The 72,089-nt window shown below is 44.7% G+C and overlaps 2 protein-coding genes and 1 pseudogene across 2 annotated transcripts; 2 read left to right on the forward strand and 1 right to left on the reverse strand.

The window, feature by feature from the left end:
• Positions 1–9,250: 9,250 nt before the first annotated feature.
• Positions 9,251–14,671, forward strand: LOC125506751 (pentatricopeptide repeat-containing protein At1g18900-like). The gene is made up of 3 exons (XM_048671477.1): positions 9,251–9,584; positions 10,742–10,833; positions 11,858–14,671. Exon 3 carries the CDS (start codon positions 11,861–11,863, stop codon positions 14,408–14,410), a length of 2,550 nt encoding a protein of 849 aa, XP_048527434.1. The 5' UTR covers positions 9,251–9,584; positions 10,742–10,833; positions 11,858–11,860; the 3' UTR covers positions 14,411–14,671.
• Positions 14,672–15,064: 393 nt separating this feature from the next.
• Positions 15,065–18,927, reverse strand: LOC125506752 (uncharacterized protein YtfP). Its single transcript, XM_048671478.1, has 16 exons — positions 18,718–18,927; positions 18,520–18,645; positions 18,366–18,425; positions 17,968–18,081; positions 17,790–17,877; positions 17,554–17,699; positions 17,376–17,477; positions 17,200–17,271; positions 17,029–17,128; positions 16,671–16,753; positions 16,114–16,191; positions 15,939–16,037; positions 15,791–15,841; positions 15,649–15,705; positions 15,535–15,576; positions 15,065–15,430 (listed from the first exon to the last, which is right to left on the reverse strand). Exons 1-16 carry the CDS (start codon positions 18,865–18,867, stop codon positions 15,326–15,328), a joined length of 1,473 nt encoding a protein of 490 aa, XP_048527435.1. The 5' UTR covers positions 18,868–18,927; the 3' UTR covers positions 15,065–15,325.
• A 701-nt stretch (positions 18,928–19,628) lies between these two features.
• Positions 19,629–43,649, forward strand: LOC125555552 (annotated as a pseudogene).
• Positions 43,650–72,089: the final 28,440 nt, after the last annotated feature.

Genomic DNA, 72,089 nt, shown 5'->3' on the forward strand with positions numbered 1-72,089 from the left:
ATCATCTATCCCTATCTCAGCAAAAAAATACATCATCTATCCCTTTAGCCTCGTGGGGACCACCTGCTGGTCGGTGGTCATGATATCTTATGGATACATTTTTATTTTATTTTTAGTCTATAGATATGATACGTCGCTCCTTATCCTTTGATATTATTATATATAATTCCTCGGCCTCCTCGGGTGTGGAATTCAAGGATGGACAAATAGCCTGTGGCAACTTGTTTTGTGGTGATACTTGTGCTCTTAGGAAGCAGTATGAGTGCAGGTGTGTTCTAGCTTTCTTAAATATATTTTTAAATATGATGTTGACTACAAGTATCACCACAAAACAAGCTGCCACGGACTGTTACCAATTATTACGTACGTGTTACCAATTATGCCATAGTGTAACATGGTATATTGTTACAATTGATGCCTCATTATTGTTGTAACATAGTATATCTCACCCTTAATTTATTTGGGATGCACAGAGGTCGGTGAGAGAATGAGCTATTTTTTGTTTCTTTTGTTCCAAGTCTCGATGCAATTGGTTTTGTCAAGAAATAGGGATTGGTAAAAAAATGTCGATTTTTATTGGTGCAGTGGCAAGGTCTTCGGCTTATGCAACTCTGCAAAATTTGCATCATCGTATAGAACTTGAATAGATATCACTATGACGAGTGCACCGGAAGATTTGATCTAATAATTGGGTCCTAAGAAATAATAATATCATGCGTGCAAATTAATTAGCGCGGATTATACTGTGTATGTACGCATGCATGTTAAGGCCGGTTTTAAGATAACTTTTTTTCTTCCTCAATCATCGATCGATCCGGTGAATCGGTTGGTGGTGCTAATTAAGTATTCCCTCCTTTCCGGTTTATAGGGCTTATCTCAAAATTTTAGTTTTTTTTGTTTTATAAGGCTTAATTTGGTTGTTCCTCATCACATGTTCAGATTTCAAGGTGCATTGAATCATTGCATGCAAGTATTCAAAGAAAATTGATCAATGCATGTACTTTATACAATGCATGCATTGCAATTAATACATTGGTAAACACAATTTTTTGAGGAAAACAAACACATTAATTGAGTGCTTTTGCAAACTACAACAATTATTTCACCACTCACCATCTATCTTGATTGGTGAGATTTTCGAATTGAGCCATATAAACCAAAAAGAAGGGGGTAGCACGTACGCCTGCGTCATTAATTGAGTGCTTTTGCAAACTACAACAATTATTTCACCACTCACCATCTACCTTGATTGGTGAGATTTTTGAATTGAGCCATATAAACCGAAAAGGAGGGGTAGCACGTACGCCCGCGTCTGTCTGTCTCTCATTAGGCCGCTCACTCGCCGCCGGCCGCCGTGTTGCTTGTCAATTCATTCCTCCCTTCCGAACAATACCGACGGCTGGAGCACAACCCAAAAGACTTACCACGCCACGCTGCCGACGTTCGCGGCAGCGCATGGGCCGCTAACCTCTGATGCGGACCCTCCCTTGCCGGCCCGGCCGGACCCTCGATCCACCTCCTCTCGGATCAACCACACTTCTTCATACATATATACTCCTAAATCTATGAGTTGATTTTTTTTTTGAAATTGTGACCTGGGAGAAAGGCTCCCATCAAGGTCATGGGAGCTCCTATTCGACGCGTTTTGCGTCGAACAGCCGAGCAAACGCAAAGACGACGCTATGTTGGGCCGGCCCATTTGCGGGTGATGACGACAGTTGTTTTCTAGTACACAACCCGAAATATTCAAGAACTAACATCAGCGCCAGATTCTGAAACATTTTTTGAAAATTCTAAATGCGAACATTGTTGTACTGTAGCGCCTGGAACTTCAACTGCCTTTTTTTAATTCTGAACAATTTTTAAAATTTGTGAATTTTTTCTGAATTTATGAACAAAAATTGAAACAGGAACATTTTTTGAACTTCTGAACAAATTTGAATAGCAAAGAACATTTTTTGAATTTTTGAACAAAATTTTAAAACAGGAACATTTTTCGGAAAAGCACGGTTTTTTTTATAAATTGTGAACCAAAATTGAAAACAGGAACATTTTTGGAACTTCTGAACAATTTTTGAATAGAATGAAGATTTTTTAAATTCTTGAATAATTTTTGAATTTCTGAACAAATTTTTAAAACGGGAACATTTTTTTAATTTCTGAACCAAAATTGAAAACAGGAATATTTTTCAAACTTCTGCACAATTTTTGAAAGAGCACAAACATTTCTTAAAAGCGAATATTTTTTGAATTTCTGAACAAATTTCTAAAGTGGAAACTTTTTTTCAAATTTAAAAAATTTATGATAAATGCAAACATTTTTTGAAATTTACGCACATTTTTTTAAAAACACAAATATTTTTTGAAAAAAATAAAAGCAGGAAGCAAAAAAAGAAAAAAGGAGAGAAAAAAAAGAAACATGAAAAAAGAAAAAAAGGAAAAGAAGAAATAAAAAGGAAAATAGAAAACCAGCTTAAGGAACCTTGTAGAAGGTTTTCAAACCGATAAAAACCGTGTTTCCAAAACTGAAACTGCCTACAGTGGGAGATGGGCCGGCCCAGCTGATCGCTCCCCTACGCGTTCGCTCGACATTTTGACGCAACGAGCGTCCAATAGGAATTTCCCCCGTCAAGAGACCTCCACTTTGGCGCCTTAGGCCGAAATCTCTAATTAAGGAGTACTCGTTGCAAAGAGCATTCCACTTTTCCAGGTCGCGACAAGTGGCACGCTGTGCACCATTTGTCGCCACCTGGGAGTTTTCCCTTTTTTCGTAGATCCGTTTATTTAAAATGTTTTATCTTTTAAAACGTGCGTTCAAATTTTGAACTATTTTCACCATTGAATTTCTCGCGTTGAGATCTTCAAAACTAGATCCTATGTTGATAGGTTTGACGAACATTTTTTCATGAAAAAACTGGACAAAAAAAGCCGGGCGAAAAAACCGAACCGGGAGCATGGTTTTTTCCCTTTCTGTAAGAGGCACATCCGCGCCTCTCGCGAAATCACACCCGTGCTTCTCATGGAAGAAAAAAAAAACAGAAAACACGTTTTTTCCGTTTCCGAGAGCCACAGCCGTGACTCTCGCGAAAGTACAACCGTGACTCTCGCGGAAGCAAAATCGTGACTCTCATGAAAAAAACATAAAACGCATATTTTTTTCCCTTTTTGAGAGGCACGGTCGTGACTCCCACGAAAGCACAACCGTGCCTCTCGCGGAAGCAAAACCGTGACTCTCGCGAAAGAAAAAAAAACAGAAAACGTGTTTTGTTTTTCCTTTTCGAGAGGCACGGCTGTGACTCTCGCGAAAGCACAACTGTGCCTTTTGCGAAAGCAAAACCGTGACTCTCGCGAAAAAAAAAACAGAAAATACGTTTTTTTTTCGTTTCCAAAAGGCACGTCGTGACTCTCGCTAAAGCACAACTGTGCCTCTCGCGGAAAAAACCATGACTTTCGCGAAAGAAAAAAAAACGTTTTTTTCACGGATTTTGTTTTATTTTTTTATCAAAAATTTAAGGAAGACCGGGGGAAACCAAAACGTCGAAAAATCCAAAAAAATCATTTAAAATGCCGAAAACGCGTGCGGAAAAATAAAAAAAATCCAAAGAAAGCGTCCAGAGCGCGACACGTGGCGAATGGCTGAGAGCGCGCCAAGTGGCGCTGATCGTTGTGCTCGTTAACTAGTTGCTCCCGCCTTAAGCGTATGCTCGCTTAGCAGGCGCTCACGTAGCAGCCTCGTGTGGGCCGGCCCAGCTAGCACGCTCACACCTTCTCTTCTTCGATCGCTCGATTCTTTCCTTCGAGCACGTTTCGTTCGTTCGTTGTTTTGTTTTTCTTTGCTGTTTGTCCCTTCGTTAACAAAACTAAAAAACTCATGGATCTAAAAAAATACAAATTTAAAAAACAGTTCACGAATTTGAAAAAGCTCATCAATTCTAGAAAATGTTAATCAAATTTGAACACAAAATTGAAAAAAGTTCATCAGATTTGAAAAATGTTCATCAAAAACGAAAAAAAAAGTTCATCAGATTCGAACAAAGTTCATCGAAGTTAAAGAAAAGTTCATCAATTATGGAAACAGTTCATTGAATTTGTAAACAAAAAGTTCGTCCATTTTCAGAAAAAAAAATGTGAAGAAAGAAAATTTCTCGGATTTGAAAAAAAGGAAAAAGGAAAGGAAGAAAGGATAGAAAAGATGTAAGTTATCACATCAGGTTATGTGGCACGTCTGTTGTTGCAATGTCTTACGAAGTGGGAGGTCGAGGGTTCGATTCTGTGTTGAGCTCCCTTTTTTGCGTTATAAAACATATACTTCCTCCTTCCATCTATATAGGGCCTAATGCATTTTTCAAGGCTAACTTTAATCAAATATTAGAGTAATAACATATACTCCCTCCTTCCATCTATATAGGGCCTAATGCATTTTTTGAGGCTAACTTTGATCAAATATTAGAGTAATAATATATGACATGTAACTTACATAAAGCACATCATTAAATTCGTGTGTGAAAGGAGCTTTAAATGATATAAATTTCACATTGTGCATATCATGTACTATTAATCTTGTCAATAATCAAAGGCGGTCTTAAAAACGCATTAGGTCCTATATAGATGAAAGGGGGGAGTACCGGATATAGGCCCGTTAATACCAAAGAAGGGAGGGAGGGGGGTGCACCCGTTTGTAGAAATAGCTGTATCGGGCGCAAAAGACGCCAAATAGGATTTGGCTCCCATCAGCCCTATATTAAGTCCGTAAGCGTCTTATCGACGACCTTTCGTTCAAGCATGGTAAATTTAGGCTGGCCCTTTGACATGTGCATTAATTCAATTAAATTGGCTTTTTCTTAAAATAACATAATGCATTAACTCATTCAAATATTTCTCAAAAAATAACATATTCAAATCAAGTCTTAAGAAAATCTCAACTAAATTAAAATTTTACTTGCCTTCCACTACTTACACCCAAATCTTATCAATTTTTACCAAAACATCGACTATAATCAAATTTGGCCGGTCCATTTGACACGTACATGTGTTTTTCTTTTTCTTTTTTTTCTATGACCAACATATTATTTTGTGTTCGGCATACTATTAGAATTGGGTAAACCTGCATCATCGATTTTTTTTCTATCCCATTAATTTATTTAAACTGGGTTTTTAGTTCACTGATCTTCTTAATCCGATTTTTATATGCCAAACTTAGTAATATTGTTATGGAAAGGAATCAATCACGATGATCTCTAATCGATCTTTAAAGATTAAATCTATGTAAAGTAATCAACCGGTTCAACCCCTACCAGGCAGAACTTTTCTGTGACAAGGCAGAACTCTTCGTCAACCGATTCAACCCCTATCACCATGTCCCTTCATCTACTTTTTCTGTCCAGCCGGTTTTTTGTCCCACCACGCCTTATTTAACTGCATATTATCGTACACCGCTCAATCACATTAATACCTTCCCATATGCCATTCAATCACATTAATTAAACCTTCCCATACCTTGTTCTTTTTTTAACACAATATAAATGCAAGCGCTCATATAAACACGCATACACTCATCCTGTGAACGTACACATCATATCCCTATGAGAACCTCTGAGAGACTGAGCCGGCATATCATTTTAAAATTTTACGAAGTCACCCTCTTCACTAACATCGGCTACATGCGCCACCCTGATTTGCACAATGACAGGTGATCTGATCCAGTGGCGCAGTTGGCATGCGTGGGATGATCCTCCCTCTCTATGAAGTCGCTAGACGCCTGGTACAAGATCTTCTTGATTTCGATGATGCTTTTGCATGTACACTACAATGATCTTGTCCCTCCCCTGATGACATTGCTTCCGATGATTGAAGCCACATCCTTGCCACCATGGCATGACGTGGTGCTCTAGATCCAAGTCCTCAATCTCTAGTTTGATCTTCCTTTCTTTTTGCAGGGCGAGATTGATCTTATTATCCCTGGACGGATTCACGAACTTTGAAGCTTTGATATGTGATGATCTAATTGACACCATGAATAGGTTGAGCATATGTAAATTTATAAGAAACACACATTTTGATCTTCTTATCCCTGAACGGATTCACAGACCCACATGTGTAGAACTTAAGACTTATCTTTTCTTCACGTAATTGTGTTCAGATTAGGGAAATTATAATGGTGTGTGCTGATGAATGAATAAAATTATATGATTACTTGAGTATTGCCTCCTTGACAATCCTTCTCTCTTACGTTGTCTCCTCTTCAAGTTGCGTTAGGCCACTGGGTTAGAATATTATTTACACATCCATTTCAACATGACATGCCAATATGCCAAGTTTTGGTCCAGTGGTATGGCATATGTGATGCTCCATTTGCTATAGTTAACTCTGTATGAACAGAGACATATGGTTAATTTCAAGTTTCTAACTAACATTTTGTGTAGATATAATAATACGCGTGGAAGTAAACCGAGAAGAAACTCAAATGTCAAGAATTAATAGTGACAAACTATTGGCCAGTTATCAGTCCAACAACAAATTTTCAGCAACACCAACAACAGACCAACATTTTGGATACCTAAATCCATTTTTCAGGCTAAGGGAGTGCATCGGAAGCAGGGAGAGAGAAGATACATGCAACCATTTTTTTTCTTCTGTTTTTACAACATACCTAAAACTGGATACCCAAACCTTCAAAAAAAAAATAGAAATAAAGATACTGCCGAAGACGGGGAGGGTGTGAATCGGCCAGGACGATGGTTGAATCAACGCGTGGCGGCCGAAGCGGGTCGCCTGGGCCTAGACGCTCGCTAGAGACTACGGGAATGCATCGGAAGGGAGACAATGGTTCAACGACGGCAGCATGCCCAAGCTCCGCAAGCTTGCCTTCTTTGCACAGGCTCATGCAAATCGACCGTGGAGGGGAGCGGCACGGAGGCTGAACAGCTACTCCAGTTATCTCTTGCCCAATTAACCAAGTTAATTACCAAAAGTATCATCCTTTCGATGAGAGTATCACGTTAATTATGAAGAGTATCATTCTTTGGATAGAAGGATCGTGCTATTAATTATGAAAAATATAATCGAGCGTTGGCCGACAAGATCATGTTATTAATTATAAAAGGTATCGTCGAGCGGCAGACTGAATGATCACTACTACAATACGTATGGCCCTGTTACAACGCATAGCACATGCCGGTTTACGGCGAAATTCACCGCGGAAGCTTGAGCAGCAAGGCAGGGCCTCGCCGAACTTGAACTTGGTCAATTCTCCCCCCGCAAAAAGCAAAAAAAGAAAAAAGGAAAAACTTGGTCAATTCTCCGTGCTGCTGTGCTGCAGCCTGCAGACAGGATATTCGCCTGCTCGGCTCGGCCGGTATGTATTGCATGTCCATCCAAGAAATAATAAGCTACCGGACGAACGGCCAATAGGACTGCGACAAGCGCAATCTATTCCAGGTGGGAAATACTAATAGCATGTTTTGCATAGGGCTTTCGTGCGAAATATGCATCCGTCCTAGAGCCAGCCAGCCATGTACTGTTTTGATTTGGACGGTGACATGGGTGGATGGAAGGAACTCACACGTGTGTGTAATGCATGCAACAGAAAATGAAGCGACTCGTGGAGGAATGTAGGCCGTGGGTGAGTGAGGGGGCACATCACCAGATATTTTACTACTAACTAATACTCTCTGTTCCAAAATAAACGACTCAATTTTGTACTAGTTTTAGTACAAAGTTCAGTCAGTTATTTCGGAACGGAGGGAGTACATTTCTTATTGTTTCTCATATAACCTTTTTGCTTCACGAGCTAGCTTCTTTCTTTTGGTTTTCTTTAAGGATCTTTTCTTTTGGTTTCATGCATTGCCAACCACCGATTTCTCACGGCCCAAATCTGAACACACGTCCTAAAAGGCGAACACACGTTCTCATGCACGCGTTCATTTGTATCTATTTTTCCTTTTTCTTTTGCGGGGACATTCATTTGTACCTTATATGATTACATTTTCTTTTATCTTTACTACTTCATCCGCAAAAGAAATATCATACTACAAAATTCAAAAAAAAAGAGAATATCATACTACTTCACTTGTCTATCAAAATTGTTGTTGAAATTTCTGCCCATGACCTCGCCACTCGCAGCCCCCACCCGATGACCAGCGTCGCCGTCCTCTAGACTCTCAGATATATCTACCTCCTCGCTCTGTTGTCCGTAACCGATCCGTCGCATCTGGTGCACATCCATGGGTTGTTGCAATCAAACATACTTGGATCGTGTAGGATTCGAATGAGCAAGACACGAGGCCCTTATTTTCTCCCGTGTCCTTAAGCGGCGACGCAGGTGTGGCTCATCCTCTGCCTCGGCCGCCCCCACGTCCATGGACCTCATTTGGGACACCCTAACTCCGGCCGGCCTCAACACCAACATCACGCCTACCGTCGGCCTCACCATCTTTTGAAAAAAAAATTGGGATTCTCACAATGCCGTGTGTTTCCACCATGAGCATCTCTTGTTGTCATTCTTCTTAGGAGTATCATCTGACACTGCGCCGTTTGGTTAAAGATCCTTATGACTTTTTGAGGGATGCATTTAGGTCGGGATCCTCTTTGCTAATGATTGTTAATTTTTATCTTTCTCCACTAATGCTACTTGAATATGAAATAAGATTCTTCCTGCCTGGCTCCGTACCGGTGATGTTTCAAGCGTCGTCAAAAGGGCGTGTGGAGGCGTGTCTTTGATGAATCTTGTATGATCTGATCGGTGTTTGTCTTTGGTCGATCCGTCTGGATCCGTTATTCGTCGTCTCATTTGCGTGTCTGCAGGTTGGATCATCCGCTTCTCTTCATCGACGACGGTTGATGTTTCGATGCGCTGATCATATGGGGCCTTAGCACGACGACCTCCCGACTGTCTACCACAACAATGTTTGTCCTGCTCCGACGATGGAGGGGCGATGACGACGACGCGCCTTCGGCTCGCTCCAGTGCTTCTAGTTGTCGCTAGGTGGTCTACGGACCTGGATGCAAATTTTACTTCTGATGTTCCTTGTACGACCCGACAGTTAATGAATAGATCGAAAGTTTTTTTGAAAAACAAAAAGTTTTATGGCAAGCATTTGTTAGTTTGTTATCGTATCATTCGGCCCTTATGATATTTTTGGATAATAATCGGATAAGGAAGCGTCCGAGAAGCTCGCGGGCGCTGACCGTCTTGACCTGCGAAGGAAGTTGCGTGTCCCCTCCTTTTTGCACATACCCCCTCCATCCTCCCCATGTCGTCACCAAACGATCCTCCATCCAGTTCCCCTCCCATCAGCGGCGCCCGCCACCCACCCGTGCGCCGCCCCGCCGAAAGCAGAGATCTTTCCGGAGATCCCCCACGATCGCCGCGCGCACACCAACAAATCCGGCCTCCCGAATCTCCCCGCCGCCTCCCTCGATCGCGCACTCCTCTCTCCAACCTACCACCGCCGCCGCCCTCCTCACAGCCGCAGGAGGGATCGCCTGACCCGGGGGGAGAAGGCGACGTCGCCGCCGGCCACGGCCAGGGCACGCCGCCGCCGGGTCGCCTTCCCTTCCTCTCGCGTCGGATGCCCCGTCTCAAGGTGAGAGAAAAGGATCTGCTTTCACTGCTCACGCGCGCCATCGCTACTGCTTCCGCCACAGGGGATTCTGCGAATGTCCTGTCCTCGGGATAACGCGTCGCGGTGGCCGGTGGCCTGCCTTCGCCGCCACCTACCCCCGCAACCCTCTTTCCCGCCCGGCCGCCCTCTGCAGCCCGGGGGTGGGCTGCGTCAGCCCTAATTCCCCAGCCCAGCCCGGCCCCCGCCGGCGCCGGCCACCGAGAAGAGGGCCGCCCTCTTGTGTTCTTGCTAGTACCAGTACGCCAAACCGGTTGATTGAATCCCCACAAGCCGCGAAGGTCAAATTTTTTGTTTCCAGCAACAACAACCAAAAAATCATGTTTCCCCCCTTTGCATTCAGCTCTCACACACGAGCTCCCATTTTTGGACTATTACACCGATTGATGTACCCAATGATGTGGCAGTATTATCCCCTATCAAACCTTAGCTCAGAGAACAAACCTTTCCCCTGTTATTCGTAGCATCTTTGTGGAAACAATCTTTTAGAGAGAATCATCTTGGATCAGGACAGTTGGACACCAATGGTTCTGCAAACGGATCAATTTGCCCTTTGTTCAGGACTTGTTTCCGTGCTTCGGTATCACCATTTTGGCTTATACAAGTTGAAGGTTTCAAGCTAAGGCGCAGCAGGGGTCTAGATTATGGAATTATTCTTAAGCTCTCATCCAACTAGAGCCCTGCAGATAGCCTTGACTAGGCCAAGCATTGGGGGATTTTTCGGGTTAGACTGTAAATCCAACATCAATTTTGTAGTCGAAGCTAAAATCCAGTAAAGCTGACTTCTGATTGGCCGTGACAGCCACCCATTTGGCAGAAGGAACTCTCTGTTTCTGAAGAAAGTTTCACTAAGAACTGCACTTTTAGCTTAGTAAACGAAGTTGTTGCTTGTTCATCATTTGGTTTCTGCTTCGGACATCCATAAGCTTTTCACCATGCAGAAATAGGAGAGGTAATAACACAAGTTAGGTTAACTATATAAGGCACTTGTTTTGCTGTACATAATCTACTGGGCCAATTGAGTTCATGCTACTACTGATTTGATTTACAGCTAATAAAATAATGCATCCTAGTAAGCAGTATAGTGCTATACACAAATTTTGACCACATTTTTTTTGCAGGTCTGCCAATGAGGGCCAACATGGAGCTCTTTGGTTGGTAGAAGTCGACATATATAGGCATTCTTGAAATTTGTTGATTAATTTATTAACCAGTAAGTCCCTCCCTCCCTCCCCAACATACATTTCTTCATTTACGCATGCTGGTAAACCTTCTATGAGTTGCCGACATACATTTTTACTTTTATGCATACTACTCCGTCCGTCCCAAAATAAACGTCAATCAGCGACACTTATTTTGGGACGGAGGGAGTATTAAATTATATCCTTGACAGTACATAATATCATTCTCTCTCGTCTTCTTAAAAGACAAAAGATATGACTAGATGAGGGACGAGCACATGAAAGGAGTCAAGAAATCGCATTAAGCTTGTAGCCCATTTATGCACCATATCTAGCTTCAAACTTTTTCTAGTTAAACACTACCTTGTTGTCTATCTAATTGTATATTGTTATGCTTCTCATTTGAATGAAAAGGGTCTTCCAAAATGCAACTGGGTAAGCAATTACATCGCTAAAATAACCTTAGCTAAAATGGAGCACCATAATATGGTGTTTTATTTATATATTCAATTTGGGCCAACTGCAAAATGGAGCACCATAATATGGTGTCTGTATATTCAATTTGGGCCAACTGCATGGAAAATATTTTTTGCAATATCCATTGCTAAATTAATCGTAACAAGCAAGGCTAGATGTAATTCTCGAACTTAATAGCTACATTACTTGGTCATTATGCAGTGTACTGCATGCTAGCATTCATCGCGCAGTCTGATTCTTTTATACCAACAGTATTGAAAAAACCCTGTTGTCGAACTTGTAAATATGTTTTAGACTTTTGTTTATTGGTTAACGGTCACGATTGTATCACAGACAAGAAGTTGCAAGCTTTCTGCGTTCACTTGATAATATTCATGTCCTGTTCTCTGTAGCTTATTTTTCCTTGTGGCTTGTACTGTTTCTGCGATTCTTGTGTCTTTGATTATAATAGTCCATCGAAACAAATGTTGTCATGCATGACCTTGGTTTTTTTATCCAGATTATGAAAGCATAATCTCTTATTTATGTAAAATAAAAGGTTGTTCTAGTTGATAACACTATGTAAACTTTATATTGCAGTTCATGTTGAGGGCAAAGCAACTCAGCACGCTAACCCAGTGTGCACGGTCCTTCTATCTTAGTGGGTCAAGGTGTGGTAGCGCGGATGGAGCTTCGTGCACGTGCCCTGATGATGACACTTGTGGTTCAAAGAGGCAGACTGCGAGTGCTATCGAGCGCAGATCTTCTGTGAAGGCTCCGCCTCCGTCTGCGCAGCATGTTGCTGGTAGTGCTGCTGGATACCCAGCTCAAGCTGTTAATGTCATTCCTTCCACCTCATCTCCAGACAAGGAGCCAGCATCAAGCAACAGAAGTAACCATCCTGGTAACCGTCAGGTTCAAGGAAATAATTATGTGCAGCCATCTAAGCAGGCCGCCAGGGGCATTTCTCAGTCGGGAATTGCAGGAGCTGGTGTGTATAATGAGTTGGTAAATTTGAAGTCCTCCTCGAATAATGGAAGCACTAAGCAAGTTCCACAGGCTGGTGCCAGCTATTCTAGCAAGCCATTATCTGGTGGCCAGTCTTCTAATAACAAGGCAAATAATCAGCATAGCCATGCTGGGGCAAATACCCCTTCCATGCAAATTGATTTTGGGAAGGGGGGCTCAAGATCTGGATACGCAAAGCCAAAGCAGAATTTCTCGGGGCCAGCGGCTGCAGTTTCCGGTTCACCATCACAAATAAGGAATCAAAGGCATCCTAATCAAGGCCACTCAAATTACCATTCTAATAGTAGTCCCAATTCAGATGGCAGGTGGGCTGGAGTTCAAACTCGCAACTTCTCAGCTCCAACTGTTTATAGTGGTCCCTCTGACAAATCTCAGGGCCCTTTAGTAGGAACAATAAAAGGTCATGGCGGAGGACCGCAGTCTAATTTAAGATCACTGAAGTCATTGCGGGCAGTCGAACAGTACTACCATACGCTGCAGCAGATGAAGTGGGGTCCCATGACGGAACATGTTCTTGATAATCTCCGTTGCAAGATTGACGCGTTCCAGGCTAATCAAGTGCTGAAGCTGCTTCATGACCACAATATCGCGCTCGGTTTCTTCCATTGGTTGAAGCGGCAGCCAGGGTTCAAGCATGACGGCCATACCTACACCACCATGATAGGGATCCTCGGACAGGCAAAGCAGTTTGGCACGATGAGAAAGCTTCTCGATGAGATGAGCTTGGTAAACTGCAAGCCAACTGTGGTGACATACAACAGAATAATACACGCGTATGGCCGTGCAAACTTTCTAAGAGAGGCTGTTAAGGTCTTCGAGGAGATGGAGGGAGCTGGTTACGAGCCTGATCGCGTCACATACTGCACACTGATTGATATCCATGCTAAGTCAGGGTACCTGGAAGTGGCCATGGATCTGTATGGCAGGATGCAAGAAGTCGGCCTGTCGCCCGATACCTTCACCTACAGCGCCATGGTGAATTGCCTTGGAAAAGGGGGCCAGCTGGCGGCCGCCTACAAGCTTTTCTGCGAGATGATCGGGAACGGGTGCACGCCCAACCTGGTTACCTACAACATAATAATCGCCCTGCAGGCCAAGGCAAGAAACTACGACAATGTCGTGAAGCTGTACAAAGACATGCAGATCGCCGGATTCCGCCCCGACAAGATAACCTACAGCATTGTCATGGAGGTTCTTGGTCACTGTGGTCATCTGGACGAGGCTGAGGCTGTGTTCCTCGAGATGAGGCGCGACTGGGCTCCTGACGAGCCCGTGTATGGTCTTCTGGTGGACCTCTGGGGCAAGGCCGGCAATGTCGACAAGGCGTTAGGGTGGTACCATGCGATGCTCCAGGATGGTTTGCAGCCCAATGTGCCCACCTGCAATTCCCTACTCAGTGCTTTCCTCAAGCTCAACAGGTTCCAGGACGCCTACAGCGTGCTCCAGAACATGCTTGCGCAGGGGCTCGTTCCGTCTCTCCAGACATACACCTTGCTGCTCAGCTGCTGCACCGATGCTCATGCGCAGATGGGGCTATGCTGCCAGCTCATGGCGATCACCGGACACCCCGCCCACATGTTCTTGCTGTACCTGCCCGACGCCGAGCCCGGCGGCGAGAACGTGAGGGACCACGCCAGGTATTTCCTGGACATGATGCACAGCGAGGACCGGGAGAGCAAGAGGGGCATAATGGACGCCGTGATAGACTTCCTGCACAAGTCCGGCCTCAAGGAGGAGGCCGGCTTCATCTGGGAGGTGGCCGCGCAGAAGAACGTCTACCCGGACTCCGTCAGGGAGAAGAGCTCCTCCTACTGGCTCATCAACCTCCACCTCATGTCCGAGGGCACCGCCGTCACCGCTCTCTCCAGGACGCTCGCCTGGTTCCACAGGCAGATGCTGCTCATGGGCTCCTGCCCCGAGAGGATCGACATCGTCACCGGCTGGGGGAGGAGGAGCAGGGTCACCGGCTCGTCGCTGGTCCGCCAGTCCATCGAGAAGCTTCTGCATCTCTTCCAGTTCCCGCTCTTCGCCGCCCGCGGCAACACCGGCTGCTTTGTCGGGTGCGGGGAGCCGCTCAGTCAGTGGCTGCACAACCCCTATGTCGAGCGCATGCATTTGCTCTAGTCAGTTCTTAATTAGGGCCTGCTTCTTCTGCTAGGTTACGTTATGTATCATCAGGAATAAACACTTTTTAGCTAGCTGATGAACAGGTGCAGTTTTGTGGAGCAACCATTCTCTTTGATGAAGGAAGCATCTGTTCTAGTTTCGTCGCCTGTAGCATGTGTGTGTTAAGAAAATGTAGTGACGGTTGAGTTCTTATGTTTCCAAACTTTTTTATCTGTGATGTGATGAGAACATTTAGACATTGCATTGTTGCATTCTGAATTAGACAATGACTTATGTTGCTGTAGCTGTAAGTTCCAATCCAACCTTCTGGAAAGCAATGCATCGGTCTTCTGATTGTTACACCAAAGTTTGCATCAATTCAGGAACTTGCTTCACAGCAAAATTGCTGCTACGATGCGACGAACGAGTAGTCGATGTACCTTTCTGAATCTTGGTTGTGTGTAATTTCATCTGTTATAGTTTCATCTGTAGCGAGTGTGCAGACATTTAGGGACTGCATTGTTGCATTCTGATTGTTTAAAAAGAACATTAAGAAATTCTTTCGCAACAAAAGGAACATCAAGAAATTGATTTGTTGCATTCTTGATTAGACAATGAGAATTGTTCTATGTTTCAGTAGACCAGGTACTGTAGCTCAGGAAAAGCAATGAATGCACTGGGTATATTGATCTTCTGATTCTTACTGCCAAGTTTACAAGGATTCACAAGTTGCTCAACTAGGATCTTACTCCATTACAAAATTGTCGCTACAAGACAACGATACAGTTACTCGATGTGAATCTTGGTTATCTTTGCTTGTTTTTTAGCTACAATACTGTGGACTAGCAGCTAAGCTACACTCTCAAGTTTTTACAAAGTTACTCAGCCAGTAAGAACTAAGAATCCCTCCTTGTCATGATTTCGTACATGTCCTTAAGATCCTTGTAGTTGCAAACAGGCTTGCTCTTCTTTGAGAATGCTGTTTGATGCCAATGTGCCAATGCTTGTCCCAGCTATATACCCACCAGTCCATGCATTCTGTGCAAAACAAAGAGAAAATGCCAGTTGAAACCTTGTGTTCTCACTTCAAAAGTTTTTACTAATTCACTGCTCTCCAGGAAGAGAAAATATCTGCTCCTTACCTGAAAATTGAATCCGCCCGTGACCCCGTCGACGTTAAGTACCTACAGCAGGATCACACTCTGTAAGATAAGATGACCAGAAGGTTGCAAGTTCAAGAACAGTTGTGCTGTTACCTCTCCTGCAAAGAACAGATTGGGCTGCTTCTTGCTTTCCATGGTGCTAAGCGATATCTTTACAACAGATGAACAAGTTGAAATTTTCGTGAGTTGAACCATGTTTGTGAAAACTGCCATTAAGTTGTCGACTAATAGATACCTCTGAAAGTGGAACACCTCCAGCTGTCACAAATTCATCTTTGAATTGACCCTACATATGACGATGAGGGAACATCAGTGAGCACAGATACATCAAAAAACCGCTATCGAGCTTTTCAGGTGATATACTTAAGATATCACGCACATACCTTCCCAACAACCTCAAACATCCACTGTTTTAAGCGAAGGGCTATCGCATTTAGATGACTTTTTGGCACGGTGGCCCAGTGCATGTCACCATCTAAACTCTGCAAGAGAAAACTTCGACTGAGTAAAACATCAAATTAAGGGGCTGAGTAAGGACCAGGATTCAGCTACTGCAACCTCTTGTTCTAGAAGGAATCCCCAAAACCTCTTCACCAGACCAAACTCCTTGGGAAAGGCGTTATTTACTTTGTTCTTCTGCAGAGATTAAAAAAAAATCTTAGTACAGCTTCACCATAATGTTTTACAAGGAAAATCGGAATATTCAGGGAATACTTCTGTGACAAAATTACATAAATCATACAAAACACTCCCTCCGTCCGGAAATACTTGTTGGAGAAATGGATGACAAGTATTTCTGGACGGAGGTTGGTTAAAGCACCCCAACATGACAGATAAAACAGAATGTTGTAAAGGTGGCTATAAGTATCTGTATCTGCAGTAGCAAATCTTCATTAAAATTGAACTCAGAAAGCCTAATAAGGGAGGCATATAAAGAAACAGAAAGCTATGCCCATCTTGTTGAAGGCATTTACAAGAACTGGTCGATTAATTTATTAAAGCAAGAGGCATTCAAAAGCAGAGTTAAAAATTTAAAACTCGGATTCTCTATTTCTAAAAAGAACTCAGACTCTCTCAGATGAAGACATTAACGAAGGACAGGGAAAGATCAGAACCGCATGTTGGTCTTTGTGCTGGAATAGGATCCGCTTCACGTCCTCGATGTGAATGTCCGGTATGAAGTCAACCACAAGCTTTGCTGTGTTGAAAGAAATATACATATTCCAACAAGAGAAGTGGATGAGTTCGACAATATCTTTTACTCCCTCCGTTCCACAATACAAGACGTTTTTGCAAGCTTGTGGGACAGAGGGAGTAGATCTTACATGCTGTTTTAAGATACTATTGTAATGGAAAGTTTCATGTGATTGATGAAACACAAAATGCACAAGCTGAAGAAACAAAACACTAGATCCAGCTATGTTCCGTATTAAAAATGTAGTGCCATTCGTGTACAATTTCTTCGGGCCTCACCTTGGTACTTGTCCTGATATAGTTCACGTGCTCCCCATGCAGACAATCGAAGAACAACAGGGCCACTAAGCCCCCAATGTGTAACCAACATAGGTCCAGTCTGCAATGGGCAAACAATTGATGTAAGCAAACATCTATGACGGAGCCTATTGCTGAAGGTGGTCGGCTCACCTGAGTTAACTCAGGAGCGCTTTTCTGAATGCCATCTAGCATCAGCTTTGCCGTGACCCTTGTGAACGAAACCTACATGACAAGAGACAAAAAGGGGGGGGGGGGTCATTTTTTGTCCAGCCAGTCAGTCACTACTTGTGAGTATGAGATTTGCAATAGCAGTTATGGATCAATACCCCAGAGAGATCAGCCAGTCGCTTGTCTGCAATTTTAAATGTGAATAAGCTGGGCACAGGCGGAATAATAGAGTGGCCGTGTTGCGCAGCAAACGAGTAACCCTGCAAGTAAGAGAACATGAAAGGGAGGTAGTATATTGTGTCTGCTGTCTAGTAGAGTAAGCATCTATTCACATACCTGCTGGCTACTGCCTGTCGCAACCAAGACATAATTGGCGTCGATGTAATCAACAAAATCAACAGTACGCTTCTGAACTTCCACAACAAATTTCCCATTGTCATTGACAGATGCACCCGACACGGATTTACCAGCCTGCAGGGAAACTTCAAAAAGAACTCAATTCCAGAAATTGTTTCTTCGCGGTGAAGGGCGTGTGGACGAATGGACAGCAGATTCATATAGCATTTAGCTACCTCCAAGTCTTCTCGCTTCATTCAGCAGGCAGTCTACTACCGAAGCAGAGTTGTCGGTGACAGGAAAGACTCTTCCATCGTCTTCGGTCTGACACGGCAATCAAAACAGTAGACACACATAAGAAAAACTGGCTTCAGACAATGCACAAGCAAAGATCCTGATGTAAATTAAGATTACCTTAAGCTCCACACCATGATCCGAAAACCAGTGCATGGTATCCTGTGGCCCATGGGTGCGAAAGAAGGATCCCCGGAGTTCTTTGTACCCCCTAGGATAATTTCTCGCAAGTCCCTGAGGATCAAATAATATTTGACTGGTGACAAAGGCAGACTTACAAAACACATGTAATAAGCGTAAATCAATTTTACGGTAACGAACCAAAATGGTACACACATTGCCACCATCTAATTCAGTCGATGAATGGACAGCAAACTCACTGACTGACACAGCACAATGGCTAGAATACAGATGGGCACACCATGCATTCCTAGCATATGTCTAGGCCACAGTTGCAATGCAGCAGAGCATGCAATTGAAAAGCAATCGACGCAGCAGAGTATGGGGCGTACACGTACCGATGGGTCGAGCTGGTGCCCGTTGGTGACATTGCACCGCCCTCCGCCGGAGATCTTGACCTGCAGCCATCCATTCCAGCAATTCATACTTAAGCAACACCATAGCAGTAGATTTTCAGTCCAATGGAAATCAAGGCATTGGCATGGTTGGTACCTTGGACAAGAACTTCCCTTTCTCGATGACCACCACGTTGAGGTGGGGGGCCAGGGTCTTGGCCCTTATCGACGCGTACACCCCGGCGGCGCCGCCGCCCACCACAACCAGCGACTGCTCATCCTCCTACATGGCGAACACCGGCGTCAGGAGCTAGGGGCGGCGGCGATAGGCCGGCGGCTGAGCTGGGCTAGTTACCTGCTCGCGGGCGTGGCCGGAGGGCGCCGGGGCGCAGACGGAGGTGGAGACCGAGGAGGAGCAGCGCCTCCCGCGCAAGACGAAGGGGGTGGCGCGGCGAGCGGCGGCGGCGGCGGCGGCGGGCTGGAGCCACGGCCACTGCGGCGGCATTTTCGTCGACGAATTAGGTGGAAGGCTGGACGCCAAGGTGCGACTGGATAGTGTGGACCCAATGGGCCTGGACTTGCTATAGTGTGGGCCGGGTTTCTTGGGCTGGAGCCCAGATTGACTTACAATATTCTTTTCAAGTGCCTTCGATCTTTGTCGCTTCTTTCCGTTTTGTCAGGGTTTGTGTCCTGCCCAGGAAGATGAGACGGCGGCGGCTTCCTGAAGATGGAATAAAGGTCTCCCCGCCTAGTCCCCGTTCCAGCGGTGCGTCTAGCATCGTTGGTGGGCGTGTGGAGGTGTGTCTCTGGCGGATCTATCTTTGATGGATTTGCTCGGATCTCGTCGTTGTTCGTCTACGTTCGTGTGTCTTTGGATTGGATCCTTCAGATCTACCTTATTCTTCATCGGCGGCGGTTGCTGTGCTGGTGCGTTGGTCCTATGGGGCCTTAGCACGATGACTTGCCGACTGTCTACTACAACAAGTTGTGCCCGACTCCGGCGATGGAGGGGCGATGACGACGGCGCGCCTTCGGCTCGCTTCAGTCCTTGTAGTCGTCGCTAGGTGGTCTATGAATCTGGATGTAATTTTTATTATTTTCGATGTTCGTTGTACTACCATGTTTAAAGATGAATAGATTGAAAATTTTCTAAAAAATATCAAACAGTATACAAAGAATATATTAGTTCTTAATTCAAACCAAGTTTTTTCTTTTTCTTCTTTTCGAACCCATCTAGACTGCTAGTTGGTCGGTGTCGTCATTGGCATGTGGTACGACTCTGTGTGGAGTTTGGTTTGCTCGTCGACGTTCTGTAAACAACCTTGTCTTGAATGCTTTTAATGAAGTAATGATTGGCTCAAAATATGTATGTGTAGGTACAACAAAGTGTCGACCGTGCCTTTCTGAAGGTAACAATTATGCGTGTTAATTGTACATGGGTCTTATTTGACCATGTTGTTGTTTACTAACCCAGAAAATTATGTAGGTCAAAATTTATCTTAAGAAAAATGACCAAGATGAAGTTATTAAGCAGATGAAAACGATGACTGCTTATGTTGACTTCAACCCCAAGATTCTGATGCTCATGAGGCAAGAGGCTATTGATTGCAGGGTTGTCCAGGTTGCAGTTGCTTCATTAACTTATCTTGGAACAATTAACATGAAGTGCTTGTGGCGTGCCAATTGACGGATGTTGGAACTTGACGTGGAAGACTTTTTTGGCAATGGAGCTGTCGGGGAGCATGAACTTGACTAGTTTGCAGTCTATAGTTGGAATATGGGCATTCAGGCGGCAAAGCAGCAGAAGAACGATCTTGGCTATGAATTCTTTAAGTTTGCAGCAAAACTTTTTGGTGTTGCAAGAAATGGTGAGAATGATGGAAACTCCCATGCACTATGCAAAGCGTTAATCATGACCGTGACTTACAAGTTAAAAAATGAGGAGCTAAACAGCTGCACTTTGTCGGATTCTGACGTAAAAAAGGTATTAAGATGCTCAGCAAAGCTAACCAGGTAATCATGGAGTTTTATAAATACCAAGAGTTATCCTTTGTGTGTGTTCTAAAAGTCTGCCTTTTGTAATGCGTATTTGCCTTCTCTAAGAATAATTAATCTGATTTGGTTTTATTGATGTGCAGATATTACATTCGATATGTTTGCTAGATTCAATTGGCTCTGTTCAGGCTGAGGCTAACCAATTTCAGCTTATTTATACGTTGAGCTCATACCAGCTTCTTAGAAGCTTCAACTAGTCTAGAACATGGACGGTCCAACAAATATTGAGGCCCGGTGCCAGCCAAATAAATATCAATATTTATACTAAATAATAATACTTGTTTAGAAGTCATTTTTCCTAACTCACATTGATAGATAATTATTATGGTAAATTTAAAGATGGAAATATACATTTCTCAATAAAAATACATCTTATAACATGTCTAAATCAATTCAACTTAAATGTGATTAAATAATAAATGACAAAAATTCATGTCTTCTTGGATTAATTTCTGAATCTTGTATTAAAGTGCCTATATGATGTGTGTGTCATAATTATCTTAATAAATGTGGGGTACGCATATGTATCTTGATAATGAACTTCATGTTTAGATATATGCAAATAGAAAAATCTGGAGTACACGAGGAGTTTGGTACCTAATGATTGCTATGTTGCGTTATTCATTTTTTTAGTAAAATATGTGGAACATATTATTATGGGTACAATAATATGTTAATGATGTGCATACGATATGTACTTAGTACTGAAATAATATTACTCCCTTTAGTACAACTTGTAAAGCGTTCACCAAAGAGGGATACTTGCATTCGAAGTAAAATTGCTTTATAGTGTGAACTTGCTATTACAAATTGGGTCTCTTATTTTCTTTAGACACTTAATGATTTCTATATATTTGGCTCTTAGAGGCAACACATTTTCACTAGTAATGTGGTGATTTATATGAAAGCTTCATGTAGTGTGAGCATGAGTGTGTGTGCCTTCGCCATTGAGCCTGAAGTTGTCGTCCTATTTTCTTGGTCTATGGGTTCACTCTAACGTCAAGGAGCAGCAAAACAAGATTGGCCTTGGTTATCATGACCCACACTCACTATAGAAGACAACCGGAGTAGAGGCTCAAATCTCAAGCTAGGCAGGAGAAGCTAAAAGGTGAAACCGCTTAGGACATTCTAGGGACATTGGTATATACAAAGCACACCATAGTCAGTGCCTAACTACTAAAGCTCGGGCAGTGGATGATCCGCCTCAATCATGCTCAGGGTGTAGTTAGGAGACTTATTTCAATTTGTTTCTGAGATAGGTGTCCAACTTCTTTGTTCCTGTCATCAGGGATCATTGTATCTTCATGTTTTAGGTTAAATTGTTGGATATTGGACTGTTTGCTATGTTTCACTAGTAAGTGCTGTTGGAAATATGCCCTAGAGGCAATAACAAAATTATTATTATATTTCCTTGTTCATGATAATTGTCTATTGTTCATGCTATAATTGTGTTATCCGGAAATCGTAATACATGTGTGAACACATAGACCACAACACGTCCCTAGTGAGCCTCTAGTTGACTAGCTCGTTGATCAACAGATAGTCATGGTTTCCTGGCTATAGACATGGGGATGTCATTGATAACAGGATCACATCATTAGGAGAATGATGTGATGGACAAGACCCAATCCTAAGCTTAGCTCAAAGATCGTGTAGTTCGTTTGCTGTAGCTTTTCTGAATGTCAAGTATCATTTCCTTAGACCATGAGATTGTGCAACTCCCGGATACCGTAGGAGTGCTTTGGGTGTGCCAAACATCACAACGTAACTGGGTGACTATAAAGGTACATTACAGGTGTCTCCGAAAGTGTCTGTTGGGTTGGCACAAATCGAGACTGGGATTTGTCACTCCGTATGACAGAGAGGTATCTTTGGGCCCACTCGGTAATGCATCATCATAATGAGCTCAAAGTGATCAAGTGGTTGATCACGGGATCATGCATTACGGTACGAGTAAAGTGACTTGCCGGTAACGAGACTGAACAAGGTATTGGGATACCGATGATCGAGTCTCGGGCAAGTAACGTACCGATTGACAAAGGGAATTGTATACGGGGTTGCTTGAATCCTCGACATCGTGGTTCATCCGATGAGATCATCGAGGAGCATGTGGGAGCCAACATGGGTATCTAGATCCCGCTGTTGGTTACTGGCCGGAGAGCCGTCTCGGTCATGTCTACGTGTCTCCCGAACCCGTAGGGTCTACACACTTAAGGTTCGGTGACGCTAGGGTTGTAGAGATATGAGTATGCAGTAATCCGAAAGTTGTTCGGAGTCTCGGATGAGATCCTGGACGTCACGAGGAGTTCCAGAATGGTCCGGAGGTGAAGAATTATATATAGGAAGTGTAGTTTCGGCCATCGAGAAAGATTCGGGGTCACCGGTATTGTATCGGGACCACCGGATGGGTCCCGGGGGTCCACCAGGTGGGGCCACCCATCCCGGAGGGCCCCATGAGCTGAAGTGGGGAGGGGAACCAGCCCATAGTGGGCTGGTGCGCCCCGCCTTGGGCCCCCCTGCGCCTAGGGTTGGAAACCCTAGGGTGGGGGCGCCTCCACTTGCCTTGGGGGGCACTCCACCCCCTTGGCCGCCGCCCCCCCTTGGGAGATCCCATCTCCAGGGCCGGCGCCCCCCCAGGGGGCCTATATAAAGGGGGGGAGGGAGGGGCAGCCGCACCTCAAGTCTTGGCGCCTCCCTCTCCCCTGCTACACCTCTCCCTCTTGTAGAAGCTCGGCGAAGCCCTGCTGCGATCATTGCTGCATCCACCACCACGCCGTCGTGCTGCTGGATCTTCATCAACCTCTCCTTCCCCCTTCCTGGATCAAGAAGGAGGAGACGTCATCCTCTCCGTACGTGTGTTGAACGCGGAGGTGCCGTCCGTTCGGCACTTGGTCATCGGTGATTTGGATCACGGCGAGTACGACTCCATCATCCCCGTTCTCTTGAACGCTTCCGCTCGCGATCTACAAGGGTATGTAGATGCACTCTCCTCTCGTTGCTAGTTGACTCCATAGATTGATCTTGGTGAAACGTAGGAAATTTTTTTTGTTTTCTGCAACGTTCGCCAAGAGTGGCATCATGAGCCAGGTCTATGCGTAGTTCTCTTTGCACGAGTAGAACACAATTTGTTGTGGGCGTAGATGTTGTCAACTTTCTTGCCGCTACTAGTCTTATTTTGCTTCAGCGGTATTGTGGGATGAAGCGGCCCGGACCGACCTTACACGTACGCTTACGTGAGACAGGTTCCACCGACTGACATGCACTAGTTGCATAAGGTGGCTAGCGGGTGTCTGTCTATCCCACTTTAGTTGGAGCGGATTCGACGAAAAGGGTCCTTATGAATGGTAAATTGAAGTTGACAAATCACGTTGTGGCTTTTACGTAGGTAAGAAAACGTTCTTGCTAGAACCCTATTGCAGCCACGTAAAACTTGCAACAACAATTAGAGGACGTCTAACTTGTTTTTGCAGCAAGTGTCATGTGATGTGATATGGCCAAAGTTGTGATGAATGATGAATGATATATATGTGATGTATGAGATCATGTTCTTGTAATAGGAATCACGACTTGCATGTCGATGAGTATGACAACCGGCAGGAGCCATAGGAGTTGTCTTTATTTTTGTATGACCTGCGTGTCATTGAGAAACGCCATGTAAATTACTTTACTTTATTGCTAAACGTGTTAGCCATAGTAGTAGAAGTAATAGTTGGCGAGCAACTTCATGGAGACACGATGATGGAGATCATGATGATGGAGATCATGGTGTCATGCCGGTGACAAGATGATCATGGAGCCCCAATATGGAGATCAAAGGAGCTATATGATATTGGCCATATCATGTCACTATTATTTGATTGCATGTGATGTTTATCATGTTTTTGCATCTTGTTTACTTAGAATGACGGTAGTAATTAAGATGATCCCTCATAATAATTTCAAGAAAGTGTTCCCCCTAACTGTGCGCCGTTGCGACAGTTCATTGTTTCGAAGCACCACGTGATGATCGGGTGTGATAGATTCCAACGTTCACATACAACGGGTGTAAGACAGATTTACACATGCAAACACTTAGGTTGACTTGACGAGCCTAGCATGTACAGACATGGCCTCGGAACACAGAAGACCGAAAGGTCGAACATGAGTCGTATAGAAGATACGATCAACATGAAGATGTTCACCGATGTTGACTAGTCCGTCTCACGTGATGATCGGACACGGCCTAGTTAACTCGGATCATGTTATACTTAGATGACTGGAGGGATGTCTATTTGAGTGGGAGTTCATTGAATAATTTGATTAGATGAACTTAATTATCATGAACTTAGTCTAAAATCTTTACAATATGTCTTGTAGATCAAATGGCCAACGTTGTTCTCAACTTCAACGCGTTCCTAGAGAAAACCAAGTTGAAAGACGATGGCAGCAACTATACGGACTGGGTCCGGAACCTGAGGATCATCCTCATAGCTGCCAAGAAAGATTATGTCCTAGAAGCACCGCTAGGTGACGCACCCGTCCCATAGAACCAAGACGTTATGAATGCTTGGCAGACACGTGCTGATGATTACTCCCTCGTTCAGTGCAGCATGCTTTACAGCTTAGAACCGGGGCTCCAAAAGCGTTTTGAGCGACACGGAGCATATGAGATGTTCGAAGAGCTGAAAATGGTTTTCCAAGCTCATGCCTGGGTCGAGAGATATGAAGTCTCGGACAAGTTCTTCAGCTGTAAGATGGAGGAAAATAATTCTGTTAGTGAGCACATACTCAGAATGTCTGGGTTGCATAACCGCTTGACTCAGCTGGGAGTTAATCTCCCGGATGACGCGGTCATTGACAGAATCCTTCAGTCGCTTCCACCAAGCTACAAGAGCTTTGTGATGAACTTCAATATGCAGGGGATGGAAAGGACCATTCCTGAGGTATATTCAATGCTGAAATCAGCAGAGGTAGAAGTCAAAAAGGAACATCAAGTGTTGATGGTGAATAAAACCACTAAGTTCAAGAAAGGCAAGGGCAAGAAGAACTTCAAGAAGGACGGCAAGGGAGTTGCCGCACCCGATAAGCAAGCTGCCGGGAAGAAGCCAAAGAATGGACCCAAGCCCGAGACTGAGTGCTTTTATTGCAAGGGAAGTGGTCACTGGAAGCGGAACTGCCCCAAATACTTAGCAGACAAGAAGGCCGGCATCACAAAAGGTATATGTGATATACATGTAATTGATGTGTACCTTACCAGTAATCGTAGTAGCTCCTGGGTATTTGATACCGGTGCGGTTGCTCACATTTGTAACTCAAAGCAGGAGCTGCGGAATAAGTGGAGACTGGCGAAGGACGAGGTGACGATGCGCGTCGAGAATGGTTCCAAGGTCGATGTGATCGCTGTCGGCACGCTACCTCTACATTTACCTACGGGATTAGTTTTAAACCTTAATAATTGTTATTTAGTGCCAGCTTTGAGCATGAACATTGTATCAGGATCTCGTTTAATTTGAGATGGCTACTCATTTAAATCCGAGAATAATGGTTGTTCTATTTATATGAGAGATATGTTTTATGGTCATGCTCCAATGGTGAATGGTTTATTCTTAATGAATCTCAAGCGTAATGCTACACATATTCATAGTGTGAATAACAAAAGATGTAAGGTTGATAATGATAGTCCCACATACTTGTGGCACTGCCGCCTTGGTCATATAGGTGTCAAACGCATGAAGAAGCTCCATGCAGATGGACTTTTAGAGTCTCTTGATTACGAATCATTTGACACGTGCGAACCATGCCTCATGGGTAAAATGACCAAGACTCCGTTCTCAGGAACAATGGAGCGAGCAACCAACTTATTGGAAATCATACATACTGATGTGTGCGGTCCAATGAGTGTTGAGGCTCGCGGTGGCTATCGTTATGTTCTCACCCTCACTGATGACTTGAGTAGATATGGGTATGTCTATTTAATGAAACACAAGTCTGAGACCTTTGAAAAGTTCAAGGAATTTCAGAGTGAGGTTGAGAATCAACGTGACAGGAAAATCAAGTTCTTGCGATCAGATCGTGGTGGAGAATACTTGAGTCACGAATTTGGCACACACTTAAGAAAATATGGAATAGTTTCACAACTCACGCCGCCTGGAACACCTCAGCGTAATGGTGTGTCCGAACGTCGTAATCGCACTCTATTAGATATGGTGCGATCTATGATGTCTCTTACTGATTTACCGCTATCATTTTGGGGCTATGCTTTAGAGACTGCCGCGTTCACTTTAAATAGGGCTCCGTCGAAATCCGTTGAGACGACACCATATGAATTATGGTTTGGGAAGAAACCTAAGCTGTCGTTTCTAAAAGTTTGGGGATGCGATGCTTATGTCAAGAAACTTCAACCTGAAAAGCTCGAACCCAAGTCGGAAAAATGCGTCTTCATAGGATACCCTAAAGAAACTGTTGGGTATACCTTCTACCTCAGATCCGAAGGCAAGATCTTTGTTGCCAAGAATGGGTCCTTTCTAGAGAAAGAGTTTCTCTCGAAAGAAATAAGTGGGAGGAAGGTAGAACTTGATGAAGTATTACCTCTTGAACCGGTAAGTGGCGCAGCTCAAGAAAATGTTCCTGAGGTGCCTGCACCGACTAGAGAGGAAGTTGATGATGATGATCATGAAACTTCAGATCAAGTTGCTACTGAACTTCGTAGGTCCACAAGGACACGTTCCGCACCAGAGTGGTACGGTAACCCTGTCTTGGAAATCATGTTGTTAGACAACGGTGAACCTTCGAACTATGAAGAAGCGGTGGCGGGCCCAGATTCTGACAAATGGCTGGAAGCCATGAAATCCGAGATAGGATCCATGTATGAAAACGAAGTATGGACTTTGACTGACTTGCCCGTTGATCGGCGAGCCATAGAAAATAAATGGATCTTTAAGAAGAAGACAGACGCGGATGGTAATGTGACCATCTATAAAGCTCGGCTTGTCGCTAAGGGTTATCGACAAGTTCAAGGGGTTGACTACGATGAGACTTTCTCACCCGTAGCGAAGCTGAAGTCCGTCCGAATCATGTTAGCAATTGCGGCATTCTATGATTATGAGATATGGCAAATGGACGTCAAAACGGCATTCCTTAATGGTTTCCTTAAGGAAGAACTGTATATGATGTAGCCGGAAGGTTTTGTCGACCCTAAGAATGCTAACAAGGTATGCAAGCTCCAACGATCCATTTATGGGCTGGTGCAAGCATCTCGGAGTTGGAACATTCGCTTTGATGAGATGATCAAAGCGTTTGGGTTTATGCAGACTTATGGAGAAGCCTGCGTTTACAAGAAAGTGAGTGGGAGCTCTGTAGCATTTCTCATATTATATGTAGATGACATACTTTTGATGGGAAATGATATAGAACTTTTGGATAGCATTAAGGCCTACTTGAATAAGAGTTTTTCAATGAAGGACCTTGGAGAAGCTGCTTATATATTAGGCATCAAGTGTTGGGTTTCGTAGTAATTTCAAAAATTTCCTACGCTCATGCAAGATCATGGTGATGCATAGCAACGAGGGGGGGGGAGTATGATCTACATACCTTGTAGATCGACAACGGAAGCGTTTGTTTGATGTAGTCGTACGTCTCCACGGCCCGACCGATCAAGCGCCGAAACTACGGCACCTTTGAGTTCTAGCACACGTTCAGCTTGATGACGATCCCCGGACTCCGATCCAGCAAAGTGTCGGGGAAGAGTTATGTCAGCACGACGGCGTGGTGACGATCTTGATGCACTACTGCAGCAGGGCTTCGCCTAAACTCCGCTACAATATTATCGAGGACTATGGTGGAAGGGGGCACCGCACACGGCTAAGAATATGATCACGTGGATCAACTTGTGTTTCTTTGGGGTGCCCCTGCCTCCGTATATAAAGGACCAAAGGGGGGGAGGCCGGCCGGCCATCATAGGCGCCAGGAGAGTCCTACTCCCTCTGGGAGTAGGGTCCCCCCCCCCAATCCTAGTTGGAATAGGACTCGCGGAGGGGGGAAAAGAGAAAGGGGGGCCGGCCCCCTCTCCTTGTCCTATTCGGACCAAGGGAGGGGAGGGGCGCGCGGCCCACTTTGGGCTGGCCCTTCTCTTTTCCACTAAGGCCCATTAAGGCCCATCTAGCTTCCGGGGGGTTCCGGTAACCTCCCGGTACTCCAGTAAAATCCCAATTTCACCCGGAACACTTCCGATATCCAAACATAGGCTTCCAATATATCAATCTTTATGTCTCAACCATTTCGAGACTCCTCGTCATGTCCGTGATCACATCCGGGACTCCGAACAACCTTTGGTACATTAAAACTCATAATAACCGTCATCGTAACCTTAAGCGTGCGGACCCTACGGGTTCGAGAACAATGTAGACATGACCGAGACACGTCTCCGGTCAATAACCAATAGCGGGACCTGGATGCCCATATTGGCTCCTACATATTCTACGAAGATCTTTATCGGTCAGACCGCATAACAACATACGTTGTTCCCTTTGTCATTGGTATGTTACTTGCCCGAGATTCGATCGTCGGTATCCCATACCTAGTTCAATCTCGTTACTGGCAAGTCTCTTTACTCGTTCTGTAATACATCATCCCGCAACTAACTCATTAGTCGCAATGCTTGCAAGGCTTAAGTGATGTGCATTACCGAGAGGGCCCAGAGATACCTCTCCGACAATCGGAGTGACAAAACCTAATCTCGAAATATGCCAACCCAACATGTACCTTTGGAGACACCTATAGTACTCCTTTATAATCACCCAGTTACGTTGTGACGTTTGGTAGCACCCAAAGTGTTCCTCCGGTAAACGGGAGTTGCATAATCTCATAGTTACAGGAACATGTATAAGTCATGAAGAAAGCAATAGCAACATACTTAAACGATCAAGTGCTAAGCTAACGGAATGGGTCAAGTCAATCAGATCATTCAACTAATGATGTGACCCCGTTAATCAAATAACAACTCTTTGTCCATGATTAGGAAACATAACCATCTTTGATTAACGAGCTAGTCAAGTAGAGGCATACTAGTGACACTCTGTTTTGTCTATGTATTCACACATGTATTATGTTTCCGGTTAATACAATTCTAGCATGAATAATAAACTTTTATCATGACATAAGGAAATAAATAATAACTTTATTATTGCCTCTAGGGCATATTTCCTTCATCAAGATCTATAGAGATAGATCAAGACGCCTCATAGGTCTTTCACAAAGCACATACCTTGATAAGATATTGAAGAAGTTCAATATGGATCAGTCTAAGAAGGGGTTCTTGCCTGTGTTGCAAGGTGTGAAATTGAGCTCAGCTCAATGTCCGACCACGACAGAAGATATAGAAGAGATGAGTGTCATCCCCTATGCCTCAGCCATAGGGTCTATTATGTATGCCATGCTGTGTACCATACCTGATGTAAACCTTGCCGTAAGTTTGGTAGGAAGGTACCAAAGCAATCCCGGCAAGGAACACTGGACAGCGGTCAAGAATATCCTGAAGTACCTGAAAAGGACTAAGGACATGTTTCTCGTTTATGGAGGTGACGAAGAGCTCGTCGTAAAGGGTTACGTCGACGCTAGCTTCGACACAGATCTGGATGACTCTAAGTCACAAACCGGATACGTGTATGTTTTGAATGGTGGGGCAGTAAGCTGGTGCAGTTGCAAGCAAAGCATTATGGCGGGATCTACATGTGAAGCGGAGTACATGGCAGCCTCGGAGGCAACACATGAAGCAGTCTGGGTGAAGGAGTTCATTACCGACCTAGGAGTCATACCCAATGCGTCGGGGCCGATGACTCTCTTCTGTGACAACACTGGAGCTATTGCCCTTGCCAAGGAGCCCAGGTTTCACAGGAAGACCAGGCATATCAAGCGTCGCTTCAATTCCATTCGTGAAAGTGTTCAAAATGGAGACATAGAAATTTGTAAAGTACATACGGACCTGAATGTAGCAGATCCGTTGACTAAACCTCTCCCTAGATCAAAACATGATCAACACCAGAATTCCATGGGTGTTCGATTCATCACAATGTAACTAGATGATTGACTCTAGTGCAAGTGAGAGACTGTTGGAAATATGCCCTAGAGGCAATAATAAAATGATTATTATATTTCCTTGTTCATGATAATTGTCTATTGTTCATGCTATAATTGTGTTATCCGGAAATCGTAATACATGTGTGAACACATAGACCACAACACGTCCCTACTGAGCCTCTAGTTGACTAGCTCGTTGATCAACAGATAGTCATGGTTTCCTGGCTATAGACATGGGGATGTCACTGATAACGGGATCACATCATTAGGAGAATGATGTGATGGACAAGACCCAATCCTAAGCTTAGCTCAAAGTGTTGGGGAACGTAGCAGAAATTCAAAATTTTCCTACGTGTCACCAAGATCTATCTATGGAGAGACTAGCAACGAGGGGAAGGAGAGTGCATCTACATACCCTTGTAGATCGCTAAGCGGAAGCGTTCAAGAGAACGGGGTTGATGGAGTCGTACTCGTCGTGATCCAAATCACCGATGATCAAGTGCCGAACGCACGGCACCTCCGCGTTCAACACACGTACAGCCCGGTGACGTCTCCCATGCCTTGATCCAGCAAGGAGAGAGGGAGAGGTTGAGGAAGACTCCATCCAGCGGCAGCACAACGGCGTGGTGGTGATGGAGGAGCGTGGCAATCCTGCAGGGCTTCGCCAAGCACCACAGAAGAGGAGGGAGAGAGAGATGCAGGGCTGCACCAACGAGAGATCGAATCGCCTCTTATGGGCAGCCCTATGCCCTCATATATATAGGGAAGGGGAGGGGCTGCGCCCCCTCTAGGGTTCCCACCCCTAGGGGGGCGGCAGCCCTAGATGGGGAGCAAGGGGCGGCCAAGAGGGGATGGGAGAGGGAGGCGCACCAATATGGGCCCTAAGGCCCATATCCCATTAGGGTTTGCCCCCTCTCCATCTCTTAGGCGCATGGGCCTTAGTGGGGCTGGTGCCCTTGGCCCATGTAGGCCAAGGAACACTCCCTACAGCCCATGTGGCCCCCCGGGCTGGTGGCCCCACTTGGTGGACCCCCGGGACCCTCCCGGTGGTCCCGGTACGTTACCGATAAACCCCGAAACTCTTCCGGTGACCAAAACAGGACTTCCCATATATAAATCTTTACCTCCGGACCATTCCGGAACTCCTCGTGACGTCCGGGATCTCATCCGGGACTCCGAACAACATTCGGTAACCACATACAAACTTCCTTTATAACCCTAGCGTCATCGAACCTTAAGTGTGTAGACCCTACGGGTTCGGGAGACATGCAGACATGACCGAGACGTTCTCCGGTCAATAACCAACAGCGGGATCTGGATACCCATGTTGGCTCCCACATGTTCCACGATGATCTCATCGGATGAACCACGATGTCAAGGACTTAATCAATCCCGTATTCAATTCCCTTTGTCTAGCGGTATGATACTTGCCCGAGATTCGATCGTCGGTATCCCGATACCTTGTTCAATCTCGTTACCGGCAAGTCTCTTTACTCGTTCCGTAACACATCATCCCGTGATCAACTCCTTGATCACATTGTGCACATTATGATGATGTCCTACCGAGTGGGCCCAGAGATACCTCTCCGTTTACACGGAGTGACAAATCCCAGTCTCGATTCGTGCCAACCCAACAGACACTTTCGGAGATACCTGTAGTGCACCTTTATAGTCACCCAGTTACGTTGTGACGTTTGATACACCCAAAGCACTCCTACGGTATCCGGGAGTTGCACAATCTCATGGTCTAAGGAAATGATACTTGACATTAGAAAAGCTTTAGCATACGAACTACACGATCTAGTGCTATGCTTAGGATTGGGTCTTGTCCATCACATCATTCTCCTAATGATGTGATCCCGTTATCAACGACATCCAATGTCCATGGTTAGGAAACCATAACCATCTATTGATCAACGAGCTAGTCAACTAGAGGCTCACTAGGGACATGGTGTTGTCTATGTATCCACACATGTATCTGAGTTTCCTATCAATACAATTATAGCATGGATAATAAACGATTATCATGAACAAGGAAATATAATAATAATCAATTTATTATTGCCTCTAGGGCATATTTCCAACAGTCTCCCACTTGCACTAGAGTCAATAATCCAGTTCACATCGCCATGTGATTAACACTCACAGGTCACATCGCCATGTGACCAACACCCAAAGAGTTCTGGGTTTGATCATGTTGCTTGTGAGAGAGGTTTTAGTCAACGGGTTTGAACCTTTCAGATCCGTGTGTGCTTCACAAATCTCTATGTCATCTCCTAGATGCAGCTACCACGTTCTATTTGGAGCTATTCCAAATAACTGTTCTACTATACGAATCCAGTTTACTACTCAGAATAATCTGGATTAGTGTCAAAGTTTGCATCGGCGTAGCCCTTTACGTCGAACTCTTTTACCACCTCCATAATCGAGAAAATTCCTTAGTCCACTAGTTACTAAGGATAACTTTGACCACTGTCCTGTGATCCGTTCTTGGATCACTCTTGTACCCCTTGACTGACTCATGGCAAGGCACACTTCAGGTGCGGCACACAGCATAGCATACTGTAGAGCCTATGTCTTAAGCATAGGGGACGACCTTCGTCCTTTCTCTCTATTCTGCCGTGGTCGAGCTTTAAGTCTTAACTTCATACCTTACAACTCAGGCAAGAACTCCTTCTTTGACTGATCCATCTTGAACACCTTCAAGATCATGTCAAGGTATGTGCTCATTTGAAAGTACCATTAAGCGTTTTGATCTATCCTTATAGATCTTGATGCTCAATGTTCAAGTAGCTTAATCCAGGCTTTCCATTGAAAAACACTTTTCAAATAACCCTATATGCTTTCCAGAAATTCTACGTCATTCCTGATCAACAATATGTTAACAACATATACTCATCAGAAATTCTATAGTGCTCCTACTCACTTCTTTGGAAATACAAGTTTCTCATAAACTTTGTATACACCCAAAATCTTTGATCATCATCAAAACATACATTCCAACTCCGAGATGCTTACTCCAGTCCTTAGAAGGATTGCTGGAGCTTTGCATACTTATCAGCATCTTTCAGGATTGACAAAACCTTCCGGTTGTATCACATACAACCTTTCCTCAGAAAATCATCGAGGAAACGATGTTTTGACATCCTATCTGCAAGATTTCATAAATGATGTAGTAATTGCTAACATAATTCCAACAGACTCTTAGCATCGCTACGAGTGAGAAAATCTCACCATAGTCAACTCCTTGAACTTGTCAGAAAACATCTTACCGACAAGTCGAGCTTTCTTAATGGTGACATTTACCATCACTGTCCGTCTTCCTTTTAAAATCCATATGTACCTAACAGCCTTACGACCATCAAGTAGTTCTTCCAAAGTCTACACTTTGTTTTCATACATGGATCCTCTCTCGGATTATATGGCCTCAAGCCATTTATCGGAATCCAGGCCCACCATCGCTTCTCCATAGCTCGTAGGTTCATTGTTGTCTAGCAACATGACTTCCAAGACAGGATTACGTACCACTCTGAAGTAGTACGCATCCTTGTCATCCCACAAGGTTTGGGAGTGACTTGATCCGAAGTCTCATGATCAATATCATAAGCTTCCACTTCAATTGGTGTAGGTGCCACAGGAACAACTCTTTGTGCCCTGCTATACACTAGTTGAAGTGACGGTTCAATAACCTCATCAAGTCTCCACCATCCTCCCACTCAATTCCTTCGAGAGAAACTTTTCCTCGAGAAAGGACCCGATTCTAGAAACAATCCCTTATTGCTTTCGGATCTGAGACAGGAGGTATACCCAACTGTTTTGGGTGTCCTATGAAGATGCATTTATCCGCTTTGGGTTCGAGCTTATCAGCCTGAAACTTTTTCACATAAGCGTCGTAGCCCCAAACTTTTAAGAAATGACAGCTTAGGTTTCTCTAAACCATACGATGTCATCTCATCGGAATTACGTGGTGCCCTATTTAAAGTGAATGTGGTTGTCTCTAATGCCTAACCCATAAATTATTGTGGTAATTCGATAAGAGACATCATGGTATGCATCATATCCAATAGGGTGCAGTTATGATGTTCGGACACACCATCACACTATGGTGTTCCAGGCTGTATCAGTTGTGAAACAATTTCCACAATGTCTTAATTCTGTGCCAAACTCGTAATTCACATATTCATCTCTATGATCATATCATAGATATTTTATCCTCTTGTCACGACGATCTTTCAACTTCACCCTGAAATTACTTGAACCTTTCAATAATTCAGACTCGTGATTCATCAAGTAAATATACTCAACATCTACTCAAATCATCTGCGAAGTAAGAACATAACGATATCCACTACATGCCTCAGCACTCATTGGACTGCACACATCAAAAATGTATTACTTCCAACAAGTTGCTTTCTTGTTCCATTTTACTGAAAACGAGGCTTTCAGTCATCTTGCCCATGTGGTATGATTTGCATGTCTCAAGTGATTCAAAATCAAGCGAGTACAAAACGGTCCATTTGCATGGAGTTTCTTCATGCATATATACCAATAGACATGGTTCGCATGTCCCAAACTTTTCAAAAACGAGTGAGCCCAAAGATCCATCAACATGGAGCTTCTTCATGCGTTTTATACCGATATGACTTACGTGGCAGTGCCACAAGTAGGTGGTACTATCATTACTATCTTTTGGTATGAACATGTGTATCACTACGATCGAGATTCAATAAACCATTCATTTTAGGTGTAAGACCATTGAAGGTATTATTCAAATAAACAGAGTAACCATTATTCTCCTTAAATGAATAACCGTAGTGCGATAGACATAATCCAATTATGTCTATGCTCAACGCAAACACCAATCTCGATGGTAGAGGGGGCGTGCGATGCTTGATCATATCAACATTGAGAACACTTCCAACACATATCGTCAGCTCACCTTTAGCTAGTCTCCGTTTATTCCGTAGCTTTTATTTCGAGTTACTAACACTTAGCAACTGAACTGGTATCTAATACCCTGGTGCTACTAGGAGTACTAGTAAAGTACACATTAACATAATGTATATCCAATATACTTCTATCGACCTTGCCAGCCTTCTAATCTACCAAGTATCTAGGGTAATTCTGCTCCAGTGGCTGTTCCCTTTATTATAGAAGCACTTAGTCTCGGGTTTGGGTTCAACCTTGGGTTTCTTCACTAGAGCAGCAGCTGAATTGCCGTTTTATGAAGTATCCTTTCGTGCCCTTGCCCTTCTTGAAACTAGTGGTTTCACCAACCATCAACAATTGATGCTCCTTCTTGATTTCTACTTTCGTGGTGTCAAACATCGCGAATATCTCAAGGATCATCATATATGTCCCTGATATATCATAGTTCATCACGAAGCTCTAGCAGCTTGGTGGTAATGACTTCGGAGAAACATCACTATCTCATCTGGAAGATCAACTCCCACTCGATTCAAGCGATTGTTGTACTCAGACAATCTGAGCACAAGCTCAACAATTGAGCTTTTCTCCTTAGTTTGTAGGCTAAGAAAATCGTCGGAGGTCTTATACCTCTTGACGTGGGCACGAGCCTGAAATCCCAATTTCAGCCCTCAAAACATCTCATATGTTTCGCGACGTTTCAAAACATCTTTGGTGCCTCAATTCTAAACCATTTAGCATTACGCACTGAACTATCATGTAGTTATCAAAATGTGTATGTCAGATGTTCGCAACATCCACAGACAACGTTCGAGGTTTAGCACACTGAGCGGTGCATTAAGGACATAAGCCTTCTATGACGCAATGAGGACAATCCTCAGTTTACGGACCTAGTCCGCATAATTGCTACTATCAACTTTCAACTAAATTTTCTCTAGGAACATATCTAAACAGTAGAACTGAAGCGCGAGCTACGACATAATTTGCGAAGACCTTTTGACTATGTTCAGGATAATTAAGTTCATCTTATGAACTCCCACTCAGATAGACATCCCTCTAGTCATCTAAGTGATTACATGATCCGAGTCAACTAGCCCGTGTCCGATCATCACGTGAGACGGACTAGTTAACGTCGGTGAACATCTTCATGTTGATCGTATCTTCTATACGACTCATGCTCGACCTTTCGGCCTTCTGTGTTCCGAGGCCATGTCTGTACATGCTAGGCTCGTCAAGTTAACCCTAAGTGTTTTGCTGTGTAAAACTGTCTTACACCCGTTGTATGTGAACGTAAGGATCTATCACACCCGATCATCACAGCGTGCTTCGAAACGACGAACTGTAGCAACGGTGCACAGTTAGGGGAGAACACTTCTTGAAATTTTAATGAGGGATCATCTTATTTACTACCGTCGTTCTAAGAAAATAAGATGTATAAACATGATAAACATCACATGCAATCAAATAATAGTGACATGATATGGCCAATATCATATAGCTCCTTTGATCTCCATCTTGGGGCTCCATGATCATCATCGTCACCGGCATGACACCATGATCTCCATCATCATGATCTCCATCATCATGATCTCCATCATCGTGTCTTCTTGAAGTTGTCACGTCATCTATTACTTCTACTACTACAGCTAACGGTTAGCAATAAAGTAAAGTAATTACATGACATTTATGTTGACACGCAGGTCATAAATAAATTAAGACAACTCCTATGGCTCCTGCCGGTTGTCATACTCATCGACATGCAAGTCGTGATTCCTATTACAAGAACATGATCAATCTCATACATCACATATATCATTCATCACATCCTTTTGGCCATATCACATCACATAGCATACCCTGCAAAAACAACAAGTTAGACGTCCTCTAATTGTTGTTTGCATGTTTTACGTGGCTGCTATGGGTTTCTAGCAAGAACGTTTCTTACCTACGCAAAGACCACAACGTGATATGCCAATTGCTATTTACCCTTCATAAGGACCCTTTTCATCGAATCCGATCCGACTAAAGTGGGAGAGACAGACACCCGCCAGCCACCTTATGCAACTAGTGCATGTTTGTCGGTGGAACCGGTCTCACGTAAGAGTACGTGTAAGGTTGGTCCGGGCCGCTTCATCCCACGATGCCGCCAAATCAAGATAAGACTAGTAACGGTAAGCATATTGAACAAAATCAACACCCACAACTACTTTGTGTTCTACTCGTGCATAGAATCTACGCAATAGACCTAGCTCATGATGCCACTGTTGGGGAACGTAGCAGAAATTCAAAATTTTCCTACGTGTCACCAAGATCTATCTATGGAGAGACTAGCAACGAGGGGAAGGAGAGTGCATCTACATACCCTTGTAGATCGCTAAGCGGAAGCGTTCAAGAGAACGGGGTTGATGGAGTCGTACTCGTCGTGATCCAAATCACCGATGATCAAGTGCCGAACGCACGGCACCTCCGCGTTCAACACACGTACAGCCCGGTGACGTCTCCCATGCCTTGATCCAGCAAGGAGAGAGGGAGAGGTTGAGGAAGACTCCATCCAGCGGCAGCACAACGGCGTGGTGGTGATGGAGGAGCGTGGCAATCCTGCAGGGCTTCGCCAAGCACCACAGAAGAGGAGGGAGAGAGAGATGCAGGGCTGCACCAACGAGAGAACGAATCGCCTCTTATGGGCAGCCCTATGCCTCATATATATAGGGAAGGGGAGGGGCTGCGCCCCCTCTAGGGTTCCCACCCCTAGGGGGGCGGCAGCCCTAGATGGGGAGCAAGGGGGCGGCCAAGAGGGGATGGGAGAGGGAGGCGCACCAATATGGGCCCTAAGGCCCATATCCCATTAGGGTTTGCCCCTTCTCCATCTCTTAGGCGCATGGGCATTAGTGGGGCTGGTGCCCTTGGCCCATGTAGGCCAAGGAACACTCCCTACAGCCCATGTGGCCCCCCCGGGCTGGTGGCCCCACTTGGTGGACCCCCGGGACCCTCCCGGTGGTCCCGGTATGTTACCGATAAACCCCGAAACTCTTCCGGTGACCAAAACAGGACTTCCCATATATAAATCTTTATCTCCGGACCATTCCGGAACTCCTCGTGACGTCCGGGATCTCATCCGGGACTCCGAACAACATTCGGTAACCACATACAAACTTCCTTTACAACCCTAGCGTCATCGAACCTTAAGTGTGTAGACCCTACGGGTTCGGGAGACATGCAGACATGACCGAGACGTTCTCCGGTCAATAACCAACAGCGGGGTCTGGATACCCATGTCGGCTACCACATGTTCCACGATGATCTCATCGGATGAACCACGATGTCAAGGACTTAATCAATCCCGTATTCAATTCCCTTTGTCTAGCGGTATTGTACCTGCCCGAGATTCGATCGTCGGTATCCCTATACCTTGTTCAATCTCGTTACCGGCAAGTCTCTTTACTCGTTCCGTAACACGTCATCCCGTGATCAACTCCTTGATCACATTGTGCACATTATGATGATGTCCTACCGAGTGGGCCCAGAGATACCTCTCCGTTTACACGGAGTGACAAATCCCAGTCTCGATTCGTGCCAACCCAACAGACACTTTCGGAGATACTTGTAGTGCACCTTTATAGTCACCCAGTTACGTTGTGACGTTTGATACACCCAAAGCACTCCTACGGTATCCGGGAGTTGCACAATCTCATGGTCTAAGGAAATGATACTTGACATTAGGAAAGCTTTAGCATACGAACTACACGATCTAGTGCTATGCTTAGGATTGGGTCTTGTCCATCACATCATTCTCCTAATGATGTGATCCCGTTATCAACGACATCCAATGTCCATGGTTAGGAAACCATAACCATCTATTGATCAACGAGCTAGTCAACTAGAGGCTCACTAGGGACATGGTGTTGTCTATGTATCCACACATGTATCTGAGTTTCCTATCAATACAATTATAGCATGGATAATAAACGATTATCATGAACAAGGAAATATAATAATAATCAATTTATTATTGCCTCTAGGGCATATTTCCAACAACAAGTCGTGTAGTTCGTTTGCTGTAGCTTTTCTGAATGTCAAGTATCATTTCCTTAGACCATGAGATTGTGCAACTCCCGGATACCGTAGGAGTGCTTTGGGTGTGCCAAACGTCACAACGTAACTGGGTGACTATAAAGGTACATTACAGGTGTCTCTGAAAGTGTCTGTTGGGTTGGCACGAATCGAGACTGGGATTTGTCACTCCGTATGACGGAGAGGTATCTCTGGGCCCACTCGGTAATGCATCATCATAATGAGCTCAAAGTGATCAAGTGGTTGATCACGGGATCATGCATACGTACGAGTAAAGTGACTTGCCGGTAACGAGACTGAACAAGGTATTGGGGTATCCGGACGATTCGAGTCTCGGGGCAAGTAACGTACCTGATTGACAAGGGAATTGATATACGGGGTTGCTTGAATCCTCGACATCGTGGTTTCATCCGATGGAGATCATCGAGGGAGGCATGTGGGAGCCAACATGGGTATCCAGATCCCGCTGTTGTTATTTGGCCGGAGAGCCATCTCGATCATGTCTACGTGTCTCCCGAACCCATAGGGTCTACACACTTAAGGTTCGCGGTGACGCTAGGGTTGTAGAGATATGAGTATGCAGGTAATCCGAAAGTTGTTCGGAGTCCCGGATGAGATCCTGGACGTCACGAGGAGTTCCGGAATGGTCCGGAGGTGAAGAATTATATATAGGAAGTAGTTTCGCCATCGGAAAAGATTCGGGGTCACCGGTATTTGTACCGGGACCACCGGATGGGTCCCGGGTCCACCGGGGTGGGCCACCATCCCGGAGGGCCCCATGGGGCTGAAGTGGGGGGGAACCAGCCCATAGTGGGCTGGTGCGCCCCCCCTTGGGCCCCCCTGCGCCTAGGGTTGGAAACCCTAGGGTGGGGGCGCCTCCACTTGCCTTGGGGGGCACTCCACCCCCCTTGGTCGCCGCCCCCCCTTGGGAGATCCAATCTCCAGGGCCGGCGCCCCCCCAAGGGGCCTATATAAAGGGGGGAGGGAGGGCAGCCACACCTGAAGTCTTGGCGCCTCCCTCTCCCCTGCTACACCTCTCCCTCTCGCAGAACTCGGCGAAGCCCTGCTGCCGATCATTGCTTGCATCCACCACCACGCCGTCGTGCTGCTGGATCTTCATCAACCTCTCATTCCCCTTGCTGGATCAAGAAGGAGGAGACGTCATCCGCTCCGTACGTGTGTTGAACGCGGAGGTGCCGTCCGTTCGGCACTTGGTCATCGGTGATTTGGATCACGGCGAGTACGACTCCATCATCCCCGTTCTCTTGAACGCTTCCGCTCGCGATCTACAAGGGTATGTAGATGCACTCTCCTCTCGTTGCTAGTTGACTCCATAGATTGATCTTGGTGAAACATAGAATTTTTTTTGTTTTCTGCAACGTTCCTCAACAAGTGCTTGTTCAATATTAAGTACTCGTTGTATGTACGTACTATATGTATTTATTGTATGTACATAAACGGAAACCTAGGACATTAGAGGTCCTGTGCAACCACACACGTTTCACATGCCCAGGGCCGGCCCTGTATCCATGGATCGAACTTCTATTACCATTTGTATTGAACATCTAGTCTTTCATTGTATCCATTTAATAGTGTAGCAAATCAACGTCCTTAACTGATGAGTAATGTTTAGGTAATATTAGTTCATTTTCGCACTACCGCGAGGCAACAAAATTGAGAATGTCTGTGGCTATTTTGGGATCAAAAGTTCACTGTTCTTGCAACCATTGTATATTTTCTATAAGTTGCACCATACAATCTGCATAAATTAAAACTAAATAAAGATTGATAGGGTAGGGTGTTGGAACTGAATCGCGCAGCTCCCTCTTTTCTTCACTCAATCTCTCTTAGCTTTCTCGTGAACACACAAACGCGCATAACCAAGGAAGAACTCCAAATCGTTTTGCCCAAAAACACTCTTCCTTGATGAACACAGAGACAACATATTGGTGCTGCCCTCACGGCTGCCTTTTCTCCTCTATCTATTTCTCTTATATAGCAAACCAGATTACATGTGTGGGCTAATAAGACTCGCGATACCTGCCACCACTAATCCACTAACTCACGCACTAACTAGACATGACCACTTCTCATTCCTAGAATCACTCTAGGACTCGGACGGTTACATGCAGAGAGCTAACTAACTTGACTACAATTTACACTAGGACCTCTTCTTCGGACAATCATCGGGGCTTTTGCAGTGTGCGTTGCCAGAGGAGGGCGGCCGTACAATCGCAGTTTTCAGTCTTGATGTTGCTTGCAACTTGTCTATGAAGCACCGTTTTTCTATGTGAGATGCATTTGGGCACATAACTATTCTTAACTGCTAACTTCCTCCTTACAAGTGCTACCTCTGAAGGTGCTCGACTGCTCGGCCGTATCTCAGAAATCCGGGCTCCGGTGCGAAATCACAATTTAGGCCCCTTTTACTGGCCAATAAATATAATCATTACTTTAAACTATTAATCTATCTTGTACTCTTAGACTCGTGCCTATGTCTAAAAGACATCTCAGAAAATTATAATGCCAACCGGATGAATAAATTCATGAAAGAGCAGCAAATTTACTTGAGAATAAGGGTGTGCAAAACAAAAAGGGACATGTAACCTACGGTTGTTGATTGTTGAGGGATGCACACCATGAAGAAATGATGGCGCATAGGACTTCGATTGCTCTGCACCTCGACCAAGAGAAAGAAAAGAAAGTCTCGTTGCTCTGCTCTCGAGGGATGAAACTTTGAAAGAGCGAACGCAAAATCAATACAAATCCACCCAATTTATAAGTATGAGGTACTACTACCCAAACGAACCAGCAGTTCATAGCCATCAATGGCTCTGTTTCCAAAAATTGTGAATCCACTAGAGAATAACGGAGGGAAGAGACGAGGAGACGAAGGATTGCAGCGTATGCAGGCTGCTTCTAGTCCCGTGAAGGTGAGGCTGTGATATGCCTGGGCTGTGGGCTCATGTCAGCAAGTTGGGCCATGACTTGCTTAGTCTCTGATTAGTACTAGTAATAACATAGTAGTACTGCTTTAAAAAATTAGGGCCCCCATTATTTTGGGGGCCCTGTGCATCTGCTCCTATTGCACCTGCCCACATATGGGCCTGGTCCAGAACTTTGCTTCCTCTAAAGCATGCATGCCATCCCATCTTCTCAAACTTGGGATTGCTGCTTCTGGAGGAACCACACCAAACCTGCTGCTTGCTGAGTTTGCCCTGAATCCCAACATTGAGACAGGGCTTTATGTTCAATCCCCAGACTGCAGGGTAATCAGTGTTGCCCTCAGGCGTCTAGCCTGTCTTCCTGGCTTTCAAGACTTAAGTGGTAGCAACGGTTATGCAATCTACAATGTATATCAACAAGCCTACAAGGTCATGGCTGAATTGGGAGATGGTGAATATCCATGTGAGGAAGGGGAGTAGCTTGCAGCTTCTGCTTGGAACAATTCAAAAATTGCTCTGCAGCTTGATAAACCTACACTCGTTATAAAATGGATGAAGATGGGATTAAATCTCTCTCGGAAAGTTGGGAGTTTGAATCACCACATCCCAGCCATGGAGCGGTGTCTTGGAGGCTCTGTTGACAGAGATTCTCAACAGGATCACCAGGACAAGTGATCTTAATTCTCTTTCCCTTCTGTCAAATCAGCTCTACAAGATAGAGGGGAGTCAAAGGGGTGATATCCGTGTTGGTTCCAGTCTTTGCACTGCTGCAAAAGCACTGGCAACATTGTGCGTCCGCTTCCCAAATCTGCGGACAGAGGAAATCGATTACTCTGGCTGGATACCTGGACATGGAAAGCAGCTGGACAACAAAGGCATCTATGTGTTTTCATCTCACTGTTCCTCGCTGATTGACCTCACCTTAAGCTTTTGCTCACGCAACGATGACTCTGGGCTTGGTTCTTTAGCTTATTGCAAGACATTGGTGTCTCTCAGGCTCAACTCCGTACCCAAAATAACGTCAGTTGGGCTTTTCTCGATTTCAGTTGGCTGCACAAGTCTATCTGCCCCCCACCTTACTAACTGCGGGAAAATTGACAGTGTAGAGTGGCTGGAATACCTTGGTACGGATGGATCATTGGAAGAGCTTGTAGTGAAGAATTGCATAGGAATCAATCATCATGATTTCCTAAAGTTTGGTTCAGGATGGATGAAGTTCTGTTTTTTTTTTTTGTGAATGTTAGTGTTAGTGTCGCAAGCATGCTTGGCAATTTTATGGGAAACAGAGCAGCAGTATTCCGTCGGTGGAAAAAAAATATGGGGTGACATTTGGGGGTAATATTTGGTGTTATTTTTTGCACAAGCCAAAATGCTTAACATTTTTGCCTCAAAATTTGCAAGTAGCATTTGGATGCGACTAACAACACATAAATACTTTGTCTTGATTTTTTTGACATTTCAAAAATTACTGCTGGGCCCAGGCGCACGTGCTCCCTGAAGCCGAATTGAATTTCCAAATTTCTAGGGACATGGATTTTTGGCTTCTAGGTGCTCCACCCCCTATATGAACATTAAATTAAAAAGAAATACTAGGGGAATTCTAAAAAAAATCTGGGATTTTAGTATATCAAATCTGGGCGCCCAATCTACTCCCCTGCGAAGTTTCACCAAAAAAAATGATATTCATGGTACTCTTAGTAAAATAGACAAAAAATTCCCATGTACGAAAAAAACACCGTTTGGATGGATCCTAGGTCGGACTGTATTTTCTTTGTCACGGATACATTTCTTATTTTTTTTCTTGACGAAACTTCACACGGGAGTAGAGACTGGGATGCTCATGTTATTGTGAAGCGAGAGATGTTGTTCATGATTGCAATCCAAATGAACTCGATTTTGAGATTGTCGATCAAGAGTGCATCCTCTCGATCTAGTAGAATAGTAAATAGAAGGAGTCAGCAGCAGGGGCGTCGCTCAGACTGGAGTCTGGTGAAGCGCGCGAGTGGGAAGAAGGGAAGGGGCGTGGCCTCGCATCGCGTCTGGTTGAGCGCGCGAGCGAGCGGAAGGGTGGGGCGTGGCGTGGGCTCAGACCCGTGTCTGGTTGATCGCGCGAACGACCAGCAGGGAGTGTTTACCCCCGTTTCAGCTGGATATTACACACCAAATGGCCTCCCCTCGAGAAAGAAAACTGTTGGTTCCTCGGTGGTCTCGGTCTCGGTCACCGCAGGCGAAAGAAGTGAAGCTGAAACATAGCTTGGCTATGCAGATCTACGCGGCCGCATGTGTTGAAGAATTAGATGAGCTTGATATTGACAGTCCTGGGCAGATCATAGGATGGGCAATAAATCAAGGATTGTCGTCCAAACCTGCTTGTGCTGCTCGCTGGCGTTTCGTACGCGAAAAAGAGCATCTTCTCATGTACTGGGCTGGATCATGTGATTTTGCGCTACGATCCCACCCGCAATAGTTTAGATTTGTGCGAAAATTCGTCTCTGAGCCCGGGCTCAGATGAGCCCGAAATCTTCACCAACGATTCACATGTGGATCGGTGCCATGCGCTGTATTCTACCATCGTATTTCTATTTTTGCGTTCAACTCCAGCTTCACTTGGGCGTTGCGCTTGCACTACTGTAAGGACCGATTCAAATTTTGAAATGGATACGTGCCCAAGCCTCCGTCCTATATGCATGCTTGCCAAGTGTAATGAATAATACCACGTAACTCATACAAGTATCAGTACAAGCCCTCGAATCAAATGGTACCCCTACCTGAATGATTCCAGCAGAAACAAAATTCAGTAAACAGCCTGAAGCATCCAAATCGGTGAAGCTGTTAGACTGAAGACAGATTCTTCTCGACCCTCAAGGGCTGCCTCTATCCATGCAGCATGATACGTCGGTCTCTCCTACCAGATAGGATCTCTAACTGTATATTTGTTACACTATGTGCGTGCGTGTGCACTCTCTTGTTCTCAATCTCCTTGTATCTCTACATATTGTACCCCTTGAGGGCTTGTTCGGTTAATTCCTCACACAAGGGGATTAGAGAGGATTGCAAGGGGTTGAGATGAATTTTGACTTGTAGGGGATTTAATCCCTCTCAATCCCCTCCAAATATGAAACAACCGAACAAGGCCTGAGGAGGAATAAAACACGCTGATTACTTCTTCTCCATATGCACACTAAATACATTCTACAGAAGCAAATACATGCAGTCATTAATAGAAAACACGGTTTTGGTCACAGGGTAATATACACATTAGTCCCGATTGCATTACGAACCGGGACTAATGTTACCATTAGTCCCGGTTCGAGCGGCTAAAGGCATATTAGTCCCGGTTCAAATGGGCCCTTTAGTCCCGGTTTGAGACACGAACCGGGACTAAAGGGCGCACCCTTTAGTCCCGGTTCGTGTCTCAAACTGGCACTAAAGGGCCCATTTCTCAAACTCTACCCCCCCCCCCCCCCCTCCTCCCGGTATATCGTCATTTCAGTTTTGAAAAAAAGCAAAATAAAATGATAAAAACTTCAAAAAATAAAATCCTTCGAGATGTAGTTATATTACTACATCTACTAGTTAAGAAAATTAAAAAACTTAAAATTTGAACATGTTTTGCAAAAAAATGTCATGAAAAAGTAAAACGGCTATAATTTTTTGCATACGATGTCGGAAAAACGTATAATATATCAAAATGTTCAGCACGAAAATCTGCATCCGATTTTGACAGCCTATGGCCTGTTTGCAAAATTTTAGAATCCTCAAATTCTAAAAGAAAAAAAGTTATGCTCAAATTTCAGTTTTTTTGAATTTTAGTTAAATCTGGTCAAACTATGGTCAAACTACTTATTCAAGAAGTATTAGTGTTACTACATAATTATTCAAGAATATTAGTGTTACTAAATAATTATTTCAATTTTTTGAATTTTGGTCAAATCTGGTCAAATTATGGTCAAACTACTTACTCAAGAAATATTAGTGTTAGAACCCGTAGGTGCGAATTGTTGATCCTCCCGCATGCTGTGTAGTCAGTTTCGTCGATGCCCGAGCTCCGGCCGCCGCCACGAGCTCGATTCCGACGAGCTCAGGCCACCCCATGCCCTCCCGTTGCCTCCCTTGGATGCGTTCGAGTGCGGGCTACCTTCTGGTGATCTCCGCGTGTGCAGCCGCCGACTATAGCGTAGTCCGGCGGGTCCGCCATCGTTTTGGTCGCCTTGGACAAACTATGAACCTATTGTGTCTTTACGCGAACCAAACCTGTGGTTGGATGATTAGGAGGATAGTGATATTCTCAGCCCATCAGGGTTCAAGTCCTGAATTTGACATTGGTGCTCATATTTTTCTGGATTTATTTTAGGTTTTCTCATAATGTTAGTTAAGTATCAATCTCAAGATGTTATATGAGCTGACTTCGATTGCACTGTGTTAAAAAAAGAGTTTATTATGTCTTCTCGGGCCAGCTAAATTCCGGGGAGCGTACAAAAATGACAACTTTTTTATAATCCAAAAAACAGAGTATATTTTGCCCTTCCCTTCTTTTATATACGGGCTTGGGTGGAAAGGCTTGGAGGCCCACTAAGTAGGCTGGCGTAGGTCCTGGAGAGCGAGCGAAGTGTTCGTAGCCGGATCCCCGCCGCCGCCGCCGCCCGCCCTGCCGCAGGTATTCTACGTGCTGGTGGTCTCGTACCCATTATTAAATTCAAACCCTAGCAAGCAAATCCATTTCCGTGATGACCCCATTGAATTAACCAGTTGTACATCGATCCAGGGACATCTAGGTAGAACTACGTGTACGTGGACGAACTTGGTGTTGATAGGATGGATGCTTCTACAAAGTTATCCTCTATGATACTTGATTCTTTTTCCTTTTTGATCAGCAGATGATGCTTGTTGGATGTATTACATATACACTGATACGCCTGCGAGTCATGGTTCTGGTGGATGTTTTACATATATACTTCCCTACTGATGAACCATACATGACATTTCTACTATATAATTGTTTGCCACACACACGCACACGCAGAGAACCATCCATTGCATAGTGTTAAGATACAATTCTTAGAGCATCTCCAGCCGCGCCTCCAACAGGCCTCTCCAGGCCACTTTTTCGGCGCTGGCGCCAAAAAAACGCCCCAGTCGCACCCCCAGGACGCCGAAAAGCGCCGGTTCGGCCCGTTTTTGGGCCCGGCGGTCGCACGCCGAACCCGGCGCACTGGGGGACGATCGGGGGCTCCGGCGCAAGGGAAACGCGCGTCTGGCCCACACCGTCAGGTGAAAAGTTAAGTTTTTCTTCCCCGACTCGCCTCCCACCCCCCGCATCCTCGGCCGCCACTAGCTGTATCCCGGCGCTGGCCGCCGCCCTTCACCGCTAGATAGCCAATCACCGCCGAAAAAATAGCAGAGGTTCGCCAAGGCAGCCCCTCCACCAGCAGCTGGGCGTTTTCGGCCGCCGTTCCCGGCCGCGGAGGGGCAGTTTAGCAGCGGGTACACGCCCATCGGGCGTAAGGTGTTCGACGATTTGCCTGCCTCGGCGATGGACTCGGATGACGAGGAAGCGCTCGCTGCGCTGCTAGAGGAGGAAGCCGAGACCGCCGTCCAGGAAGAAGAGCATCTCATGGTGCTCGCCGCCCTCGCCCAGCTGCTGGCGAGCAATGAAAGCCGCGGCGAGGTGGCTCGGCGCCGGGGCGGGTGAAAGCAAAGAACCGGCATCATCTCGAAGGCTATTGCATGCTCTACTCCGACTACTTCGCCGACGCTCCATTGCACGGCGACAAAACATTTCGGCGCCGTTATCGGATGAGCCGAAAGCTTTTCCTCAGAATTGTGAATTCCATCCGGGAGTTCAACAGCTACTTCAAGTGCAAGAAGGATTGCACCGGCAAACTTGGATTCACCTCGATCCAGAAGTGCACGACAGCGATGAGGATGCTTGCATACGGAGTTCCCGGTGATTCGCTCGACAACTATGGGCGCATGGCCGAGTCCACCACCATTGAGTGTTTCTACAAGTTCTGTCGGGCAGTCGTGGCAGTTTTTGGACCGCAATACTTGCGAACACCCAATGCGGAAGACACTGCTCAGATCCTAGCACAGAATGCTGCAAGAGGATTTCCTAGAATACTTGGAAGCATCGACTGCATGCATTGGAAATGAAAGAACTGCCCATTTGCTTGGCAGGGGATGTACAAAGACGCCAAAGGCGGTTGTAGTGTGGTACTTGAGGCGGTGGCCACACATGACCTCTGGATTTGGCACTCCTTTGGTATGCCAGGAACTCACAATGACATCAACGTGCTACAATGCTCCCCTGTCTTTGCCAAGCTTGTTGAAGGTCATTCTCCTCCGGTGAACTTCGAGGTCAATGGGCGGCACTACAACAAGGGGTACTACCTAGCCGATGGCATCTATCTGAGATGGTTTACATTTGTGAAAACTATCTCAAACACTGTGCCAGGAGGCAAGAAGTCCCACTTTGCCAAGGTGCAGGAGGCTTGCAGGAAGGATGTCGAGCGGGCTTTTGGTGTGCTCCAATCTCGATTTGCTATTGTCCATTACCCTGCTTAGACCTGGTCGAAAGATCAAATGTGGGAGATCATGACTTGATGTGTCATCTTGCACAACATGATCATCGAGAGCGAGCAGGAAGAGCCAGTGTTTGACACTGAACCATACTATAGGCAGGGTCCTCTAGCCAAAGTTGATCACCAGCTACCGGCAACCTGGACTGCCTACCTCAGTATGCGTCAGGAGATCTGAGACCCACATGTGCATCATCAACTGCAGCAGGATCTGGTGGAGCACCTATGGAGGCTCAAGGGCGACGCCGGGCTCGACGTGTGATGAAATATGAGTTTTTATTTGTTGAACTATATAATTTGTATTGAACTATTTGTTGTTGCACTATTTTGTTGAACTATTTGATTTTCTGTGATGAACTATGTGATAAAAAATATATTTATGTTCATAATTCAACGCCGAGCCACGACGAACCATGCCGAATATGGGCCGGTTCTCGCCCATATGGGGCCTTTATTCACCGAAAGTGGGCCGAAAACTGGGTCAATCTCGGCGCCTGGGGGCGACGACTGGACGCCCAACCGCCCCCAGCGCCGATTGTATCGCCGGCTCGCCTCCAGGGGTGATTTTTATACCTCCTGGGGGCCAACGGCTGGAAATGCTCTTAAGGAAAACAGCCCATTTTCACCCTCTAATTTTGCAACTCACTTTTGCTCCTCATGAAACTTTATTTCAAATGACTGAATTCCGTATTTATTTCCGCCGTCATAGCTTATTATCTGTTACCATGTTGAAAGATTTTTCTCTCCTCTTTTTTTGTTCTGACTTGGTCAATTTTCCCTCCCAGCTATCCGAGCTGCCATGAAAAAGAGAAGGACGAAATCGAAGCGACGTCGTCTGCCGGATGATCTGGTGGCGGAGATCCTCTCTCGGGTGTCGCTCAAGTCTTTCTGCCGCTTTAAATGCGTCTGCAAGGCCTGGCTTGCCTTCTCCTCTGATCCCCACTACCGTCAGAAGCTACCGAAAATTCCCACTAGTCTCTTGTACGAAGATCAACATGTCCAGCTTCTTAGCCTGTCGCCAAAGTGCCAAACCCAGACGATGGGGAAATTGATACAGTCATGCCAGACAACAAGAAACTAGAGCTTGTCGACTGTTGCAATGGCCTAGTCCTTTGCCAGTACAAGAGTCATGACGATCCTTCTCCAGATACTAGCCGCCTCATTGTGTACAACCCGGCGACACGAGAGTGGAGGGCGCTTCCTGTTCCTAGCGATCCATATGTCCCCCAGGATATGTTAGATACAATAGACGAAGATAGCCTATCAGAGAGCAGCTTGGACTATACGACATTTTTGGGCTTCGATCCATCGTGGTCGGCAGAGTTCTATATCTTCAGCTTTCAGGAGGCGGTCATCCGTGGTATCAATGCTGGTATCATGGGACTCCAGGTGTTTGACTCTGACATGTCAAGCTATTTTGTGGATGCTGGTATCATGGGACTCGAGGTGTTCGACTCTGACATGTCAAGCTGTTTTGTGGACGACGACGGATGGATGGGGGAGTCTCTTGTGGTTGGTAGAGCACACATTTTTGTGGGTGGAGTATTGTATATGGAGACCTACAGCAATGTGATTCTTGTGGTTCAAGGCTTGGTGGAAATGAGTCGTGGCATGGACTATCATTCTAGTTAGAAAGCTCTACTGTTCCACAAAGGTTAGAACCTGAAGACATGTTCTATGAGAAACAAAAAAGAGAAATGTATTTGCACGGATCTTGATGCGAAGAATGGATGGCTAGATAAGAGCGGCCTGAATACAGGTGCTCTAAAATATGTTTTCAGACCACATCCCTCGTCGAGGGCTACCTGTTGGTCGCCAAGGCCCTGCTCTCGGCAAACCACTCTGATCCCGTCGTTGAAGCGTTCAGCCTCCTCCCCGATGCACTGGATTAAAGAAGTTGTCTCCCCCTCTGACGCCACTGCTAAGACGTCATATCTGCATCACCTCAAGGGTCCATGCATCCGCTATCTCGCCTTCGAGCGTCTCAAGGCCAAGGACCGTTGTCGCGTCCTGGATTATATCAAGTTCTGGAGGGGTTCAATTGGGCTGGAAGGTGAGGACCCGAGCATGGGGTTCATGGCGCTGCGCGCTCGGCTTGGTACCGAGGACTTGGCGGAGGCCAAGACTGAGTTCGAGAGAATCATGGCCAATGCCAACGCATCAGACGATGTATGCATGATGGCCACTAAGGTGTACCTTGCCTCCGCGGAGCCTAAGGATGCATGCGAGGTGCTCGTTGCGCTTGCTATACGTTATCGCGCGCGCAGGAGGTGCAACAACTGCTACTCTAAGAGTGCTGACCAATGTAATTGATGGTGGTATGGGTAGCACCTGGCATGCAAGTGCCATCTGTGACCTTGTGTCAGATGAGAGTGTCGTCGCATCGTTCAATGGCCCGGCTAACGCCAGTCACCGTGGAGCAATGCACACACTACTATGGGACTGGTATTAAACTCTGTTACAAAAGCAATTTTACAACATTTTCATGTACACACATGAACTTTATTGAGACCGACTAACACTTGGAATATGGTACATTGGCTGTGACCATTTCAATAAAGGGAGATTCGATACAAGTGCTGGCTTCTTTTTTTTAGGGTAAGTGCTGGCTTCTTTAATAGTTCGATTCTATATCTTTCCCGTGAAGAGGGAAGCAGGCCCCGATCAGCACAGTGCCTCCGAGTCCTTGCCATCTGCTATATAGCCCTTGAGGATCTGGATCGAGCCGAACCGTTCATCAACAAGGCTGACAAAGTATGGTATTGATCCCTCTCGTCATCACTTCGATAAATAAGTTCGCATGAAGTAATGATTGGCTCAAAATGTGTATGTGTAGGTAGAACAAAGCGTCGAGTGTGCCTTTAGGTAACAATTATGCATGTTAATTGTACATGAGTCTTATTTGACCCTGCTGTTGTTTACTAACCCAGAAGAATTATGTAGGTCAAAATTTATCTTAAAAAATGACCAAGATGAAGCTATTAAGCAGATGAAAACCATGGTTGCTTGGTCTATACAACATTTTTGGGCTTCGATCCTTCATGGTCGGCAGAGTTCTACGTCTTCAGCTTTCAGGAGGTGGTCATCCATCATATGACGGCGGGTATCATTGGACTTGAGGTGTTCGACTCTGACATGTTAACCTGTTTTGTGGACGACGATTGGATGGGGGAGCCTCAGGTTGGTAGAGCACACATTTTTGTGGGTGGAGAGTTGTATTTGGAGACCTACAGCGGTGTGATTCTTGTGGTTAAAGGCTTGAAGGAAATGAGTCGTTGCTTGGAGTATCATTCTACTATTAAGCTGCCACATGGTTGTGATGGTGGCGGCTGCTTTGGACAATCGTCGGGTGTCTTGCATTGTGCGTTTCCAGAGGAGGGTGGTCTTACAATCGCAGTTTTCAGTCTCGATGCTGCTTGCAACTGGTCTATGAAGCACCATTTTTCTACGCGAGATGCATTTGGAAGGGATGACTTCGTCCGCGGCGGACGATCGTGCTGGCCCAACTCGTGTGATTATGAGATTGTCGTTCTTGACCTGGAAAGAGAGGTTCTCTTGCTCCTGGATAAGCGGCCCAAGAAGCTTTTGTCTTAGTGCATCAACACCGGGAAACTTTGTGAGATCAAAGATGGTCACAGGCTGCTAGAGCCCTACTATTATATAGGCATGGACTTGGGCTGCCATTATTATGTGGCATGCTACTCAAAGCTCCCATGCTGAGCCATTTGTGTGATGGCGATGACAAAATGAGCAGCAGCATCTCTTGTGTTTCTCCTCTGTCGGACGCACACACACATCGTGGCTCTGCTTTTAGTTTCATGTTGCCCTATTTTGGGTGGATGTTTGGCTGCATGATGTACCCTTATTAGCATCAAGTTTCCTGCATCAATGGCCTTACTGAATATGTTGCTGAATTGATCATCAAAGATGGTTGCTGGCTGTATTTTTTTTGTAACATTAAATTTTAATCCATCTTGCAGACTGGTGTATCTAATAGTTTGGTTTTCTTTATAGTTCTTTGTTGCAAGCTTTGCTCAGTATTAACATTGAGAAGGTGAGGTTGATGTCTTCTTTACCATCTACTATCTTGTGTAGGGTATGCTTGATGAACCGTTAGAGATTCTGCGGATGCAAATTTGAAACCTTTAGGGTACCCTCCGACCCTACTTAGTTCAACCAAATGGGACTGGTATTAAACTTGGTTACAAAAGCAATTTCACAACATTCTCATGTACATACATGAACTTTATTGAGACCGACTAACACTTGGAATATGGTACATTGGCTGTGACCATTTCAATAAAGGGAGATTCGATACAATTGCTGGCTTCTTTTTTTAAGGTTAAGTGCTGGCTTCTTTAACAGTTCGATTCTATATCTTTCCCGTGAAGAGGGAAGCAGGCCCCGATCAGCACAGTGCCTCCAAATCCTTGCCATCTGCTATATAGCCCTTGAGGATCTGGATCGAGCCGAACCGTTCATCAACAAGGCTGACAAGGTATGGTATTGATCCCTCTCATCATCACTTCAATAAATGTGTATGTGTAGGTAGAACAAAGCGTCAAGTGTGCCTTTTTGAAGGTAACAATTATGCATGTTAATTGTACATGAGTTTTATTTACCAGAACATGCTCAAAAAAGGCCCGGTATTAAGATGCTCAGCAGAGCTAACCAAAACATGGACGTGGAGTTTTATAAACACCAAGAGTTATATATACCAAAACATGGACGTTCCAACAAAAAGGCCCGGTGCGAGCCAAATAAATATCAATATTTATACTAAATATTATACTTGTTTAGAAGTCATTTTTTTAACTCACATTGATAGCTAATTATTATGGTAAATTTAAAGATGGAAATATACATTTCTCAATAAAAATACATCTTAAAACATGTCTAAATCAATTCAACTTAAATGTTATTAAATAATAAATGACAAAAATTCATGTCTTCTTGGATTAATTTCTGAATCTTGTATTAAAGTGGCTATATGATGTGTGTTATAATTATCTTAATAAATGTGGGGTACACATATGTATCTTGATAATGAACTTCATGATTAGATATATGCAAATAGAAAAATATGGAGTACATGAGGAGTTTGGTACCTAACGATTGCTATGTTGCTTTATTCATTTTTTTAGTAAAATATGTGGAACATATTATGATGGGTACAATAATATGTTGATGATGTGCATACGATATGTACTTAGTACTGAAATAATATTACTCCCTTTAGTACAACTTGTAAAGCGTTCACCAAAGAGGGATACTTGCATTCGAAGTAAAATTGCTTCATAGTGTGAACTTGCTATTACAAATTGGGTCTCTTATTTTCTTTAGACACTTAATGATTTCTATATATTTGGCTCTTAGAGGCAACACATTTTCACTAGTAATGTGGTAATTTATATGAAAGCTTCATGTAGTGTGAGCATGCGTGTGCGTGTGCCTTCGCCATTGAGCTTGAAGTTGTCGTCCTATTTTCTTGGTCTATGGGTTCACTCTAACGTCAAGGAGCAGGAAAACAAGATTGGCCTTGGCTATAATGACCCACACTCACTATAGAAGACAACCGGAGTAGAGACTCAAATCTCAAGCTAGGCAGGAGAAGCTAAAAGGTGAAACCGCTTAGGACATTCTAGGGACATTGGTATATACAGAGCACACTATAGTCAGTGCCTAACTCTCGGGGAGTGGATGATCCGCCTCAGTCATGCTCAGGGTGTAGTTATGAGACTTATTTCAATTTGTTTCCGAGATAGGTGTCCAACTTCTTCGTTCCTGTCATCATGAATCATTGTATCTTCATGTTTTAGGTTAAATTGTTGGATATTGGACTGTTTGCTATGTTTCACTAGTAAGTGCTTGTTCAATATTAAGTACTTGTTGTATGTACGTACTATATGTATTTATTGTATGTACATAAACGGAAACCTAGGACATTAGAGGTCATGTGCAACCACACACGTTTCACATGCCCAGGGCCGACCCTGTATCCATGGATCGAACTTCTATTACCATTTGTATTGAACATCTATTCTTTCTGTTAGAATTGTGTCGAATATTATTGTACAAGTTAGGTTACAGTTGGACTTGGAGTCGTACGGTGTGTAGACAGGATACGGAGTCGTGTCCAAGTAGGACACTTGTATCCTAGGCCTCTCATATATAGCTGGGGTAGACACACGATGTAACCTATACCAACATAATAGCACCGAAACGCAGGGGAAGCCGGCGGCATGTGCCGGTGTCCAGGGCGACCGGGTGCGGTATTGTAGCGGTGTCATGGGGAGGAGCGCCCATAGTCAGGCCCCGGGGATGTAGCCATATCGGTGAATCTCGTTAACAAATCTCGGTGTCGTGCTTGTGTGATTGCTTGATCCTCGGTAGATCGACGGAGCGTCTCGGATTTATTCTAACAAGTGGTATCATGAGCAAGGTTTGATTCGAGGAGTTGCTGGATCGTTGATTTAGAGAAGAACGACGAAGACCAGCTGCAGATGAGCACGGCTTGCGTGCGAGACGTCGGGCAGCAATCGGAGATTGTCGCATGTAAAGCAATCAAGAGCAACACGCAGCAGATCGATCCGATGTGGAGGCGGCGTAACGTGCGCGGTGGCCAACGCACGCGATGGGAGTAGCAGGAGTCCGCGTACAGCGGCGGCGGCAAGCAGCTCGATCGGGCGTGCGGGGCAAGGCAGCACAAGCGGCGTATTGGATACAGGCGATTGAGCGTCTCGGCAGGATTCCGATCGGACTCGGAGGCTCGGGCGGTGTGTACGCGGGTGGTCTACGTGGGCGGTGCAGCATTGGATCATCGTACAGCAAAAGACGCGCGTACGAGACAGCCGGAGGACAAGGTGCTGCGTGTTGGGACATACGTTTGAGATTTGTTTGGTAAAAAAAAAGGAATATCTTCGCGGACAACGCAGGCTTAGTAAGGGGATCAACTTTTATTGGCAAAGTTTATGCATGCGTCGCGTTAGGTACAGGACGCCGTGGCTGGTTGAGGCCTAGGAGCCGGTGCATGAGGTTGCTAATTGAAGCATCAGGAGTTTTTCTATGGAAAATTAGCACAAATACCGAGGGTGTCTTTTGGACAGAGAAGCATGTATGCATGGCGTGAGTGCAATGCGTACAAGAAGCTGCTTGGATCAAAATAATTTCTCGGATGGAAGTGCGGTGTGATGTAGAGTTGGTCAAGATGGAGCGCGTGCGAGGTTGGCGACGTGCGTATAAGGCTCGGAGGAGTCTAGAGCGCGTCGTGACAGGATCATGCAAACACAGGGCGTCAAGGCAATGCATAGATGTGCGAGGCGGACACGACGCAGGGTGGAGCATGGTTGCAGTCGGGTTATTTCGGCTGGGTTGGACTGGATAGTCTGATGGACTGACGTGGATGTCGGTCAAAGCAGAAGACGGCAATGATTTCAGCGACGATGACATAGGAGCGTGATGCTGATGGTGGCCGATTTCTGGGGCGTGGAAACACGTGGTGCAGGCTCGAGGGCTTGTGCGGCTTCGACAAGACTATGACGCAGAGTTGATTCAAGATGGTGCACATATGAGAGAGCTTGAAGTCGTCAGGGCGCAGGGTAGCATAGCGCAGCTACATGGAGTCATGTTGAAGGTGGAGCTGGAGTCTGATGGACGACTTCACTCTGTGCTGATGGAGGGGCTACGGCGTAAGTGTTGGAAATATGCCCTAGAGGCAATAATAAATTAGTTATTATTATATTTCCTTGTTCATGATAATCGTTTATTATCCATGCTATAATTGTATTGATAGGAAACTCAGATACATGTGTGGATACATAGACAACACCATGTCCCTAGTGAGCCTCTAGTTGACTAGCTCGTTGATCAATAGATGGTTACAGTTTCCTGACCATGGACATTGGATGTCGTTGATAACGGGATCACATCATTAGGAGAATGATGTGATGGACAAGACCCAATCCTAAGCCTAGCACAAAGATCGTGTAGTTCGTATGCTAAAGCTTTTCTAATGTCAAGTATCATTTCCTTAGACCATGAGATTGTGCAACTCCCGGATACCGTAGGAGTGCTTTGGGTGTACCAAACGTCACAACGTAACTGGGTGATTATAAAGGTGCACTACAGGTATCTCCGAAAGTGTCTGTTGGGTTGGCACGAATCGAGACTGGGATTTGTCACTCCATGTAAGCGGAGAGGTATCTCTGGGCCCACTCGGTAGGACATCATCATATGCGCAATGTGACCAAGGAGTTGATCACGAGATGATGTGTTACGAAACGAGTAAAGAGACTTGCCGGTAACGAGATTGAACAAGGTATAGGGATACCGACGATCGAATCTCGGGCAAGTACAATACCGCTAGACAAAGGGAATTGTATACGGGATTGATTAAGTCCTTGACATCGTGGTTCATCTGATGAGATCATCGTGGAACATGTGGGAGCCAACATGGGTATCCAGATCCCGCTGTTGGTTATTGACCAGAGAACGTCTCGGTCATGTCTGCATGTCTCCCGACCCCGTAGGGTCTACACACTTAAGGTTCGATGACGCTAGGGTTATAAAGGAAGCTTGTATGTGGTTACCGAATGTTGTTCGGAGTCCCGTATGAGATCCCGGACGTCACGAGGAGTTCCGGAATGGTTTGGAGGTAAAGATTTATATATAGGAAGTCCTGTTTCGGCCATCGGGATAAGTTTCGGGGTCATCGGTATTGTACCGGGACCACCGGAAGGGTCCCGGGGGCCCACCGGGTGGGGCCACCTATCCCGGAGGGTCCCATGGGCTGAAGTGAGAAGGGATCCAGCCCAAAGTGGGCTGGGGCGCCACTTCCCCTAGGGCCCATGCGCCTAGGGTGAAAGGGGAACCCTAAGGAAGAGTCCCAAGGAGGGAAGGCACCTCCTAGGTGCCTTGGGGGGGAGGGAAACCTCCCCTGGCCACCGCCCCCTAGGAGATTGGATCTCCTAGGGCTGGCGCACCCCCCCCTTGGGCTCACTATATATAGTGAGGGTAGGAGGGCCTCTTGGAACGCCCCTTATGCCTTTGGTGCAGCCCTCCCTCTCTCCCAAGTTCTTCTCCTCTCCCGTGGTGCTTGGCGAAGCCCTGCAGGATTGCCACGCTCCTCCATCACCACCATGCCGTTGTGCTGCTGCTGGATGGAGTCTTCCTCAACCTCTCCCTCTCTCCTTGCTGGATCAAGGCGTGGGAGACGTCACCGGGCTGTACGTGTGTTGAACGCGGAGGTGCCGTCCGTTCGGCACTAGGATCATCGGTGATCTGAATCACGACGAGTACGACTCCATCAACCCCGTTCACTTGAACGCTTCCGCTTAGCGATCTACAAGGGTATGTAGATGCACTCTCCTTCCCCTCGTTGCTGGTCTCTCCATAGATAGATCTTGGTGACACGTAGGAAAATTTTTGAATTTCTGCTACGTTCCCCAACAGTAAGGATCCGGAGAATCGTAGCCTATTTCAGCGGGATAGCGAGAGACACGTGGATCGGACTGGGGCCCAATGGTCTGATGGAGACGTGATACTCGGCATCGGTCGGTGATGATCGATGGTTCTCTGCAGTGGGGTTGAGGCAGTGTGGGCAAGCTACCCGGGAGACTCGACCAGGACAGCAGAGGCTCAACGCGGTGATAGCGGCGAGGCGTGCGGTAAGCACGGGACACAGCGATAGACCAAGGCACTAATGGTAGACATGTGGTCAGACAAAATTGTGCAAAGGGTGCTGAAGCAGTGTTGACGAGTACCAGATTCAAGTTGGTGACTGGGTCTATCGGTACCAGAAGATGGACAGGAGTTGACCATGGAGAATCTGAGAAAGTGACGGAGAGTCTGGAATTGTCAAAAGCTGAGAGATTACATGGCCGTATATTCTGTGGTGTTCAGTGCACAGGGCAAAGTGCGGATGACAAGACAGAAGGAGGCGGAGTGCTATAGCGGTGGGACATGTCAGAGACTATCCGAAAAAAAGAATGAGACAACTGCGAATTTGACTCAGGGTGACACAGGGCGACGGTGAAATTCCTTCAAGTTTCAGACAAGCAGTACAGAAAGAGCAGTGACGTTGAGTTCACGCAACTCTTATATGTTCAGACAAGCAGGGGAAGCCGGCGGCATGTGCCGGTGTCCAGGGCGACCGGATGCGGTATTGTAGCGGTGTCATGGGGAGGAGCGCCCATAGTCAGGCCCCGGGGATGTAGCCATATCGGTGAACCTCGTTAACAAATCTCGGTGTCGTGCTTGTGTGATTGCTTGATCCTCGGTAGATCGACGGAGCGCCTCGGATTTATTCTAACACTTTCATTGTATCCATTTAATAGTGTAGCAAATCAACGTCCGTAACTGATGAGTAATGTTTAGGTAATCTTAGTTCATTTTCGCACTACTGCGAGGCAACAAAATTGAGAATGTCTGTGGCTATTTTGGGATCAAAAGTTCACTGTTCTTGCAACCATTGTATATTCTCTATAAGTTGCACCATACAATCTGCATAAATTAAAACTAAATAAAGATTGATAGGGTAGGGTGTTGGAACTGAATCGCGCAGCTCCCTCTTTTCTTCACTCAATCTCTCTTAGCTTTCTCGTGAACACACAAACGCGCATAACCAAGGAAGAACTCCAAATCGTTTTGCCCAAAAACACTCTTCCTTGATGAACACAGAGACAACATATTGGTGCTGCCCTCACGGCTGCCTTTTCTCCTCTATCTATTTCTCTTATATAGCAAACCAGATTACATGTGTGGGCTAATAAGACTCGCGATACCTGCCACCACTACTCAGTGGCATCATGAGCTAGGTCTATGCGTAGTTACTATGCACGAGTAGAACACAAAGTAGTTGTGGGCGTTGATTTTGTTCAATATGCTTACCGTTACTAGTCTTATCTTGATTCGGCGGCATCGTGGGATGAAGCGGCCCGGACCAACCTTACACGTACTCTTACGTGAGACCGGTTCCACCGACAAACATGCACTAGTTGCATAAGGTGGCTGGCGGGTGTCTGTCTCTCCCACTTTAGTCGGATCGGATTCGATGAAAAGGGTCCTTATGAAGGGTAAATAGCAATTGGCATATCACGTTGTGGTTTTGCGTAGGTAAGAAACGTTCTTGCTAGAAACCCATAGCAGCCACGTAAAACATGCAAACAACAATTAGAGGACGTCTAACTTGTTTTTGCAGGGTATGCTATGTGATGTGATATGGCCAAAAGGATGTGATGAATGATATATGTGATGTATGAGATTGATCATGTTCTTGTCAAGGGAATCACGACTTGCATGTCGATGACGAGACAACTTCAAGAAGACACGATGATGGAGATCATGATGATGGAGATCATGGTGTCATACCGGTGACAAGATGATCATGGAGCCCCAAGATGGAGATCAAAGGAGCTATATGATATTGGCCATATCATGTCACTATTATTTGATTGCATATGATGTTTATCATATTTATACATCTTATTTGCTTAGAACGACGGTAGTAAATAAGATGATCCCTTACAACAATTTCAAGAAGTGTTCTCCCCTAACTGTGCACCGTTGCTACAGTTCGTCGTTTCTAAGCACCACGTGATGATCGGGTGTGATGGATCCTTACGTTCACATACAACGGGTGTAAGACAGTTTTACACATGCAAAAACACTTAGGGTTAACTTGACGAGCCTAGCATGTACAGACATGGCCTCGGAACACAGAAGACCGAAAGGTCGAGCATGAGTCGTATAGAAGATACGATCAACATAAAGATGTTCACCGACGTTGACTAGTCCGTCCACGCACAGTCGGACACGGCCTTAGTTGACTCGGATCCATGTAATCACTTAGATGACTAGAGGATGTTTATCTAAGTGGGAGTTCATAAGATGAACTTAATTATCCTAAACATAGTCAAAAGGTCTTCGCAAATTATGTCGAAGCTCGCGCTTGATTTCTACTGTTTAGATATGTTCCTAGAGAAAATTTAGTTGAAAGTTGATAGTAGCAATTATGCGGACTAGGTCCGTAAACAGAGGATTGTCCTCATTGCTTCATAGAAGGCTTATGTCCTTAATGCACCGCTCAGTGTGCTGAACCTCGAACGTCGTCTGTGGATGTTGCGAACATCTGACATACACGTTTTGATAACTACGTGATAGTTCAGTTAAACGGTTTAGAGTTGAGGCACCGAAGACGTTTTTGAAACGTCACGAAACATATGAGATGTTTGAGGGCTGAAATTGGGATTTCAGGCTCGTGCCCACGTCAAGAGGTATAAGACCTTCCGACGATTTTCTTAGCCTGCAAACTAAGGGAGAAAAGCTCAATTGTTGAGCTTGTGCTCAGATTGTCTGAGTACAGCAATCATTTGAATCAAGTGGGAGTTGATCTTATAGATGAGATAGTGATGTTTCTCCGAAGTCATTACCAGCAAGCTGCTAGAGCTTCGTGATGAACTATAATACATCAGGGACATATATGATGATCCTTGAGATATTCGCGATGTTTGACACCACAAAAGTAGAAATCAAGAAGGAGCATCAATTGTTGATGGTTGAAGAAACCACTAGTTTCAAGAAGGGCAAGGGCAAGAAGGGATACTTCATGAAACGGCAATTCAGCTGCCGCTCTAGTGAAGAAACCCAAGGTTGAACACAAGCCCGAGACTAAGTGCTTCTGTAATAAGGGGAACAGCCGCCGGAGCAGAATTACCCTAGATACTTGGTAGATTAGAAGGCTGGCAAGGTCGAAGAAGTATATTGGATATACATTGTGTTGATGTGTACTTTACTAGTACTCCTAGTAGCACCAGGGTATTAGATACCGGTTCGGTTGCTAAGTGTTAGTAACTCGAAATAAAAGCTACGGAATAAACGGAGACTAGCTAAAGGTGAGCTGACGATATGTGTTGGAAGTGTTTCAATGTTGATATGATCAAGCATCGCACGCTCCCTCTACCATCGAGATTGGTGTTTGCGTTGAGCATAGACATGATTGGATTATGTCTATCGCAATACGGTTATTCATTTAAGGAGAATAATGGTTACTCTGTTTATTTGAATAATACCTTCAATGGTCTTACCTAAAATGAATGGTTTATTGAATCTCGATCGTAGTGATACACATGTTCATGCCAAAAGATATAAGATAGTGATAGAGGCAAAGGTGTCCCGATGTTTCGATGAGATGGTGGTTATCGTTTTCTGTGGGAGTCGACCTTGACGATCCGACTACGAACGTGCGAGACGTCGCGCCTTAGCAATCGCTAAACCAACTTCCGAGGGGTTATTGACCACGCCGGAGCACGATCAACCTGACCACGAGGGCATGTTTCCTGCGAGCAAACGAAGAACAAGCAAGAAACTGAGATTGCAATCTGGATATTGCGAATATAAGATGAAAGCTTTATTGATCAAGGTGGGGGTCTGTGACGTCTTGGTCTGGTCGTTGGACACAAACGAAGTACGCGAAGTTGCAGCTATGGCGAACTTTTAATCTAAACAAAACCCAAAGTCTAAACGACGCCCTAAGGGCTGTATATATGGAGGAAGAGAGGGGAGTTTCGTGGCCCTTGAGGGTGGGGTCCGAAACCAACCCTAACTCTTGTTTCCCCACACATACAGACTCTAAAAATAGTCTATACTTAAGTATTTCGAAATTACATGGGCCTGGCCCATTAATAAGGTGACGCAGCACCTAGAATAGCCTATGGACGAATATTATGAAGTGGCATCTTGTATATTTCGTCCATGGCTTCATGCACTCCTAATGGCGGTTTCAAAGTCCTGAAATCATCACTTGTAACTCCGTTCTTGATCCCCTTGCGCATGCCATCAACTTCATGCGTGTTCTTGCTCCAATGTTCATCCTTCTCCAAGCTAGGCCCTTCATTTGAAAGCAAAACAAATGTATCCAATTTAGGCAACATCATAATCTCATGAACATTAGAATCATTACCAAGAAACGAAAGTACTTGGTAATTTAATTGGCGTGCGCGAGCTCTAGTAATTGGTCCAGTATATGTAACAGTAGGGGCTATGGGTGTAACAATGGTATTGATGTCCTCATCATCCTCCCCTTCTTAAAATGAAGTCGTCCTCGACGGAAGCTCATCTTCCTCACCCAAATAAGGCTTCAAATCTGCAATATTAAAAGTGGGACTAACCCCAAAATCTGCAGGTAGCTCAAGTTTATATGCATTATCATTTATTTTCTCTAAAACCTTAAAAGGACCATCAGCACGTGGCATTAGCTTTGATTTGCGTAGATTAGGAAATCTATCTTTACGCAAATGTAACCAAACAAGATCTCTAGGTGCAAACACAACATGTTTTCTACCCTTATCTCCAGCAAGTTTATATTTAGCATTCATACGCTCAATGTTTTCCTTAGTTAACTCATGCATTTTTAAAATCAATTCAGAACGTTCTTTAGCATCAAAATTAACCTTCTCCGAAGATGGAAGAGGCAACAAATCAATAGGTGCACGAGGTAGGAAACCATACACAATTTCAAAAGGGCACATCTTAGTAGTAGAATGCAATGAACGATTATAAGCAAATTCAATATGAGGCAAGCATTCTTCCCACATTTTCTTGTTATTCTTCAAAACAGCCCTAAGCATAGTAGACAATGTTCTATTGACTACTTCAGTTTGTCCATCAGTTTGGGGGTGACAAGTAGTACTAAAAAGCAGCTTAGTCCCCAACTTAGCCCATAAACATCTCCAAAAGTGGCTAAGAAATTTAGTATCACGATCTGAAACAATAGTATTTGGCACACTATGTAAGCGAATAATTTCACGAAAGAACAAATCAGCAACATTAACAGCATCATCGCTTTTATGACATGGTTAAAGTGTGCCATTTTCGAGAACCTATCCACGACAACAAATATGCTATCCCTCCCCTTCTTTGTTCTAGGTAAACCTAAAACAAAGTCCATAGATATATCCTCCCAAGGAACACTAGGTACAGGCAAAGGCATATATAAACCATGAGGATTGAGTCGTGACTTAGCTCTTTGACATGTAGTGCAGCGAGCAACAAAACGCTCAACATCCCGTCTCATCTTTGGCCAAAAGAAATGTGTAGCAAGTATATCCTCCGTCTTCTTGACGCCAAAGTGTCCCATTAATCCTCCTCCATGCGCCTCCTGCAACAACAAAAGACGAACGGAGCTAGCTGGAATGCATAGCTTGTTAGCACGAAACACAAATCCATCGTTTAAGAACGAACTTGTTCCAAGTTCTCCCTTCCTTACAATTCTGCAATACATCTTTAAATTCAGCATCATTAACATATTGATCCTTGATGGTCTCCAAACCAAATATTTTAAAGTCAAGTTGTGAAAGCATAGTATAACGACGAGACAAGGCATCAGCAATAACATTTTCTTTACCCTTCTTGTGTTTAATCACATAAGGGAAAGTCTCAATGAATTCAACCCATTTAGCATGTCGACGGTTCAGTTTTGCTTGACTTTTAATGTGTTTCAAAGATTCATGATCAGAATGTATAACAAATTCCTTGGGCCATAAATAATGTTGCCATGTTTCTAAGGTCCGAACAAGAGCATATAATTCTTTATCATAAGTAGAATAGTTCAGACTAGGCCCACTCAATTTTTCAGAAAAGTATGCAACAGGTTTTCCATCTTGTAATAACACACCTCCTAATCCAATTCCACTAGCATCACATTCAAGCTCAAAAGTCTTATTGAAATTAGGAAGTTGGAGTAAAGGAGCATGTGTCAACTTATCTTTCAATACCGTGAAGGCTTCTTCCTGTGCGGTACCCCAAACAAAAGGTACATCCTTCTTTGTAAGCTCGTTGAGAGGTGCAGCAATGGTGCTGAAATCTCTCACAAAACGCCTATAGAAACCAGCGAGGCCAAGGAAACTCCTCACTTGTGTGACCGTTTTGGGCTGCGGCCAACTCTCAATAGCTTCAATCTTGGCTTTATCAACTTCAATTCCCTGTGGAGTAACAACATAGCCAAGAAAAGATACTCGTTCGGTGCAAAAGGTGCACTTTCCAAGGTTACCAAACAAACGTGCATCACGTAGAGCAATAAAAACAACACGTAAATGTTCCAAATGTTCCTCCAAAGATTTGCTATAAATCAATATGTCATCAAAGTAAACTACCACAAATCGTCCAATGAAAGCACGTAAAACTTCGTTCATTAACCTCATGAAAGTACTAGGTGCATTAGTTAACCCAAAAGGCATGACTAACCACTCATATAATCCAAACTTAGTTTTAAATGCTGTTTTCCATTCATCTCCCAATTTCATACGAATTTGATGGTAACCACTACGCAAATCAACTTTGGAGAATATTGTAGAGCCACTCAATTCATCAAGCATATCATCTAGCCTAGGAATAGGATGACGATAACGAATAGTAATATTATTAATACCTCTACAATCAACGCACATACGCGACGTACCATCCTTTTTCGGCACTAAAATGATAGGAACAACACAAGGACTAAGGGATTCGCGTATATAACCTTTGTCGAGCAGTTCTTGTACTTGACGCATAATCTCCTTCGTCTCCTCTGGATTGGTACGGTATGGTGCCCGGTTGGGTAATGATGCACCGGGAATTAAGTCAATTTGATGCTCAATCCCGTGAATAGGTGGTAATCCCGGTGGCACGTCTTGTGGAAAGACGTCGGCGAACTCCTGCAAAATGTTAGTGACAGCAGGAGGTAAAGAGGAAGGTACGTCCTCGAATGAAAATAATGCCTCTTTGCACACAAAAGCATAGCAAACAGATTTGCTAAAATCTAGATCATCAATATCAGATTTGGTGGCAAGTAAACATGCACTTTTCAATTTAATTTCAGAAGCAACACTAGATTGTTTATTATTATTAGGCTGCATTTGTTGCTCAAATTCTTTTGCCACAATCTGATTTTCACTCTTAGTTTTCTCCTGTTTTGCTTTATTAGCTCTATTAATATCATCTTTCAAAATGGAATCAGGAGTCATAGGAAGCAAAGTAATATTTTTATCCTTATGAACAAGAGTATACTGATTGTTTCTACCATGGTGAATAGAATTTTTATCAAATTGCCATGGTCTACCAAGTAATAAGGAACATGCTTGCATCGGTACCACATCACAATCAACATAATCAGCATATGTAGAGATACTAAAATGCACACGAACAGTACGTGTTACCTTAACCTTGCCGCTGTTGTTGAACCATTGGATGTAGTAAGGATGTGGATGTGGTCTTGTGGTGAGAGATAGCTTCTCCACCATCTCGATGCTAGCCAAGTTGTTGCAACTCCCTCCATCTATGATCACGCGAACAGAACGTTCCTTCACAACTCCCTTTGTATGGAACAAATTATGCCTCTGATTTTGCTCAGCTTGTGTAACCTGCACACTCAAAATACGTTGAGCAACTAAAGATTCATACCTGTCAGCATCTTCAGGAGCCATGTATTGCGTCTCATGATCAGAATCGTCTCCACCATGTTCGTCACGTGTAATAAGAGCCAAAGTCTCCTCATCATAGTCACTAGCAGACTCATACCCACCATCCTCAGTAACAATCATCACACGCTTAGATGGGCATTCTCTCGCATAATGACCTCCACCCTTGCAACGTCGACAAATAATATCATGTGTTTGCCCTGTTGATGCCATGGATGAAGAAGAGCTCTTTGCAGGCCCAGAAGGTGTGCTCTTGGCAGATAGTGGCGATTGTGCCTGCTTTATTGTATCACGGTTGGAGGTGGCAGCCGACGGAGGCGCCGGTGAAGCAGAACGTGTGGAAGTAGATGATGCACGTGGTGTCCATGAAGAAGGTCGACCTGCAGAAAAGTTAGTCCGCGCCAATGCCTGTCGATCCTGCACTTCACGTTCAGCTTTACAAGCAAGATGGAATAAACGAGTGATATTAGTATACTCCTTATACTCTAGAATCGTCTGAATCTCTCTATTTAATCCACCCATAAAACGTGCAAGCATAGCTTCATTCTCCTCAACAATACCACATCTAATCATGCCAGTTTGTAATTCCTGATAATATTCTTCTACAGAATTTTTTCCCTGTCTTAAGCGCTGCAATTTTTGAAGTAATTCACGTTGATAATATGGTGGAACCCAACGAGTACGCATAGCAGTTTTCAAAGCAGCCCAAGTAGCAGGAATGAGATATAATCTACAATGCTCAGACCACCAAACACATGCAAAACTAGTGAATGCACAAACAGCAGCAGGAACACGTCTCTCCTCGGGATATTGTAAACATGTAAATCGTTGTTCAGTTTTTAACTCCCAAGTAAGATATATATCAGGAACATATCTACCCTCAAATGGTGGAATATTCAATTTTAGTTTAGGGAGATGGTCATGATCTCGTACCTGAGGGTGAGCCCTACCATTGCCATTATTTGCATGTGGACGACCTGATGGTTGCTGTGCTGGTGGTGGCGCGTAGTTCTAATTTTGATCAACCTCATCCTCGTAATCGCCAGCAAAATCATCCTCCTCCGCATCAGCAGCAGGAGCCACAGAAGTAGCAACAGCAGAACCAACAGTTTGGCCAGGTGCAAGAGGGAGACGGCTCGCTCGGCGGAGGGCTGTTTCACGATGTGTAGGTAGTCGTCGTTGTTGTTGTTGTAGAGGTGCGTTAGGTGTAGCCGGTGGTGGTGGTGGAAGACGCGCGAGCAATTCATTAAACCTGTTATCGAGCTTTGTTTCGAACGTCTTCTCCATGTCATCTATCTTCTCCATGGCCTCTTCAAATCTGTTTAGCACATCCTGCACCTGTCCATTCATCATTTGCTGAAATTTATCATGCAACTCCTGATTCGTCATGTTCTCCCAGTCAGTCTCGTCGGCTTGTGATCCTGTCATGGTTAGCAACAATAGAAAACACACAAGAATATGATCCTACAGAATACTAACAAGAGGTGGTGGTGGCGGGTGTCACAAATCCGTCAAGCAAATCTCAAATTCTTACCAGTTCTTACCCAGCAGCAGGCGGTGATCGGCAACCGTTGTAGTCAAAACTCTCAAAAGCTTGGATAGAGCGATTGCCAGGGAGAGTCAAACGCACGACGTAGAGGTATGTGGAGCTGGGAAGGCTTATAGTATGGTAGCAAAAAGGGTCAGCAATAATCAATTCAGAGATGCAAAGTTGAATAAACGCTCAACGACGGTACTGTGCTGGTCCTAGGCTAGACCGTGCTAGAGACGCGAGCCTAGAACACTAACAAAATCACGGCACTGCACGTAAATAAGGGAAAAGCACACTCTGGAACTTTTTTTTTCGCTTTTTTTTGCGCTCCTCTTTTGTTTTTCTGCGCTCCTCTTTTTTTTTGCGAAAAATTACTATAATGGCGAGTGTCTCAAAACTCTTCCCTCGTCAAACTGATAGGATGGGCATGAAAAAAAAATTTCACTTTTTTTTTCGGAAATCAGGGCAGCGACGACGAAAAAGTGCGACAAAAAATCACTATGATGGCACGTGGCTCAAAAGACTCAGAAAAGCCTAAAAATAGGATAGGGAAAAAATATTTTTGCCCGTGAAAATTTTGGCCTAAAAACTGCCCGGGGGTCTCCAGACTCTTTTTTTTTCGAGACCTACGCAGGCAAGGAAACACGAATCGGAATTGAGATTGATCTCAAGAACAAACCTAATATGAGAAGAACTCGGATTGGTGGTGGATATATGGTTGTGGTATATGGCAGCGGTGGTGGTATATGGTAGCGGTGGTGGTATATGGATAGAGATTGATGGTGGTATATGGATACGGATTGGAAGTGGTATATGGATAAGGATTCAGAGCGGTGGCGGATAAGCAAAAGTGGTAGATGGGCGATGATGATGGTGCGGTGGCGGCGTGACAACTTATGACCAGAACTCGAAACTCTAAAAGACTAGACTCTAAGACCAGCAAGTTGACACGACGATGCAACCGCAAATTCAACAAAGCAAAAACCCTAAAAAGATTATGCAAAGGCTCAGATTGGTTCGGATATGATGAACTAACCCTAATTTTTTTTGTGTGTGGCTTTTTCGTGGACTGTAGGTATGAAGAACAGACTCGATCTAATCTACGAAAAACTGTAAAATCTCACCGAGCAACCTGGAAATCTGATACCACTTGATAGAGGCAAAGGTGTCCCGATGTTTCGATGAGATGGTGGTTATCGTTTTCTGTGGGAGTCGACCTTGACGATTCGACTACGAACGTGCGAGACGTCGCGCCTTAGCAATCGCTAAACCAACTTCCGAGGGGTTATTGACCACGCCGGAGCACGATCAACCTGACCACGAGGGCCTGTTTCCTGTGAGCAAACGAAGAACAAGCAAGAAACTGAGATTGCAATCTGGATATTGCGAATATAAGATGAAAGCTTTATTGATCAAGGTGGGGGTCTGTGACGTCTTGGTCTGGTCGTTGGACACAAACGAAGTACGCGAAGTTGCAGCTATGGCGAACTTTTAATCTAAACAAAACCCAAAGTCTAAACGACGCCCTAAGGGCTGTATATATGGAGGAAGAGAGGGGAATTTCGTGGCCCTTGAGGGTGGGGTCCGAAACCAACCCTAACTCTTGTTTCCCCACACATACGGACTCTAAAAATAGTCTATACTTAAGTATTTCGAAATTACATGGGCCTGGCCCATTAATAAGGTGACGCAGCACCTAGAATAGCCTATGGACGAATATTATGAAGTGGCATCTTGTATATTTCGTCCATGGCTTCATGCACTCCTAATGGCGGCTTCAAAGTCCTGAAATCATCACTTGTAACTCCGTTCTTGATCCCCTTGCGCATGCCATCAACTTCATGCGTGTTCTTGCTCCAATGTTCATCCTTCTCCAAGCTAGGCCCTTCATTTGAAAGCAAAACAAATGTATCCAATTTAGGCAGCATCATAATCTCATGAACATTAGAATCATTACCAAGAAACGAAAGTACCTGGTAATTTAATTGGCGTGCGCGAGCTCTAGTAATTGGTCCAGTATATGTAACAGTAGGGGCTGTGGGTGTAACAATGGTATTGATGTCCTCATCAGATAGTACCACCTACTTGTGGCACTGCCACGTAAGTCATATCGGTATAAAATGCATGAAGAAGCTCCATGTTGATGGATCTTTGGGCTCACTCGTTTTTGAAAAGTTTGGGACATGCGAACCATGTCTATTGGTATATATGCATGAAGAAACTCCATGCAAATGGACCGTTTTGTACTCACTTGATTTTGAATCACTTGAGACATGCAAATCATACCACATGGGCAAGATGACTGAAAGCCTCGTTTTTCAGTAAAATGGAACTAGAAAGCAGCTTGTTGGAAGTAATACATTTTGATGTGTGCAGTCCAATGAGTGCTGAGGCATGTAGTGGATATCCTTATGTTTTTACTTCACAAATAATTTGAGTAGATGTTGAGTATATTTACTTGATGAATCACGAGTCTGAATTATTGAAAGGTTCAAGTAATTTCAGTGTGAAGTTGGAAGATCGTCGTGATAAGAGGATAAAAATATCTATGATATGATCATAGAGATGAATATCTGAATTACGAGTTTGGCACAGAATTAAGACATTGTGGAAATTGTTTCAAAACTAATACAGCCTGGAACACCATAGTGTGATGGTGTGTCCGAACATCATAACTGCACCCTATTGGATATGATGCATACCATGATGTCTCTTATCGAATTACCACGATAGTTTATGGGTTAGGCATTAGAGACAACCACATTCACTTTAAAGAGGGCACCACGTAATTCCGATGAGATGACACCGTATGAACTATGGCTTAGAGAAACCTAAGCTGTCATTTCTTGAAAAGTTTGGGGGTGCGACGCTTATGTGAAAAAGTTTCAGGCTGATAAGCTCGAACCCAAAGCGGACAAATGCATCTTCATAGGACACCCAAAACAGTTGGGTATACCTCCTGTCTCAGATCCTAAAGCAATAAGGGATTGTTTCTGGAATCGGGTCCTTTCTCGAGGAAAAGTTTCTCTCGAAAGAATTGAGTGGGAGGATGGTGGAGACTTGATGAGGTTATTGAACCGTCACTTCAACTAGTGTATAGCAGGGCACAAAGAGTTGTTCCTGTGGCACCTACACCAATTGAAGTGGAAGCTTATGATATTGATCATGAGACTTCGGATCAAGTCACTCCCAAACCTCGTGGGATGACAAGGATGCGTACTACTTCAGAGTGGTACGTGATCCTGTCTTGGAAGTCATGTTGCTACACAACAATGAACCTACGAGCTATGGAGAAGCGATGGTGGGCCTGGATTCCGATAAATGGCTTGAGGCCATATAATCCGAGAGAGGATCCATGTATGAAAACAAAGTGTAGACTTTGGAAGAACTACTTGATGGTCGTAAGGCTGTTGAGTGTAGATGGATTTTAAAAGGAAGACGGACAGTGATGGTAAATGTCACCATTAAGAAAGCTCGACTTGTCGGTAAGATGTTTTCTGACAAGTTCAAGGAGTTGACTATGGTGAGATTTTCTCACTCGTAGCGATGCTAAGAGTCTGTTGGAATTTATATTAGCGATTACTGCATTATTTATGAAATCTTGCAGATAGGATGTCAAAACATTGTTTCCTCGACGATTTTTTGAGGAAAGGTTGTATGTGATACAACCGGAAGGTTTTGTCAATCCTGAAAGATGCTAATAAGTATGCAAAGCTCCAGCAATCCTTCTGAGGACTGGAGTAAGCATCTCGGAGTTGGAATGTATGCTTTGATGAGATGATCAAAGATTTTGGGTGTATACAAAGTTTATGAGAAACTTGTATTTCCAAAGAAGTGAGTGGGAGCACTATAGAATTTCTGATGAGTATATGTTGTTGTGATCAGAAATGACGTAGAATTTCTGGAAAGCATATAGGGTTATTTGGAAAGTGTTTTTCAATGGAAAGCCTGGATTAAGCTACTTGAACATTGAGCATCAAGATCTATAAGGATAGATCAAAACGCTTAATGGTACTTTCAAATGAGCACATACCTTGACATGATCTTGAAGGTGTTCAAGATGGATCAGTCAAAGAAGGAGTTCTTGCCTAGTTGTAAGGTATGAAGTTAAGACT

This window comes from Triticum urartu, chromosome 5 (genome assembly GCF_003073215.2).
Source record: "Triticum urartu cultivar G1812 chromosome 5, Tu2.1, whole genome shotgun sequence".
In the NCBI taxonomy this organism is placed as follows: domain Eukaryota; kingdom Viridiplantae; phylum Streptophyta; class Magnoliopsida; order Poales; family Poaceae; genus Triticum; species Triticum urartu.

Coding starts and splice junctions, on each gene's coding strand:
- LOC125506752 (XM_048671478.1), bottom strand. CDS start 18,867: ATGCCGCCGCAGTGGCCGTGGCTCCAGCCCGCCGCCGCCGCCGCCGCC. Junction 17,478..17,553: donor CGACAGGCAGTAGCCAGCAG/GTATGTGAATAG, acceptor TCTTACTTGCAG/GGTTACTCGTTTGCTGCGCA. Junction 15,842..15,938: donor TGTTTGAGGTTGTTGGGAAG/GTATGTGCGTGA, acceptor CGTCATATGTAG/GGTCAATTCAAAGATGAATT.
- LOC125506751 (XM_048671477.1), top strand. CDS start 11,861: ATGTTGAGGGCAAAGCAACTCAGCACGCTAACCCAGTGTGCACGGTCC.